The 63,579-nt window shown below is 38.5% G+C and overlaps 2 protein-coding genes and 2 long non-coding RNA genes across 5 annotated transcripts; 2 read left to right on the top strand and 2 right to left on the bottom strand.

The window, feature by feature from the left end:
• The first annotated feature begins 18,503 nt into the window (after positions 1 to 18,503).
• Positions 18,504 to 21,109, top strand: LOC127108340 (uncharacterized). The gene is made up of 3 exons (XR_007796007.1): positions 18,504 to 19,206; positions 19,364 to 20,246; positions 20,366 to 21,109. It is a non-coding gene; the product is annotated as an uncharacterized LOC127108340 (long non-coding RNA).
• A 6,921-nt stretch (positions 21,110 to 28,030) lies between these two features.
• LOC127103488 (uncharacterized) lies at positions 28,031 to 28,636 on the bottom strand. The gene has a single exon (XM_051040740.1). It carries the CDS (start codon positions 28,634 to 28,636, stop codon positions 28,031 to 28,033), a length of 606 nt encoding a protein of 201 aa, XP_050896697.1.
• Positions 28,637 to 30,701: 2,065 nt separating this feature from the next.
• Positions 30,702 to 50,687, bottom strand: LOC127103487 (uncharacterized). The gene is made up of 3 exons (XM_051040739.1): positions 50,332 to 50,687; positions 32,105 to 32,871; positions 30,702 to 32,011 (listed from the first exon to the last, which is right to left on the bottom strand). The coding sequence occupies exons 1-3, from the start codon at positions 50,685 to 50,687 to the stop codon at positions 30,702 to 30,704; spliced, it is 2,433 nt and encodes an 810-aa protein (XP_050896696.1).
• A 5,630-nt stretch (positions 50,688 to 56,317) lies between these two features.
• LOC127108339 (uncharacterized) lies at positions 56,318 to 59,024 on the top strand. Of its 2 annotated transcripts, XR_007796006.1 has the most exons (3): positions 56,582 to 57,177; positions 57,334 to 58,185; positions 58,305 to 59,024. It is a non-coding gene; the product is annotated as an uncharacterized LOC127108339 (long non-coding RNA). The 2 variants fall into 2 exon arrangements; XR_007796005.1 differs by having other exon boundaries at positions 56,318 to 57,177; positions 57,334 to 59,024.
• Positions 59,025 to 63,579: the final 4,555 nt, after the last annotated feature.

Here is a 63,579-nt window from a genome sequence, read left to right as displayed (position 1 = left end):
CTAACCGTTGGAGGACACTGGAGTATTTCTTTTAGTTTACAATGTATCAATGATTTATCTAAATTGATTTCTTCATTATCTTTTACCTTTGTGATAGACTCCACAACCTCAAAAGTGATACAATTAAGTTAACCTTCCCACATGCCGGTGAAATTATATAAAAAATGTGGGTCTCCTAGTTGAAAGCTAGATATCCTAACCGCTCGAGGACATTGGAGTATTTCTTTTAGTTTACAATGCATCAATAATTTTTTTTAAATTGATTTCTTCACTATCTTTTGCCTTTGTGATAGACTCCACAACCTCAAAAATGATACATTTAAGATGAGTATAGCACATGCCAATGGTGGTATTATATATAAAATGTTCCATTGTCGGGAATTGAACCCGGGTCTCCTGGGTGTAAGCCAGATATCCTAAATGCTGAACGACAATGGAGTATTTATTTTTAATTTACAATGCATCAATAATTTGTCTAAATTAATTTCTTCATTATATTTTGCTTATGCTGATATAATTAACTTTCAGAAATTAACCTATGGATATGGTGAAATTATATTTAAAAAAGTGGGTCTTCTAGGTGAAAGCTATATATCTTAACCGCTGGATGAGACTGGAGTATTACTTTTAGTTTACAATGCATCAATGAATTTTCTAAATTGATTTCTTCTGCCTTTGTGATAGACTCAACAGCTTCAAAAGCGATACAATTAAGTTAACTATTCCATAAAATTAACTTTCTGAAATTTAACTTTCAGATAAGGTGGTATTATATAAAAAATGTTCCATTGTCGGGAATCGAACCCGGGTCTTCGGGGATGCCAGATGTCCTTGCAGATTGACGACAATGGAGTATTAGTTTTAATTTATAATGCATTATTAATTTCTCTAAATTGGTTTCTTCATTATATTTTTCCTTCGTGAAAGACTCCACAACCTCAAAAGCGATATGGTTAACTTGACTTTCCAACATGCCGATAAAATTAAATTTTAGAAATTAACTTATAGATATAGTGAAATTATATAAAAAATGTGAGTCTCCTGGTTGAAAGCTAGATATCCTAACCGTTGGAGGACACTGGAGTATTTCTTTTAGTTTACAATGTATCAATGATTTATCTAAATTGATTTCTTCATTATCTTTTGCCTTTGTGATAGACTGCACAACCTCAAAAGCGATACATTTAAGATGACTATACCACATGCCAATAAAATTAACTTTCTGAAGTTAACTTCCGGATATGGTGGTATTATATATAAAATGTTCCATTGTCGGGAATTGAACCCGGGTCACCTGGGCGAAAGTTAGATATCCTAAACGCTGGACGACAATGGAGAATTTATTTTTAATTTATAATGCATCAATAATTTGTCTAAATTAATTTCTTCATTATCTTTTGCTTTCGTGAAAGACTCCAGAACCTCAAAAGTGATATAATTAACTTGACTTTCGCATATGCTGATAAAATTAACTTTCAGAAATTAACCTATGGATATGTTGAAATTTAATTTTAAAAAGTGGGTCTTCTAGGTGAAAGCTATATATCCTAACCGTTGGAGGACACTGGAGTATTACTTTTAGTTTACAATGCATCAATGAATTTTCTAAATTGATTTCTGCATTATTTATTGTCTTTGTGATAGACTCCACAACCTCAAAAGCGATACAATTACGTTGACTAATCCATGAAATTAACTTACTAAAGTTTAACTTTCGGATATGGTGGTATTATATAAAAAATGTTCCATTGTCGGGAATCGAACCCAGGTCTTCGGGGACGCCTGATATCCTGACAGCTAGACGACAATGGAGTATTAGTTTTAATTTACAATGCATCAATAATTTGTCTAAATTGATTTCTTCATTATCTTTTGCCTTCGTGAAAGACTCCAACATGCTGATAAAATATATTTCAGAAATTAACTTATGGATATAGTGAAATTATATAAAAAAATGTGAGTCTCCTAGGTGAAAGCTAGATATCCTAACCGTTGGAGGACACTGGAGTATTTCTTTTAGTTTACAATGTATCAATGATTTATCTAAATTCATTTGTTCATTATCTTTTGCCTTTGTGATATACTCCACAACCTCAAAAGCGATACATTTAAGATGACTTTACCACATGTCAATAAAATTAACTTTCTGAAGTTAACTTCCGGATATGGTGCTATTCTATATAAAATGTTCCATTGTCGGGAATTGAACCCGGGTCACCTGGGCGAAAGTCAGATATCCTATATGCTGGACGACAATGGAGTGTTTTTTTACTTTACAGTGCATCAATAATTTGTCTAAATTGATTTCTTCATTATCTTTTGCCTTCGTGAAAAACTCCACAACCTCAAAAGCGATATAATTAACATGACTTTCGCATATGCTGATAAAATTAACTTTCAAAAATTAACTTATGGATATGGTAAAATTACATTTAAAAAAGTGGGTCTTCTCGGTGAAAGCTATATATCCTAACCGCTAGAGGACACTGGAGTATTTCTTTTAGTTTATAATGCGTCATCATCTCTTGCCTTTGTGATAGACTCAACAGCCTCAAAAGCGATACAATTAAGTTTACTATTCCATAAAATCAACTTTTTGAAGTTTAACTTTCGGATATGGTGGTATTATATAAAAAATGTTCCATTGTCGGGAATCGAAACCGGGTCTTCGGGGATGCCAGATATCCTTGCAGATGGACGACAATGGAGTATTAGTTTTAATTTATAATGCATTATTAACTTCTCTAAATTGATTTCTTCATTATATTTTGCCTTCGTGAAAGACTCCACAACCTCAAAAGCGATATGGTTAACTTGACTTTCCAACATGACGATAAAATTAAATTTTAGAAATTAACTTATAGATATAGTGAAATTATATAAAAAATGTTAGTCTCCTGGTTGAAAGCTAGATATCCTAACCGTTGGAGGACAATGGAGTATTTCTTTTAGTTTACAATGTATCAATGATTTATCTGAATTGATTTCTTCATTATCTTTTGCCTTTGTGATATACTCCACAACCTCAAAAGTGATACATTTAAGATGACTATACCACATGCCAATAAAATTAACTTTCTGAAGTTAACTTCCAGATATGGTGGTATTATATATAAAATGTTCCATTGTCGGGAATTGAACCCGGGTCACCTGGGCGAAAGTCAGATATCCTAAATGCTGGACGACAATGGAGTGTTTTTTTTACTTTACAGTGGATCAATAATTTGTCTAAATTGATTTCTTCATTATCTTTTGCCTTCGTGAAAAACTCCATAACCTCAAAAGCGATATAATTAACATGACTTTCGCATATGCTGATAAAATTAACTTTCAAAAATTAACTTATGGATATGGTGAAATTACATTTAAAAAAGTGGATCTTCTGGGTGAAAGCTATATATCCTAACCGTTGGAGGACACTGGAGTATTTCTTTTAGTTTATAATGCGTCATTATCTCTTGCCTTTGTGATAGACTCAACAGCCTCAAAAGAGATACAATTAAGTTGACTATTCCATAAAATTAATTTTCTGAAGTTTAACTTTCGGATATGGTGGTATTATATAAAAAATGTTCCATTGTCGGGAATCGAATCCGGGTCTTCGGGGATGCCAGATATCCTTGAAGATGGACGACAATGGAGTATTAGTTTTAGTTTATAATGCATTATTAATTTCTCTAAATTGATTTCTTCATTATATTTTGCCTTTGTGAAAAACTCCACAACCTCAAAAGCCATATGGTTAACTTGACTTTCCAACATGCCGATAAAATTAAATTTTATAAATTAACTTATAGATATAGTGAAATTATATAAAAAAATGTGAGTCTCCTAGGTGAAAGCAAGATATCCTAACCGTTGGAGGACACTGGAGTATTTCCTTTAGTTTACAATGTATCAATGATTTATCTAAATTGATTTCTTCATTATCTTTTGCCTTTGTGATAGACTCCACAACCTCAAAAGCGATACAATTTTGTTAACTTTCCCACATGCCGGTGAAATTATATAAAAAATGTGGGTCTCTTGGTTGAAAGTTAGATATCCTAACCGCTGGAGGACATTGGAGTATTTCTTTTAGTTTACAATGCATCAATAATTTTTTTAAATTGATTTCTTCAATATCTTTTGCCTTTGTGATAACTCCATAACCGCTGGAGGACACTGGAGTATTTCTTTTAGTTTACAATGTATCCATGATTTATCTAAATGTATTTCTTCATTATCTTTTGCCTTTGTGATAGACTCCACAACCTCAAAAGCGATACATTTAAGATGACTATACCACATGCCAATAAAATTAACTTTCTGAAGTTAACTTCCGGATATGGTGGTATTATATATAAAATGTTCCATTGTCGGGAATTGAACCCGGGTCTCCTGGGTGAAAGCCAGATATCCTAACCGAGGGACAACAATGGAGAATTTATTTTTAATTTACAATGCATCAATAATTTGTCTAAAGTAATTTCTTCATTATCTTTTGCTTTCGTGAAAGACTCCACAACCTCAAAAGTGATATAATTAACTTGACTTTCGCATATGCTGATAAAATTAACTTTCAGAAATTAACCTATGGATATGGTGAAATTATATTTTAAAAAGTGGGTCTTCTAGGTGAAAGCTATATATCCTAACCGTTGGGGGACACTGGAGTATTACTTTTAGTTTAAAATGCATCAATGAATTTTCTAAATTGATTTCTTCATTATCTGTTGTCTTTGTGATAGACTCCACAATCTCAAAAGCGATACAATTAAGTTGACTATTCCATAAAATTAACTTATTAAAGTTTAACTTTCGGATATGGTGGTATTATATAAAAAATGTTCCATTGTCGGGAATCGAACCCAGGTCTTCGGGGACGCGTGATATCCTGACAGCTAGACGACAATGGATTATTAGTTTTAATTTACAATGCATCTATAATTTGTCTAAATTGATTTCTTCATTATCTTTTGCCTTCGTGAAAGACTCCACAACCTCAAAAGCGATATGGTTAACATGACTTTCCAACATGCCGATAAAATTATATTTCATAAATTAACTTATGGATATAGTGAAATTATATAAAAAAATGTGAGTCTCCTAGGTGAAAGCTAGATATCCAAACCGTTAGAGGACACTGGAGTATTTCTTTTAGTTCACAATGTATCAATGATTTATCTAAATTGATTTTTTCATTATCTTTTGTCTTTGTGATATACTCCACAACCTCAAAAGCGATACATTCAAGATGACTATACCACATGCCAATAAAATTAACTTTCTGAAGTTAACTTCCGGATATGGTGGTATTATATATAAAATGTTCCATTGTCGGGAATTGAACCCGGGTCACCTAGGCGAAAGTCAGATATCCTAAACGATGGACGACAATGGAGTGTTTTTTTTACTTTATAGTGCATCAATAATTTGTCTAAATTGATTTCTTCATTATCTTTTGCCTTCGTGAAAAACTCCACAACCTCAAAAGCCATATAATTAACATGACTTTCGCATATGCTGATAAAATTAACTTTCAAAAATTAACTTATGGATAAGGTGAAATTACATTTAAAAAAGTGGGTCTTCTCGGTGAAAGCTATATATCCTAACCGCTAGAGGACACTGGAGTATTTCTTTTAGTTTATAATGCGTCATTATCTCTTGCCTTTGTGATAGATTCAACAGCCTCAAAAACGATACAATTAAGTTGACTATTCCATAAAATTAACTTTCTAAAGTTTAACTTTCGGATATGGTGGTATTATATAAAAAATGTTCCATTGTCAGGAATCGAACCCGGGTCTTCGGGGATGCCAGATATCCTTGCAGATGGACGACAATGGAGTATTAGTTTTAATTTATAATGCATTATTAATTTCTCTAAATTGATTTGTTCATTATATTTTGCCTTCGTGAAAGACTCCACAACCTCAAAAGCGATATGGTTAACTTGACTTTCCAACATGCCGATAAAATTAAATTTTAGAAATTAACTTATAGATATAGTGAAATTAGATAAAAAAAATGTGAGTCTCCTAGGTGAAAGCTAGATATCCAAACCGTTGGAGGACACTGAAGTATTTCTTTTAATTTACAATGTATCAATGATTTATCTAAATTGATTTCTTCATTATCTTCTGCCTTTGTGATAGACTCCACAACCTCAAAAGCAATACAATTAAGTTAACTTTCCCACATTCCGGTGAAATTATATAAAAAATGTGGGTCTCCTGGTTGAAAGCTAGATATCCTAACCGCTGGAGGACATTGGAGTATTTCTTTTAGTTAACAATGCATCAATAATTTTTTTAAATTGAATTCTTCATTATCTTTTGCCTTCGTGAAAAACTCCACAACCTCAAAAGCGATATAATTAACATGACTTTCGCATATGCTGATAAAATTAACTTTCAAAAATTAACTTATGGATATGGTAAAATTACATTTAAAAAAGTGGGTCTTCTCGGTGAAAGCTATATATCCTAACCGCTAGAGGACACTGGAGTATTTCTTTTAGTTTATAATGCGTCATTATCTCTTGCCTTTGTGATAGACTCAACAGCCTCAAAAGCGATACAATTAAGTTTACTATTCCATAAAATTAACTTTTTGAAGTTTAACTTTCGGATATGGTGGTATTATATAAAAAATGTTCCATTGTCGGGAATCGATACCGGGTCTTCGGGGATGCCTAATATCCTTGCAGATGGACGACAATGGAGTATTAGTTTTAATTTATAATGCATTATTAATTTCTCTAAATTGATTTCTTCATTATATTTTGCCTTCGTGAAAGACTCCACAACCTCAAAAGCGATATGGTTAACTTGACTTTCCAACATGCCGATAAAATTAAATTTTAGAAATTAACTTATAGATATAGTGAAATTAGAGCAAAAAATGTGAGTCTCCTAGGTGAAAGCTAGATATCCTAACCGTTGGAGGACACTGAAGTATTTCTTTTATTTTACAATGTATCAATGATTTATCTAAATTGATTTCTTCATTATCTTTTGCCTTTGTGATAGACTCCACAACCTCAAAAGCGATACAATTAAGTTAACTTTCCCACATGCCGGTGAATTATATTAAAAAATGTGGGACTCCTGGTTGAAAGCAAGATATCCTAACCACTGGAGGACATTGGAGTATTTCTTTTAGTTTACAATGCATCAATAATTTTTTTAAATTGAATTCTTCATTATCTTTTGCCTTCGTGAAAAACTCCACAACCTCAAAAGCGATATAATTAACATGACTTTCGCATATGCTGATAAAATTAACTTTCAAAAATTAACTTATGGATATGGTGAAATTACATTTAAAAAAGTGGGACTTCTCGGTGAAAGTTATATATCCTAACCGCTAGAGGACACTGGATTATTTCTTTTAGTTTATAATGCGTCATTATCTCTTGCCTTTGTGATAGACTCAACAGCCTCAAAAGCGATACAATTAAGTTGACTATTCCATAAAATTAACTTTCTGAAGTTTAACTTTCGGATATGGTAAATGTTCCATTGTCGGGAATCGAAACTGGGTCTTCGGGGATGCCAGATATCCTTGCAGATGGATGACAATGGAGTATTAGTTTTAATTTATAATGCATTATTAATTTCTCTAAATTGATTTCTTCATTATATTTTGCCTTCGTGAAAGACTCCACAACCTCAAAAGCGATATGGTTAACTTGACTTTCCAACATGCCGATAAAATTAAATTTTAGAAATTATATTATAGATATAGTGAAATTATAAAAAAAAATGTGAGTCTCCGAGGTGAAAGCTAGATATCCTAACCGTTGGAGGACACTGGAGTATTTCTTTTAGTTTACAATGTATCAATGATTTATCTAAATTGATTTCTTCATTATCTTTTGCCTTTGTGATAGACTCCACAACCTCAAAAGCTATACAATTAAGTTAACTTTCCCACATGCCGGTGAAATTATATAAAAAATGTGGGTTTCCTGGTTGAAAGCTAGATATCCTAACCGCTGGAGGACATTGGAGCATTTCTTTTAGTTTACAATACATCAATAATTTTTTTAAATTGATTTCTTCATTATCTTTTGCCTACGTGAAAAACTCCACAACCTCAAAAGCGATATAATTAACATGACTTTCGCATATGCTGATAAAATTAACTTTCAAAAATTAACTTATGGATATGGTGATATTACATTTTAAAAAGTGGGTCTTCTCGGCGAAAGCTATATATCCTAACCGCTAGAGGACACTGGAGTATTTCTTTTAGTTTATAATGCGTCATTATCTCTTGGCTTTGTGATAGACTCAACAGCCTCAAAAGCGATACAATTAAGTTGACTATTCCATAAAATTAACTTTCTGAAGTTTAACTTTCGGATATGGTGGTATTATATAAAAAATGTTCCATTGTCGGGAATCGAAACCGGGTCTTCGGGGATGCCAGATATCCTTGCAGATGGACGACAATGGAGTATAAGTTTTAATTTATAATGCATTATTAATTTCTCTAAATTGATTTCTTCATTATATTTTGCCTTCGTGAAAGACTCCACAACCTCAAAAGCCATATGGTTAACTTGACTTTCCAACATGCCGATAAAATTAAATTTTATAAATTAACTTATAGATATAGTGAAATTATATAAAAAAATGTGAGTCTCCTAGGTGAAAGCTAGATATCCTAACCGTTGGAGGACACTGGAGTATTTCTTTTAGTTTACAATGTACCAATGATTTATCTAAATTGATTTATTCATTATCTTTTGCCTTTGTGATAGACTCCACAACCTAAAAAGCGATACAATTAAGTTAACTTTCCCACATGCCGGTGAAATTATATAAAAAATGTGGGTCTCCTGGTTGAAAGGTAGATATCCTAACCGCTGGAGGACATTGGAGTATTTCTTTTAGTTTACAATGCATCAATAATTTTTTTAAATTGATTTCTTCAATATCTTTTGCCTTTGTGATAACTCCATAACCTCAAAAACGATACATTTAAGATGCGTATACCACATGCCAATGGTGGTATTATATATAAAACTTTCCATTGTCGGAAATTGAACCCGGGTCTCCTGGGTGAAAGCCAGATATCCTAACTGCTAGACGACATTGGAGAATTTATTTTTAATTTACAAAGCATCAATAATTTGTCTAAATTAATTTCTTCATTATCTTTTGCTTTCGTGAAAGACTCCACAACCTCAAAAGTGATATAATTAACTTGACTTTCGCATATGCTGATAAAATTAACTTTCAGAAATTAACCTATGGATATGGTGAAATTATATTTTAAAAAGTGGGTTTTCTAGGTGAAATCTATATATCCTAACCGTTGGAGGACAATGGAGTATTACTTTTAGTTTACAATGCATCAATGAATTTTCTAAATTGATTTCTTCATTATCTGTTGTCTTTGTGATAGACTCCACAACCTCAAAAGCGATACAATTAAGTTGACTATTCCATAAAATTAACTTACTAGAGTTTAACTTTCGGATATAGTGGTATTATATAAAAAATGTTCCATTGTCGGGAATCGAACCCAGGTCTTCGGGGACGCCTGATATCCTGACAGCTAGACGACAATGGAGTATTAGTTTTAATTTACAATGCATCAATAATTTGTCTAAATTGATTTCTTCATTATCTTTTGCCTTCGTGAAAGACTCCACAACCTCAAAAGCGATATGGTTAACATGACTTTCCAACATGCTGATAAAATTAAATTTCAGAAATTAACTTATGGATATAGTGAAATTATATAAAAAAATGTGAGTCTCCTAGGTGAAAGCTAGATATCCTAACCGTTGGAAGACACTGGAGTATTTCTTTTAGTTTACAATGTATCAATGATTGATCTAAATTGATTTCTTCATTATCTTTTTCCTTTGTGATAGACTCCACAACATCAAAAGCGATACATTTATGATGACTATACCACATGCCAATAAAATTAACTTTCAGAAGTTAACTTTCGGATATGGTGGTATTATATATAAAATGTTCCATTGTCGGGAATTGACCCCGGGTCACCTAGGCGAAAGCCAGATATCCTAAACGCTGGACGACAATGGAGTGTTTTTTTTTACTTTACAGTGCATCAATAATTTGTCTAAATTGATTTCTTCATTATCTTTTGCCTTTGTGAAAAACTCCACAACCTCAAAAGCGGTCAAATTAACATGACTTTCGCATATGCTGATAAAATTAACTTTCAAAAATTAACTTATGGATATGGTGAAATTATATTTAAAAAAGTGGGTCTTCTGGGTGAAAGCTATATATCCTCAACGCTGGAGGATACTAGAGTATTTCTTTTAGTTTATAATGCGTCATTATCTCTTGCCTTTGTGATAGACTCCACAGCCTCAAAAGCGATACAATTAAGTAAACTATTCCAAAAAATTAATTTTCTGAAGTTTAACTTTCAGATATGGTGGTATAATATAAAAAATGTTCCATTGTCGGGAATCGAACCCAGGTCTTCGGGGATGCCAGACTTCCTTGCAGATCGACGACAATGGAGTATTAGTTTTAATTTATAATGCATTAATAATTTCTCTAAATTGATTTCTTCATTATCTTTTGCCTTCGTGAAATACTCCACAACCTCAAAAGCGATATGGTTAACTTGACTTTCCAACATGCCGATAAAATTAAATTTTAGAAATTAACTTATAGATATAGTGAAATTATAAAAAAAAATGTGAGTCTTCTAGGTGAAACCTAGATATCCTAACCGTTGGAGGACACTGGAGTATTTCTTTTAGTCTACAATGCATCAATGATTTATCTAAATTGATTTCTTCATTATCTTTTACTTTTGTGATAGACTCCACAACCTAAAAAGCGATACAATTAAGTTAACTTTCCCACATGCCAGTGAAATTATATAAAAAATGTGGGTCTCTTGGTTGAAAGCTAGATATCCTAACCACTGGTGGACATTGGAGTATTTCTTTTAGTTTACAATGCCTTTGTGATAGACTCCACAACCTCAAAAATGATACATTTAAGATGAGTATACCACATGGCAATGGTGGTATTATATATAAAATGTTCCATTTTCGAGAATTGAACCCGGGTCTCCTGGGTGAAATCCCGATATCCTAACCGCTGGTCGACAATGGAGTATTTATTATTAATTTACAATGCATCAATAATTTGTCTAAATTAATTTCTTTATTGTCTTTTTCCTTCGTGAAAGACTCCACAACCTTAAAAGCGATGTAATTAACTTGGCTTTCGCATATGCTGATAAAATTAACTTTCAAAAATTAACTTATGGATATGGTGAAGTTATATTTAAAAAAGTGGATCTTCTGGGTGAAAGCTATATATCATATCCGCTGGAGGACACTAGAGTATTTCTTTTAGTTTACAATGCATCAATAAATTTTCTAAATTGATTTCTTCATTATCTTGTGTCTTTGTGATAGACTCCACATCCTCAAAAACAATACAGTTTAGTTGACTATTCCATAAAATTAACTTTCTGAAGTTTAACTTTCTGATATAAAGGTATTATATAAAAAATGTTCCATTGCCGGGAATCGAACCCGTGTCTTCGGGGATGCTAGATATTCTAACATATGGACGACAATGGAGTATTAGTTTTAATTTACAATGCATCAATAATTTGTCTAAATTGATTTCTTCATTATCTTTTGCCTTCACGAAAGACTCCACAACCTCAAAGCGATGTTGTTAACTTCAATTTCCAACTGCAGGAGGACATTGTAGTATTTCTTTTAGTTTACAATGCATCAATAATTTTTCCAATTTGATTTCTTCATTATCTTTTGCCTTTGTTATAGACTCCACAACCTCAAAAGCGATACATTTAAGATAACTATACCACATGCCAATAAAATTCACTTTCTGAGGTTAACTTTCGGATATGGTGATATTATATATAAAATGTTCCATTGCCGGGAATTAAACTCAGGTCTCCTAGGAGAAAGCCAAATATCCTAACCGCTGGACGACAATGGAGTATTTATTTTTAGATTACAATACATTAATGTTTTGTCTAAATAAATTTCTTCATTATATTTTGCTTTCGTGAAAGATTCCACAACCTCAAAAGCGATATAATTAACTTGACTTTCACATATACTGATAAAATTAACTTTCAAAAATTAACTTATGGATATGGTGAAATTATATTTAAAAAAGTGGGTCTTCTGGTTGAAAGCTATATATCCTAACCGCTGGAGGACACTGGAGTAATTCTTTTAGTTTACAATGCATCAATAAATTTTCTAAATTGATTTCTTCATTACCTTTTGTCTTCGTGATAGACTCCACAACCTCAAAAGCGATACAGTTAAGTTGACTATTCCATAAAATTAACTTTCTGAAGTATAACTTTCGGATATGGTGGTATTATATAAAAAATTGTTCCATTGCGGGGAATCGAACCCGGGTCTTCAGGGATGCCAGATATCCTAACAGCTGGACGACAATGGAGTATTAGTTTTAATTTACAATGCATCAATAATTTGTCTAAATTGATTTCTTCATTATCTTTTGCCTTCGTCAAAGACTCTAAAACCTCAAAAGCGATATGGTTAACTTGACTTTCCCACATGCCAAGAAAATTAACTTTCAAAAATTAACTTATGTATCTAGTGAAATTATATAAAAAATGTGAGTGTCCTAGGTGAAAGCTAGATATCCTAACCATTGGAGGACACTGGAGTATTTCATTTAGTTTACAATGTATCAATGATTTACTAAATTGATTTCTTCATTATCTTTTGCCTTTGTGATAGACTCCACAACCTAAAAAGCGATACAGTTAAGTTGAATATCCCATATGCCAATAAAATTAACTTTCTGAAGTTAACTTTCAAATATGGTGGAACTAAACCACATGCCATTGTCGGGAATTAAACCCGGATGTCCAGGGTTAAAGCCAAATATCCTAACCGCTGGACGACAACGGAGAATTTGTTTATAATTTACAATGCATCAATAATTTGCCTCAATTGATTTCTTCATTATCTTTTGCCTTCGTGAAAGACTCCACAACCCCAAAAGCGATATAATTAACTTGACTTTCGTATATGCATATCAAATTAACTTTCAAAAATTAACTTATGGATATGGTGAAATTATATTGAAATAAGTGGGTCTTCTGGGTAAAAGCTAGAAATCCTAACCGCTGGAGGACACTGGAGTATTACTTTTAGTTTACAATGCCTCAATAATTTTTCTAAATTGATTTTTTCATCATCTTTTGTCCTTGTGATAAACTCCACAATCTCAAAGGCGATAAACTTAAGTTGAGTACTCCATAAAACTAACTTTCTGAAGTTTAACTTTCGGATATGGTGGTATTATATAAAAAATGTTCCATTTTCGGGAATCTAACCTGGGTCTTCGGGGACGCCAGATATCCTAACAGCTCGACGATAATGAAGTATTACTTTTAATTTATAATGCATCAATAATTTGTCTAAATTGATTTCTTCATTATGTTTTGCCTTCATGAAACAGTCCACAACCTCAAAAGCTATACAATAAACTTGACTTTCACACATGTCGATAAAACTAACTTTCAGAAATTAACTTATGGATATAGTGAAATTATATAAAAAATGTGAGTCTCCTAGGTGAAAGCTATATAGCCTAACCGTTGGAGGACACTGGAGTAATTATTTTAGTTTATAATGTATCAATGATTTATTTAAATTGATTTCTTCTTTATCTTTTGCCTTTGAGATAGACTCTACAACCTCAAAAGCGATACAGTTAAGTTGATTATACCACACGCCAATAAAATTAACTTTCTGAATTTAACTTTCAGATATGGTGGTAATTATATATAAAATGTTCCATTGTCGGGAATTGAACCTGGATGAATGCAATATATCCTAACCGCTGGACAACAATGGAGTATTTTTTTTATTTTCAATGCATTAATAATTTGTCTAAATTAATTTTTTTCATTATCTTTTGCCTTCGTGAAAGACTCCACAACCCCAAAAGCGATATAATTAACATCACTTTCGCATATGCTAATAAAATTAGCTTTCAGAAATTAACTTATGGATATGGTGAAATTATATTTAAAAAAGTGGGTCTTCTGGGTGAAAGCTATATATCCTAAACACTGGAGGACATTAGAGTATTTCTTTTAGTTTACAATGCATCAATCATTTTTCTTAATTGATTTCTTCATTATCTTTTTCCTTTGTGATAGACTCCATAACCTCAAAAGCGATACAATAAACTTGACTTTCCCACATGCCGGTGAAATTATATAAAAAATGTGGGTCTCCTGGTTGAAAGCTAGATATCCTAACCGCTGGGGGACATTGGAGTATTTCTTTTAGTTTAAAATGCATCAATAATTTTTCTAAATTGATTTCTTCATTGTCTTTTGCATTTGTGATAGACTCCACAACCTCAAAAGTGATACAGTAAACTTGACTCTCCCTCAAGCCGATAAAATTAACTTTCAGAAATTAACTTATGTATATAGTGAAATCATATAAAAAATGTGAGTCTCCTAGGTGAAAGCTAGATATCCTAATCGTTGGAGGACACTGATATATTTCTTTTAATCTATAATGTATCAATGATTTATATAAATTGATTTATTCATTATCTTTTGCCTTTGTGATATACTCCACAACCCAAAAGCAATACGGTTAAGATGACTACACCACATGCCAATAAAATAAACTTTTTGAAGTTAACTTTCGGATATGGTGGTATTATATATGAAATGTTCCATTGTTGGGAATTGAACCCGAGTCTCCTGGGTGAAAGCCAGATATCCTAACCGCTAGACGACAATGGAGTAATTTTTTTGATTTACAATGCATCAATAATTTGTCTAAATTGTTTTCTTCATTATCTTTTGCCTTCGTGAAAGACTCCACAACCTCAAAAGAGATATAATTAACTTGACTTTCGCATATGCTGATAAAAATATCTTTCAGAAATTAACTTATGGATATGGTGAAATTATATTAAAAAGAGTGGGTTTTCTAGGTGAAAGTTATATATCCTAAACGCGAAGGACACTGAAGTATTTCTTTTAGTTTATGATGCATCAATAATTTTTCTAAATTGATTTCTTCATTATCTTTTGCCTTTGTGATAGACTACACAACCTCAAAAGCGATACAATAAACTTGACTTTTCCACATGCCGGTGAAATTATATAAAAAATGTGGGTCTCCTGGTTGAAAGCTAGATATCCTAACCGCTGGAGGACATTGGAGTATTTCTTTTAGTTTACAATGCATTAATAATTTTTCTAAATTGATTTCTTTATTATCTTTTGCCTTTGTGATAGACTCCATAAGCTCAAAAGCGATACATTTAAGTTGACTATACCACATGCCAATAAAATTTACTTTCTGAAGTTAACTTTCGAATATGGTGGTATTATATATAAAATGTTCCATTGCCAGGAATTGAACCCGGGTCTTCTGGGTGAAAGCCAGATTTCCTAACCGCTGGACGACTGAAGGAGAAGAGTGATCCAAAACACAGCGGAATTTAAAATTTCTCCTTTAGTTATCCTTACGAATGGGCATGATCAGTGATAGAATCGTTACCTCTTGTGGCGATTGTAACCTTTGATACAGATCTACGGAGCGATCACGAACGTTGAACGATGACAACGCCTTTACTCAGTCCACACGAACGGATTCCTTCAATCTAAGTGCTAGCTGCTACGAATGAAGGCTTTGAGTGAGAGAGAGAAACGAAATTGCAACTGCACAAATGCTTCTACACAAGGGTTCTATTTATAGAACCACTTGCGTGGGCTGCAAGCTAAAAAAAGCCCACTCAAGTGTATGTGGCCCATATCTTATAATATGCCAAAATCACTTAAGGTGTGGTACCTTACCATATTTCGTATTCTACTTAAGTACACCGTACCTTACAATGTTCTACAATTCACTTAAGTGCACCGTACATTACGGTATTCCTTAGTTACTCTATCTCTCATCAATCCGTCCTTTTGTGTGTGACCCTGTAGGTTTTCTCGGCATTGACAATTATATTAAATCACGTATTTAACATAATAAACAGTGAGCGGTATGTAGCAACACATCACTGCTACCCAAGACACGAAAATTTCATGTGATCTGACAAATCCTTTTGTGATAATACTTATGTGTACAATTACCCTTTTGCCCCTATGTCTATATTGAACACAAGGCATAGACCGTGTCATCCTTGTCCAGTTCAATATTAGGCCCATAGACATTTATCCTGTTACACAGGATGGGCAAATTCCATCTAGGTCACGCATGTCCCTTAGCATGCTTCGTGGAGTACCAATCAACTGTCTTTATGGTCATCCAGTTACGGATAATGTTTGATCAGCAATAAGGCACTCGACTCTACATCTAGGGTCCATAGTGTTTTCAGGTCGAATGGTGGTATACAACATTATCACCATGAGAATAACTTATGACACTTTGCATAACATTCTATATAGTATTCTCATAGCGGGTCAATCCAGTATAAATATTACTCTTAATATTCATACATATGTGAAGCGCCGCGAAAAATACAGAGTCGCCATCGGATTTTATTTATTCCAAAGGAAATGAAAAATAGCGGTAAAACCCTAAATTAGAGAAATGGTCTCGCAACCAAGAGCGGATTCGGAAGTCGGTTATGCAAGGGGAAGGTATTAGCACCCCTCACATCCATGGTACTCCATGGGAACCACTTGCTCGTATCAAATGCGTATGGATGTTTACTTATCTATAAGTTGCTTGCTATGGGGAATGAGCTGAGAGATGAGATGGGGGAGAAAATAAGTTTTAAGTTAGTGTGTTCGCCAAGGATTTGGGCCCTCGTGCCTACGTATCCCCATACGTGCAATAGGGAAGTCAGAGCTTCATAGTTCGGCTCAAAAATGGCGTATTTGTTTGGTTGTTTTTACTAAACAGTATTGACATTCGCGTGCTACTGTTCACTTGCTTGTATACTCTGTCATGGGAGCAAAATGTATTTGCTTGTTTGCGGTAAAGTGGATACGATTGGTTCGCACTCTAGCAGTTAAACATTACTTGCTCACACATGGACGCTTAAGCTTCGTTCACGGTAGAACGGAAGTAACATGTCCTTATTGAAAGGTTTTGAAGTGTGCGCTAAGGCGAAAGATGATTTGATTTGTTAGGGTTGATTTTATGCATGGAGACAAGCATTAAACCCTTGGCTAGATACAGTCAACGGTCCAATAACTCGGGAGTTGAGAGGACAAGTTATCCTAACTACTCTTTTTCGTCCAAAATAGGTTTGATTATGAAAGGAGTTTGGCAAGTTTGATCGTTGGAACTTAGAGGGAGATAAGTATCTAACCCTTGACTAAGTACAGTCAACGATTAAAGTACTTGGGAATCGAGAGTTCAATGAAGTTCTAACTATTCTTTTTATTCCTCCTAGCACCTAGATCTAACTTGTTTGAATGATTAGATGTTTTAGGGGGGGAAGTCAAGTGTCGGGTCCTCAGGATAGGTACGGCCGACAGCCCAATTACTTGAATGTTGTGTACAAACATGTACACCCCATTTGCATTCCAATTTGTTATGAAAAGGTTTTAAAAAAGGAACTTGATGTTGAATCAAGTGTTTGAATTTATTATGAAAATAGTGAGTGAAGAATGGAGGTGAGAGATAGGATGAGTTTGGGAATAGAATGGAGAAGATAGGTAAATGATGGATCTTGGAGTGAATGGAGAATGCTTGATGTTGGATCAAGCATTTACGTTGCAATGGCGTGAGTTTATTCGGAAAATAACTTGACGTTGGATCAAGTTTCTTTTGTTTTCTTTTGAAATGCTTTGGTTTATCATTTTGTATTTTATCTTGGTTATTAACATGCATAGTAAACTATCTAGAAATAAATAAATCTAAGCTATTAAATTACTAAGGGGAGGGGGAAAATTTAACCCATAATGGGGGATCTATCCACACAATACGATAGAAGGGAAATGAAAGGAAAATACAAGTTACAAACTACTAAACTATGTACCATGCCTAATGGCATACAAGTGACACGGTACTTCAAACAATACAAAGTTATTGAATGAAAGTGAAATGGTTAGGAATAAGACTAGCTAGGAGAGAGCTTGATTCTCCAAGTCACATGTGGACACAAAACAACAAACGAGTTAGCATGAGATAAAGTCGAGTGAATGAGAATGATGAAATATTATGTAAGTACATGCGAAGGTTAGAATCGATTCAAAAGGTAATGGATTAATCCACGAAAAACAATCAAGGATCTATCCTATGATCAAGGAAAATGAAATTAAGCATACAAAGTATTCATTACCTAAATTGAAATGGGATTTTCAATTTAATCAAAATGATCATAAACCAAAGAAACGACTAAATGGATAATTAAAGTGATTATTAATTCAAAAAAATAAAATCTATCTAAGCATGAATTAGGAATCAAAGTTGATCAAATGAGAAATTAGCAATCTAAATTCAAGAATTGAATCTAATGACTATGATTATACAAAACAAACACACAATAGTCCAATCGAATGAAAATTCAACCTAAGGTATAACCGTGATACAATCCACATGAACCATATTAATCTCAACAAAAATCCACAAGATGAAATAACCAAAATCTAATGATTAAAATTCTAATCGAAACGTGGTTAATCTATCAAGGATTAATTCTGGAAAATTAAGAAAACTAAACTTAATCTAACAATTGATTAGGCCTAACTTCTAAATGATGATCTAATTGATTCTTCTAATTATCGGTAACGTGTCCAAAGCCTTCATCGCCTCACATGTTCTTCACCGAGAAATAGCTTCAAGATTTCGCTTCAAGATCTCGTGCAACCATCAACAGAAACCAGCAAGAATGATTCATCTCACCGTGGAAAAACCAAGAACGATGACAAATTCGCGAGAGGTCTCAATGTTTAAATGAATGGGATCGAAATCGAGCGTGCAATAGAGAAAAAAGAAGGAAGCAAAACCTACCGACTTCATTCCTCTTCTTCGATTAAGCGTTTGTTATGAAAGATGAATACGATACTCCGCGTTCGTGCCTTGTCGATTCGTTATGTCGCGATTGACGGAGGTGCACGGAGCGTCACGATGAAGAATGAAGGTGGAGATGTAACGTGCGTCATTGATATGGCGCGAGAACAGAATCGCGGATGGAATCGTGGTGTTTATGACGAAGAAGACGACCGATGATCAAATCCAGAAAGAAGGTATTTCAATCCCTTTAAGCTTCCCTTACTCGTTTCTATTCCTCTGCTATTTCTTCCTTGTTGTTTCTTCCGTTTTTCTTCTTCTTTCTTTTGCTATTTACCGCGATCTGTTGTGAGACGTGTCCTAACTCGTTCTTCTTCTCTTTATCTTTGTTAGGAGCCGGTATACGAGTGGCGAGTGAGGGAGATTAGAAGAGGTTGGAGAGGTTTTTTTTCCGGAGGTTTCTTCTGTGGAAGATTAGTGAAGGAATCAGAAGTTGGAAGTGGAGAGTTTTTTTTGTTGGGTGGAGGTTTGGACCAGTGAAGAGATCGGAGACGCTCCGAAGGTGTGAGGAAGTTACTGGATTCTGTTTTTGGAGGAGGGTCTAAGGTTGAGAATTGGTGGCTTTTTGGAGGTTTGAAAATTGCAGGATTTGTTGATTATGGAAGTTGGTGGATGAAAAATGTGAAGTCCTGTTATGGAGTTTTTTGGTTGAATGATTGTTGATGAATGGAAGATGGAGAAGGTAGCGGGTTGAAGGATTGAAGAGTGTTGTGGAAGGTGGATGGTGGTTTTTGAAGAATGGTGATGGTTGAAGAAGAGAAGAGGGATGGTTGAAGAATTTTTGAATTGTTGAATGATGGGAAAGATGATGGAGAGTGAAGTCGTTAATATGAGCTTTGGGTTGTGATGGAGATGGAAGAAGAAGCTCGCCCGGGTGAAGAATCAGTTATCAGTTATATGGAGGTTGTTGAAGTTGTAGAGGTTATGGTTTAGTTAGGAATTAGTTAGATTCAATGACAGTTGGCGACAGTCGGTGACAGTTGGAATTGATTAGGCGGTTAGGGCGGTTGAAGACAGTTAGAAAGTGATTCTGTTATGGAGTTAAAAATTTGTTATGAAAACAGTTAGTTGAAGAAGAGTGTGAAAGTCTCTTATTGGTTAATCCTTGAAGGGTATTGAAGTTAGAGGAAGATTTTTGAAGGTCAAGTGAAGGAGAGAAAACCCAATTCGGGTCTGTTATGGGAAGATGTAGAGTTTCGGTTAAGCGGTCGTTGAGGTTTGTTAGAAAACTGTTGGAAATTCTGTTATCAGCTTTATATTTCTGTTAGAAAATTAGTTACAAACTTCTGTTGTGAAGTTAACCGACTCTGGTGTGTGTTGTTTTCTCTTATGTAGGAAGTTTGGAGCAGTGGTTATTGAAGAAGGTCGGAGGGTTACGAAAATTTCGTATGATGTTGTTATAGAAAAAAACGGATTGGTTATAGGGAGGTGGAAGTTAGTTCGTGGAATGAATGCTTTGGCAACGGATCTCATTTAGCCTCTCAATTCTATTCATGTTCCTTATTTGTTGTTGTTTCTATTATGTTTTTTGATTTCTACAGGTTATGAGCTCGAAAGAGTGTGTTGCGAAACTCCGTAAGCTGGTTTTTAGTAGGAATTGAAGTCACAGTTTATTCAAGGTGAAGCTCTTTAGTTAGCAGGGTGGTGATATCATCTTCCTTCAAAATTAAACTGGCTATCTGCTTTAGAGCTTTATCTGCATCAGTAAACACTTGATCATTGCCTAATGATGATGACACGCTCTTCATGTCTTGCGATAGCATCAACGATTTTATTGTTAGCTTGTTAGGTATTTTTGTGATGTATTTTTGTGATGATATCCATTTTGTGCAGGTTGGTTATAATTCTATAGGGGATTTTTATTGTAATTTTGTAGTTATTTTAAGTTGAAGTTGGACTAGGGATTTATGGTTCCTTGCATTGGAATTGGTTTGTCGCACATGGACTCGGATTTTGAGTTTGTTGGAGCTTGAATTTGATATGAATTGTCGTTGTAAATTTTGTAACCAAAATTCAAGTTGTGCTACAATAGGAAATGAATGTAAATGTTATGTACATTATTGGATCATGATTTATGAAGGGATATAATGTATAAGAAATGGAATGGATAATTGGATAAATGAATTTGGAAATGGATTCAACGACGGTTATGACTATTGGGATTATTTGATATCGATAGGATGTTGGCTTTTTTGTAAATGGATATTGGGTTTGGGCTTAAAATGAATATGGATTTACAAATATGGACAAAAATGGTTTATGGATATTCAAATGGGTTGGATTAATTGAAGAATGGGAAAAATATGGTTTAGAGAAAATGAAACTAAAATTACAATTGTTTATGAATTAGCATGGATATGGAATTAAATTTGGAAGTTAGTCATGGATTCGGATGAATAATTGTTGAAATGGGCTTAAAAATAGGAAGATGATGAAAAATGAATCTTGGTTAGATGGTTGACTTTGGTCAACTGGTTGACCAAAAAGTCAACAATTGGTCAAAAGTCAACTTAGGTAAAAGTGTATATTTTTGGGTGAAATGACAGGTAATGACTTGTATGGAATGGACTTGAATAATGGCTCGATAGAATGAATGAAAATGGACTTGAATAATGGCTCGATAGAATGAATGAAAATGGACTTGACTGAACAACACAATGCCGAAATATGCCAAGTTCCCAGACTTAAAATCCAACCAAGCAAAATTAACTAAATGATTACTTAACCAAGCAGCGGATTGTAACACCTTGAATGAGTATCCCTTAATCAAAGAATGAAGGTCAAGAACAAGTAAGCCTATGATGAATTGTTGAACAAGCCAATGAAACTCCATGAATGATCAGATGGATCTCAACCTTGTGAGCCTCATATTCAATTCCATGTGTGGTAAAACCCTTGAGTCCATGATTTTATGTCCTTTCAAATGCAAGTGGAATGTGTTATGATACAATGGACGTGTAGATGAGATGAATGCTTATCAGGATATGCAAATGTTTAGGGTTAGTGACTTGTGAATGATAGGGTGAATTTTGGGGCATGACAGCTGCCCCTATTTAATCTCCTCAAACTTGAATGTATGGATAGTCATCGCTTCCGGACATTCAAGGTAGGAGGGGATTAAATACTAGAATATCGAAAAATTTGCCCACCAAGAAAAAATGAAATATGAAGATAGGCCACAAAGAAATTCTTCACTGAGATGTAGGATGAACAAACTAGCTTTTATGCAGGCAGCTGTTGGGGATTGAAATGTTATCTGATCAAAGGATATTTACGGAAGGTTAGAGATGCATGATGACATATGCATGATGCTGATGCAATGTGATTTATTCTTCTTTTTTAACAGGCTCTCTGTTTTTTTGTTTCTTTTTATCAGAAAGCTTTTCATTTTTCTTTTTACTTTGTTTTTTCAAAACTCTTAGGCAAACACTGAGAACATTTTTCCGTCGGGGGGGGGGGGGGGGGGGAATGGGTGAAATATGTATTTATTTTTTTACACGGTTTACCAAGTGGAATCTGGACTTTATTTGGTTTTGTTTATTTATGACTGAGAAGAAAGAAAGGGAGAGAGGTCAAACACAATTCGTCTTTACTGAAGGATGGGTTCCAAAGGATCGGAGAGAGAAGAAAAGAATGAAGGGCGGGGCTCCGAAGTTAACCTTATCGGAAAGGGAAAAAAGGGGTCTTGAAGTTAACTCTATCAGGAGGAGAAGGAATGGATAACGGGTGGGGCTCCGAAGTTAACCTTATCGGAAAGAGAAGAAATGAAAATGGGTTTCCGAATTTAACCTTATCGGAAAAGGAAGAAAAGAATCCTGAAGTTAACCTTATCAGGGAGAGAAGGGAAGAAAATGGGTTTCCGAAGTTAACCTTGTCGGAAAGAGAAGGAATGGATCCTGAAGTTAACTTTATCAGGAAGAGAAGACACAAAAATGGGGGTTCCGAAGTTAACCTTATCGGGGAGAGAAGAGAAGTATCCTGAAGTTAACCTTATCAGGGAGAGAAGAGAAGTATCCTGAAGTTAACCTTATCAGGAAGACAAGAAACGGATCCCGAAGTTAACCTTATCGGGAAGAGAAGAGATGGATCCTGAAGTTAACCTTATCAGGAAGAGAAGAAATGGATCCCAAAATTAACCTTATTGGGGGGAGAAGAGATGAAAACGGGTTTCCGAATTTAACCTTATCGGAAAGGGAAGAAAATGGTCCTGAAGTTAACCTTATCAGGAAGAGAAGAAATGACGACATCGTTGGGGAGACATTCCAAAGTTGACTTTATTGGAACTAGAGAAGGAAAATAGGGGGGTCCCGAAGTTAACCTTATCGGGAAGAGAAGACACGGAAAAAGGGGGGTTCCGAAGTTAACCTTATCGGAAAAGAGGAAAGGTATCCTGAAGTTGACCTTATCAGGAAGAGGAAAAATGAACCCTGAAGTTGACCTTATCAGGAAGAGGAAAAGATAGACCCTGAAGTTAACCTTATCAGGAAGGAGAAAGATGGACCCTGAAGTTGACCTTATCAGGAGTGAAGAAAGGAGGATACGAATTTCCGAAGTTAACCTTATCGGAAAGAGAGGAAAGGTATCCTGAAGTTGACCTTATTAGGAAGAGAAGAAATGAATACGATTTTCCGAATTTAACCTTATCGGAAAGGGAAGAAAGGTGTCCTGAAGTTAACCTTATCAGGAGGAGAAGAAATGGATCCTGAAGTTGACCTTATCAGGAAGTGAAGAAGATGGATCCTGAAGTTGACCTTATCAGGAAGAGAAGAGATAGAAACAGGCTTCCGAAGTTAACCTTTTTGGAAAGAGAAGAAACGGCCCCTGAAGTTAACCTTATCAGGGTGGGAAGAAATAAATACGGGATTCCGAATTTAACCTTATCGGAAAGAGAAGATAGGTATCCTGAAGTTAACATTATCAGGAAGAGAAGAGAAACGGGTCCCAAAGTTAACCTTATCGGAAAGGGAAGAAAATGATCCTGAAGTTAACCTTATCAGGAAGATAATAAATGACTACATCGTTGGGGAAACATTCCAAAGTTGACCTTATTGAAACTGGAAAAGGGAAATAGGGGAGGTCCCGAAGTTAACCTTATCGAGAAGAGAGGAAGGTTTCCGAAGTTAACCTTATCGGAAAGGGGAAGAAAAGGGTCCTGAATTTAACCTTGTCAGGGAGAGAAGAGAAGTATCCTGAAGTTAACCTTATCAGGAAGACAAGAAACGGATCCCGAAGTAAACCTTATCGGGAAGAGAAGAGATGGATCCTGAAGTTAACCTTATCAGGGAGAGAAGAAACGGAAACTGGCTTCCGAAGTTAACCTTATTGGAAAGAGAAGAAGTGGATCCTGAAGTTAACCTTATCAGGAAAAGAAGAAATGGATCCCGAAGTTAACATTATCGGGAAGAGAAGGGGTGAAAATGGGTTTCCGAATTTAACCTTATCGGAAAGGGAAGAAAATGGTCCTGAAGTTAACCTTACCAGGAAGAGAAGAAAGTTTCCAAAGTTAACCTTATCGGAAAGGGAAGAAGGGTATCCTGAAGTTGACCTTATCAAGAAGAGGAAAAATGAACCGTGAAGTTGACCTTATCAGGAAGAGAAAAAGATAGACCCTGAAGTTAACCTTATCAGGAAGGAGAAAGATGCACCCTGAAGTTAACCTTATCAGGAATAGAAGAAATGAATACGAGTTTCCGAATTTAACCTTATCGGAAAGGGAAGAAAGGTGTCCTGAAGTTAACCTTATTAGGAGGAGAAGAAATGGATCCTGAAGTTGACCTTATCAGGAAGGGAATGGTGATATCCTGAAGTTAACCTTATCAGGAAGAGAAGAAATGGAAGATGGTTCCGAAGTTGAACTTATCGGAAGAGAAGATAGGTATCCTGAAGTTAACCTTATCAGGAGAGAAGGGTAATATCCTGAAGTTAACCTTATCAGGGAGAGAAGAAACAAATACGGGATTCCGAATTTAACCTTATCGGAAAGAGAAGAGAATGGTCCTGAAGTTAACCTTATCAGGGAGGGAAGAAACAAATACGGGATTCCGAATTTAACCTTATCGGAAAGAGAAGATAGGTATCCTGAAGTTAACCTTATCAGGAAGAGAAGAGAAACGGGCCCTGAAGTTAACCTTATCGGGTAATATCCTGAAGCTAACCTTATCAGGAAGAGAAGAAATACGGGCCCCAAAGGTAACCTTATCGGGTAATATTCTGAAGTTAACCTTATCAGGAAGAGAAGAAATAGGCCCTGAAGTTAACCTTATCAGGAAGAGAAGAAAGTGTAGAATGATTTTCCAAAGTTAACCTTATCGAAAAGGGAAGAAAAAAAGGTCCTGAAGTTAACCTTATCAGGAAGAGAAGAAAGTTTCCGAAGTTAACCTTATCGGAAGGGAAGAAGGGGTCCTGAAGTTAACCTTATCAGGGAGAGAAGAAATGCAAAATGGTTTTCCAAAGTTAACCTTATCGGAAAGGGAAGAAACAGGTTATAGCCATATGACTCACTCTAAAGTGAATGGAAGGCTTGGTCAAACTTATTCAACTCGCAAAGACACACAAGAATGTCCGATATTGTGTATATTTGACATGGTTGGGGTATGGTTTGGCCAACGGAACTGGGCTTACAGATGGTTTTCCCGACTGGGACCGAACGTTGCGGGGGTATTGAAAGAGGGTTTATCCACAAGGTTGGATTCCAGGAAAGTGCCAACGGAAATGGGCTATTGAGTAGTGCCAAGAGAGTTTTGGGCTTGCTTCTTTCTCGTTTAGAGAGCTTCATGATTATATCAGATGATATGCATGACATGATATGAATTATGCATGACGGGCTTATGCAATGATATGAGGGTCCACGGATACCCCAAGTTTGGGCGTGGTGTGCCTTGAATAGAGATACATCTGCTTGGGTTACAAGTCTTCTGATTGTAGGGTGAGGGATGCGTCTTGCATGACTTCCCGCCTTCTCGTCCTCCTACTGCCATCGAGGGAAAGAATCTCCCATGGATCCTTCGATACCCAGGCTGGTGTATGAATACCAAACGGGGGCTACCAAGGCGAATGACGATTCTTCACAGCTTCTTGGTCGTAGTTTCCTCAGGATTTTTGCAATCTTATGTCTTCGTGCAATGTATGCAACAAAAATGGGCATCATGGTTACCTTTAGACACTCTATAATCAACGTAAAAATCGAATTTTCATTTCAGCGTTACTGTTGTTATCCCCAAAATTTTCAATGAATTGTTTACATAGAAATACAATTATATTTCGCATACAAGCAAAAAGAAAAGAACGAGGAGATTCTGAATGAAGATTTTATTGATTGAAAACGGGCCCGTAAATGGGCGTTTACAATAAGGAAGCAATTCCTAAATGAGGTAATTGCATGAAAACAAATTGGCAATAGGAAAATCTCGGATTTCCATTAAGGTCCAATCATGCTATAGCCGTTATACTTTCTGAATCTTCGCACTTTGCCCCAGTCGATAGTGACTGGATTGATTCCTCCGTTCGGGTTTCCATTGCTTGGGAGGACATATTCATAGACCCTGAACAATACGCAGTCTTTCCTATCAAACCCTAACTTTTGCCTAGACCGCCCTTTCGGGTTTTCGACCTAGCGGGATACCCTTTTTGTCTAAGTTGTCCCTTTGGGAGAGGATCAACTTAGCGGGTTTTCAATTCTTTTGTTTTATATCCCTAATTTTTGCATGGACCTTTTCTTTTTACGGTCCACCGGGATGCCCATTTTTGCCTAAGTTGCCCCTTGGGGTAACCAACTTAGCGGGTCACATATCAGGCATAATATTTTTTGACTGCGTCCGCATTTATGGGTGACGCCAGATAGTCCTCATCCATAGTCGAGAGGATCAGGGCTCCACCTGAGAAAACCTTTCTCACGACATATGGTCCTTCGTAATTGGGGGTCCACTTTCCCCGATGGTCTGTGTGGATAGGCAGGATCTTTTTTAGCACCAGGTCGTCGACTTGGATATTCCTGGGACGCACCTTCTTATCAAAAGCCGTCTTCAACCGCTTCTGATAGAGTTGTCCGTGGCACGGGGTTGTCATGCGTTTCTCTTCGATGAGGTTCAGCTAATCGAGTCTGGCCTGAATCCATTCTGCTTCGTCTAGTTTGACGTCTTCTAGGATTCTTAGCGAGGGGATCTCAACCTCAATTGGGAGGACTGCTTCCATACCGTATACCAGAGAGAACGGGGTTGCCCTGGTCGAGGTTCGTACCAAAGTACGATAGCCATGCAGTGCGAAGGGCAACATCTCGTGCCAATCCTTGTATGTCTTCACCATCTTCTGAAAAATTTTCTTTATGTTCTTATTGGTTGCTTCCACTGCACCATTCATCTTTGGTCGATAAGGTGAAGAATTATAGTGTTCGATCTTGAAACTCTCGCACAATTCTTTCATCGTCTTGTTGTTAAGATTCAAACCATTATCGGTGATGATCTTGTTAGGAATCCCATAGCGGCAGATGATGTCGCGTTTCAGGAAGCGGACTACCACTTGTTTGGTGACGTTTGCGTACGGCGCAGCTTCTACCCATTTGGTAAAATAGTCGATGGCGACCAGGATGAACCTATGCCCATTCGAAGTTGTCGGTTCAATACTGCCGATCACATCGATGCCCCACATAGCAAACGGCCATGGCGATGAAATGACATTGAGAGGTACCAGAGGCACGTGTATCCTGCCAGCATAGATTTGGCATTTGCGACAAGTCTGCACGTGACGGAAACAATCCATTTCCATGGTCAACCAGTAGTATCCTGCTCTGAGGATCTTTTTAGCCATTGAATGCCCACTGGAGTTTGTCCCAAACGACCCTTCATGGACGTCCGTTATAATTTGCTCGATTTCGCATCTGTCTACGCATCTGAGCAATACTAAATCATAGCTTCTCTTATACAACACATCTCCACTTAAGAAGAACTTAGAGGAGAGCCTCCTTAAAGCTTTCTTGTATGTGATCGACGCGTTATCTGGGTACACCTATTTTTCGAGATACGTTTTGATGTCATGATACCAGGGTTTACCATCTGACTCTTCCTCGGTAGCTAGACAATATGCGGGCTCATCTAGGCGGTCAATGCTGATAGCGGGAGCCTGATTCTTCCAAGTGATTTTGAACATGGCCGCTAGGGTAGCAAGGGCATCTGCTAATTGATTCTCTTCCCTCGGGATGTGATGAGAAGAGATTTCGTCAAAGTAAGGGATCAATTTCAGGACATGTTCTTTGTATGGAATTAACTTCTGATCGCGGGTCTCCCAATCTCCCCGTACTTGGCTAATGACGAGAGCTGAGTCTCCATAAACCTCAAGTATCTTGATCCTCAAGTCCATTGCCGCTTCAATACCGAAGATACATGCCTCATACTCTGCCATATTGTTGGTGCAGTCGAAACACAATCTTGCAGTGAAAGACAGATGAAATCCTGTTGGTGATGTGATGATGGCACCTACTCCATGGCCTCGTGCGTTGGAAGCACCATCGAACGCGAGCATCCATCGTGATCCCGGTTCGGGGCCTTCTTCAGGGCCTGGGATATTGCACTCTTTTATGAACAGGATGTCCTCGTCGAGGAAATCGAAATTCATTGGCTGGTAGTCTTCCACCGGCTGGTGGGCCAAGTAATCAGACAAAACACTTCCTTTGATGTCTTTTTGGGTGACATGTTAAATGTCGTACTCCGTCAATGCCATCTGCCAACGGGAAACCCTCCCGGTCAGAGCAGGTTTCTCAAAGATGTACTTAATTGGGTCCATTTTGGAGATCAGTAGAGTGGTGTGTGTCACCATGTACTGCCTTAATCGTATGGCGGCCCAGGCAAGGGCGCAACAAGTTTTTTCTAGCTGTGAATACCTCAATTCGCAATCAGTGAACTTCTTGCTAAGGTAGTAGATGGCATGTTCCTTTCTACCTATTTCGTCGTGTTGACCCAACACGCAACCCATAGAGTCCTCTAGAACTGTCAAGTACATGATAAGTGGTCTTCCCGGTACCGGTGGTATCAAGATGGATGGCTCCTGGAGATACTGGTTTATCCTCTCAAAGGCTCTTTGGCAGTTCTCGTTCCACTTGATGGCTTGGTCCTTCCGCAAGAGCTTGAAGATCGGTTCGCATGTGGCAGTCAGGTGCGATATGAACCTGGCTATATAGTTCAACCGTCCTAAAAACCCACGAACTTCTTTTTCTGTTCTCGGTACGGGCATAGCTTGTATGGCTTTAACTTTGTCGGGATCCACCTCAATGCCACGTTGGCTCACGATAAAACCTAGCAACTTTCCAGATCTTACTCCGAACGTGCATTTGTTTGGATTAAGTCTCAATCAGAACTTCCTCAGCCTCTCAAACAGCTTGTGCAGGTAGGTGAGGTGTTCCTCTTCCGTTTGGAACTTAGCGATCATATCATCAACGTATACTTCAATCTCTTTGTGGATCATATCATGAAAGAGGGTGACCATAGCTCTTTGATACGTTGCCCCAGCGTTCTTCAGGCCGAATGACATGACTTTGTAGTAGAAGGTTCCCCATGGGGTGATAAACGTTATCTTCTCCCTGTCTTCTGGATCCATTTTGATTTGGTTATATCCCAAGAAGCCGTCCATGAAGGAGAATACAGAGAATTGTGTGGTATTGTCCACTAACACATCAATGTGTGGCAGTGGGAAGTCATCCTTTGGACTAGCCCTGTTCAGGTCTCTGTAATCCACGCACATGTGTACCTTGCCATCCTTCTTAGGTACAGGCCCGATATTGGCAACCCACTGAGGGTAATTTGCAACTGCTAGAAAACTTGCATCCAACTGTTTTTGAACCTCTTCCTTGATCTTGATAGCCATATCAGGTCGAGTTCTTCTCAGTTTCTGCTTCACTAGAGGACAATCCTGTTTAAGCGGCAAACGGTGCATCACAATATCTGTGTCTAACCCAGGCATATCTTGATATGACCAAGCAAACACATCGACATATTCGTGCAGTAACTCAATCAGCCTCTTCTTGACCTCGGCATGTAGGTCGGCGCCAATCCTGATTTCCTTCTTGCAGTCTTCGATTCCAAGATTGACAGTCTCCAACGACTCTTGATGCGGTTGAATCAATGTGGACTCCTACTGTAGTAGCCTGGCTAGCTCCTCTGGGAGTTCACAATCTTCGTCACAATCTTCCTCGGCTTGGTAGATCAGACTCTCGAAATTATAATCAGCCATAGCATTTTTGTTGTCAATGGAATCCGAGTCAGATCTGCATGAGTGATTCATGCTTTATTTTAGAAAAAACCTATTTTTGAAAAAAAAATGACAAAAGAAAGACAGAGAGCGAAACTGTATGCAAAACACTCATTTTATTTCATTTTAAAACAATGATGAAAACAACGGGGGCCCTACAGGTTCTCCTATGCCTTGGGCACGGGCATAGGGATCCGAAACGAAAAATAGAAAATTACGTTTGACAGAAAGTGACTTCAGGTAGGTCCACTTCAGTCCAATTGTGGAGCTGCTGTCCCGCGGTTTTCTTGAGCACAAAGCAATCGGCTTCTGAGGTATTAAGGTCTTCGCCCACCATGGTGACCTGTTCCTCGAAGAGATGCCCAGCGCTTATGAAGTTTCCCATAATAGAGAGGGCTATCTCGTCGCCCCCTATGGGTGTATTTTGCTGGGTCGCCTATTCTGGGTGGTAACCTAAGCCAGACATGTTTTTGTTGACAGGCAGCTCCAAGATTCTCCCCCATCCCTCCGGATGATCTGCTTTTATTATTGTCTGAGCATCCTTTAGGGACGACATCGAGAGCTCAGACTTTCCGGATGCTCTTCCTTTGAGGGGATTCATCAACACATTGGCGATCTCGAATGCCTGAAAGGGTGTTTCATAAATATCCCCATCCACTTCAACATACCGGAAGGAGGATAGTTGGCTGACCAGAATGTCTTCTTCTCCATCGATGGTGACCAACTTGTCACTGATGATAAACTTCAGTTTTTGATGGAGGGTAGAGGTTACTGTCCCTGCAGCGTGGATCCATGGGCGGCCCAAGAGGCAACTATATACTGGATGGATATCCATCACATAGAAGGTCGCGAAGAAGGTGTACGGCCCTATCTTGATGGGAAGGTCCACCTCTCCGATGATTGACCGACGTGAACCATCGAACGCTCGCATTATCAACGCACTGGGTTTCATCAGTAGGCCCTCTATTGTCAGCTTGGTGAGGGAAATCTTCGGAAGCACATTTAAGGAAGACCCTGTGTCCACCAGCACCCTGGACATTATCGTGTCAGCGCACTCTATGGATACATGTAAGGCTTTGTTATGATTTTTTCCCTCGGGAGGCAGCTCATCATCGCAAAAGCCTAGGCATCCTTTCGAAGCTATATTATCCACTACCCCTTCGAATTGGTTGACGGTGATTTCTTGGGGCACATGGGCGGCGCTGAGAAACTTGAATAGAGCATCTCGATGGGCCTCGGAGCACAGTAGTAGTGACAATATAGAGATCTTGGATGGTGTTTGGTTGAGCTGATCAACCACTTTGTAGTCGCTCTTGTTTATGATGCGGAGGAACTCTTCCACGTCATCTGGCATAACTTTGCCTTGAGTTTGGGTTTGTTCCTGCTCCGGGCCGGCAGGTTGCTTACCCTTGCTCTTGGCGTTAGTTCCAAGATTCTCTTTTTCTGGTGGGGGTGGTGCAGCAAATATGCGGCCGCTTCGGGTCATGCCGCTAGTGCCTGCAATGTTCACCACTGGCTCTTGAACTTCCACTAATTTTTGTACCTCGGCAGGCTCGGGAACTTCATAGGGTACATGGATTACCAAAGTCTTTCGAGTTTTGGCAATCCTTTCTTCGAGTTTTCGCCCATGCAGATAAGCTGTGGAGTTATAGTTCCAGGGGACGGCCTTGGTGCTTTCGTTTGGGAATGGAGCCGGTACAACGATTACCAAGGGCGTCGTGGGAGCATTCTCAACAGGTATTTGTACTGGATAGTAAGGTATCTCCAGAGTAGACACCTCGTCGGTTGCTTAGGAATGTTCTACTAGGAAGATACCTTGATCTATCAGCATTTAAACACCTTCTCTAAGCTCCTCACAACCTTGTGGGGTATCCCCACAACGTGCACAGTCATCAGTGCATCCAGGGAACACGTTCCTTAGGAGCAACTGTTTCTTCACTTCCAGTAACGGAGTCTTTATCATGTCGACCTTTGAGATACGGTCGACCACAGCGGACTCTTGGATCATGTTCACGGGATGTCCGGCATGAGGAGGCATCGGATCGTTGTTGACATTGGGCCTCGCTGGTACGAACGATATGGTCTTCGAATCAAGGAGATCTTGCACTTTATACCTTAACTCTTTACAGTTATCAAGAGTATGGCCGGGTGCCCTAGTGTGGAACTCGCATCGTGCGTTTGCATCATAGCCCGGTGGGAGTGGGGACGGCTGAGGCCTGGCTTCCCTGAGCTTGATAAGAGAACAGTTCAACAGATGGTTTAGTAGTTGACAGCAGCTCATAGGAAGAGGATCGAGTCTCCTCTCTTGTCTTCTAGGACGTTGTTGGCTAGGTGGGTATTGCTGATAATTGTTCGGCTGCTGGTACTGAGCAGGCGGCTGGCCAGGGACTTGCTGTGGAGCGGCAGGAATAGCATATGTGGGTGGTTGATAGTGGTTGGGAGTCACTTCTGCGACCTGATAATACGGGGTTCGGTAAGCCTTCCTCTTCCCCTTGGAGGTTGATGCGGCGTTGGTCTCTCCCTCTTTTTTCTTGGGAAAACTGCCGTAAGGTTTCTTCGCCCCATTGACAGCATTAGCGGGGTTCGGGATCTTTCCGGCCTTTACACTGTCATACCCCAAAAATTACCCATCATTTTTCCTAAAAAAAAAAAAAAAAAAAAAAAAAAAAAAAAAAAAACGAAAAAAAAAGAAAAATTTAATTAATTAATTAATTAATTAATTAATTAATTAATTAAATAATTTAAATAAATAAATAAATAAAATATAACAAATTATTTTGGACTTGGGTCTCCCTCATTCCAAGCCCATTACCCACGAAATTAGTCTATAAATACTGAAGTTTCAGTAGGGGAGTTAGACTTGGAGTTTACACTGGGAGATTTACTGGAGAAAGAAGGAAGAGAAGCAAAACACTCTGAGGTTTCCTTGGAACAAAACCTTGAGGAAAAGAAAAGAGAGAGAACAGAGAAGGACGGATAGAAACTTTGGCATAGGAACCCTGCCTACCCGGAGAATTCAGAGTAAAGAAACCCTGAAGGCAGCCCATCTGCACCGAAGCCATCGCCGTCCAATTCCCGCTGCCTAACTTATTCCGATACTACAAGTGGTCAATCCCTTCAACCTTGAATTGGCAAACAGGTTTGCGTATCTCTATTGTTTATACTTTCAATTGGCCATATCTACATATATAATGCATCATGATTAAATGTTGATATATAATTTGCTTTCGTATGGGAATTTAAATATGCCTGAATACCCTGAATGTTTGACCATGTTATTCCTGTGATAAAATGCCATAAAATTCAAAGTTCCTAACATGGGGCTGTTTTCAAATTCAAAATCCGTGGCCTTCGCTAGGCGAGGCAGAGGCGAACGAGACAGTACCTGATTCTTCTAGTCTGTTTTTTTTTATGTTTTTATCATAGCCATGCATTATTTATCCTATCCTATTTATTGTTGTGATATTTCTCCGGTGTAATCTTCGATTGCACCCTGATTTGGTGTTCTGACATGTTTCTTTTTTTTAGTTTCGTAAAGGTTCACATATCCCAGGAAAAGGTTATTGGCTAGGTATTCCACTTTATTTGTGGGATACCCTTGTGGAGTTTCACCCTAAATTAATTTTTAATGTATTAATTTTTTAATATATATATTATTTTAATAATTTTAATGTGGAGTTTCATCCTAATTATATAATTAATTGTAAAACTTTGCCTTTGAATAAGTGATCTTGGACCTCTCTTTGTTGCCTTACGATTACGATATTACGGTCATGTCCCGCGAACGTGGGGATACCCTTAGCAAAGACCCTTCGGTTAAATCATCATAAAATAAATTATAGTCCCTCGGATGTTGCCTTCGAATATACAACTTTGTCCCTCGATGACCCTCCGATGTTGCCTACGGTTAAAAGATGATAGTCCCTTCGAATGCTAAGATATCCTCGTAACTGTTGCCTTCAATGACCAATCGATGACCCTACGATGACCCTTTTACATCCAAAGGATAAAACTACTTATTTCTCAATAATAAGGACAGTTTTACCCTCATAAGGATAGGAAATACTCATAAAGACCTTGGGTCGGTATAACTCTTAATTGCTGGCTCACAACCTAAAACATTTTTTCACACCTCACACCTTTCAAAATACCTTCAGAAAATCACCACTTGGTATACATTCATACTAGAATCATTACCGAGTTATATTTTTCTAAACAATTTTCAAAACTAAACGAGATAATCACTTTGTATACATTCATACAAGAATCATTACAAAGTTAAATTCTCTTTTCAAAACAATTTTTCTAAACAATTCACAAACACTTTTTTTTTAGACAAAAATAATATAAGTGATCGAGCAATTAAGAGCCCATGGATAACCATGGATACAAAGGGTGCTAACACCTTCCCTTTGTATAATGTACCTCCCGAACCCAAAATCTAAATTAAGGTTTTTCTTCTTCTTTCCACCTTTCCTTATTGGATAAAAGAAAAGTCGGTGGCGACTCTTGCTAACCGCGACATTGCGATTAAAACCACAAAAAAGTCCAGTTCACCGTATGACAGAACTGGCGACTCTGCTGGGGAACCTAAATATTTAAAAAGAGAGGTTACCTTAAAAACAAGATCACTTATTCAATTTGTCTGATTTATTTTTAAGGGATTGCTTGGGTATGTTATGCTTGAGTGAAAGATCCTACACCCGAATCTAGTGTACCTTAGGTAAGTAGCAAGAGATCATCGCGACTGTCCGGCGTATACTGGAATGGTCAAAATGATGGCTACGGTTAATGTGGCACTTTGGATGTCCTGATGTTCCTCATGTTAGTTGAGGAAATATTTGGCATTCGCGTGGTGTCATAAAAGCATTAACCAGACCTTTAGAACCCTAATTGACTCATCCTGGCCATTAGAAAGTAGTGAGATAACTGGCTTCGGTTCCGACTGGAGTTGGTTGAGACTCGATACTACACTCTTTGAGATTGGACTTTAGGGAAGCTTCGGTCAACCACTTGGTGTTGCACTGAAGTGGACTTAAGGAAAGGTCAATGATTTGAGATCCTTCTAGAACCCGGTTACTATTCTAAGACAGGTTGAACCAACCAAACTTCAGTGGGGAGGGTATTTACCTATGGAACTCACGCAAGCCTTAAAACCTAGGAATGATTGTTGTGTGACTTGCTTGTGCTTGTTATTTATCTAACAACATGACATCATAACAACATAACATCATAACATCATGGCATTGTACTAACCATTTCAAGGATTTAGGGATTTAACTCTGCTAAAAAAAAACAGAAAAAAACAAACAAAAGCAAAAACAAAAGAGAAAGAAAAAAAAAGCTCTTTTTGTTAGTTTATGCAAAGTTAAATCCCGAAAGTCCTTGAAAACATTTCATACATTGCATTGCATCGCATAACAGGTATTCTAAAGGATCAGTGTTCTCACGATTTTCCTATCAAACAGATTCCAGCAAATTCAAACAGATTGAACAATGGCTCTCGAACAAACTGTCAAAGATCTCCAGGCCCAGAATGCTCAATTCCAGGAAATGATGCTGAGCTTATCTAAGGGGCAGGAAGAACTGAAAGCTCTTTTGATGGAGAAGAAGAAGGACCAGAAACCTGTGGGTTACATCAACCCGGGGAGAAGGCTTAAGGGACAGGTTACAGGAGTCAAGATTAGAATTCCGAAGGATTCAGAAGAAGAAACCGAGAATGATTCGGAAGATGAGAATCCTAATCTCGTCAATTCTGAGGACGACGATGAAGATTATGAACATGAACAGTACTCTCCGAAGGATGATAAGTACAAGTTGCTGGAAGAACGTATGCTAGCTATGGAGGGGCAGAAAGTGCCCGGTCTGGATTTCGAAAACTTGGGTCTGGTCTCTGATGTGGTCATTCCCCGCAAATTCAAGGTTCCCATTTTCACTAAGTATGATGGTGCCTCTTGTCCTCAGATGCATCTAAGGGCTTATGTGAGAAAGATTCAGCCGCACACTACTGATAAGAAACTGTGGATCCATTTCTTCCAAGAGAGTCTGTCTGGCACACAGTTAGAGTGGTATTATCAGCTTGAGAGCTCTAACATCCGCACATGGACTGATTTAGCAACAGCTTTCTACAAGCACTACCAGTATAATTCTGAGTTAGCGCCTACTCGGCTACAGCTACAAAATATGACTATGGGCTCTAAAGAAAGTTTCAAAGAATATGCTCAAAAGTGGAGAGATTTGGCTGGCAGAGTCAAACCCCCTATGACTGATCGAGAGTTAGTGGACATGTTCATGGGTACACTGACTGGCCCATTCTACAGCCATCTACTGGGAAGTTCCTCGTCAGGTTTCACTGAACTTATCTTGACAGGTGAACGGGTTGAAAGCGGCATTCGAAGTGGAAAGATACAGGCAGCTACTTCTGCAAGCCACCAAAAAGTCCTATCAGGGAAAGAGTGAATCAAATGCTGTGTACAGTGAGAGGAAGCATAACAAGAAGAATCGTGACCATACTGTTGGGGCAGTTACAATTGCCGCACCGCCATCTCAGAACTTCCAACACAGACAAGACAGGTCGAGAAGACAGTTTACCAAGATCAATATGACTTTAACCCAAGCACTGCAGAGTATGTTAAAGGCCAATTTGATTACCCTCAGAGGCCCTCCTGCAAATCCCAACACTACTTCTCCTCGTTATAATCCCAACGCCAGGTGTGCCTATCACTAACACCGATAGCCCCGGGCATGATACGAATGATTGCTGGTGTTTTTACTTTTCTGTTTTGGTTGCGTAAATGTCCATTGATTTAATTTGAATTAATATGTGCATTTGAATATGATAAATGTTTACCAAAATATATGCGTAGAATAGCAATAGCAATTACTACCCGACTTCAGGATCGAGGAAAGGTCTAACCATGCTTCCAATGAATCCGCTACCAATTCTATTCCCCCAGCAAGTCTGTTATTCCCAGAAGAAATTAGCAGTATTCCCCGGCACAGCCAGTTACCCCCAACAGAGGTCGGCATCATCAGACAGATTGATCATCTCATCCATCCTCAGCCAAGATCTGTGGAATATTTCTACCATCAGACAGAATCAAGAACCCCCTGCCGAGAAAGGGTCATCGTTACAAATATCTCCAATCAGTAGATGGGGATTTATTTTCCCCAGTAGAGTCCCCAAGCAGAACTTCTCATACGCATAACTCATTCATTACATCATTTCACAGCATACGCATGCATACAACATTCGCATTTATTTTAGCATAACACGAAACATCTCATACATCATGACATAGCATGAAGCTAACTTTTCTTTGCAGGTTATTTATCCTCCTGATATAGTCAAAATAAAGGTTCATTCAGACAGACACCTTTATCAATCACATTCAAGATTCAGATACATATTTCAAATACAGTTCATGGGAACATTCATTCTGACAACACTTCGATATCCTCCTAACGATGGCATCTTTAAGCCCATCCCAGACATTTATTGCAAGTACAACATATACAGGTTATCAGATACAGCCTAACGTACGGTTCATTCTGATTCAGCCCAACATATGACTTCTTCAGCAACTCCAATGCGGTCTAACGTACGACCCATTTGGACCTTCAAATCCTCAGATGCTGCCTAGCGTACGGTACATTCAGGGGTGTAGTCTAGCGTACGACTACTTTCTTTTCAGATGCAGCCTAACGGACGGCTCATTCTACAACTCGGATACGATCTAACGTACGATCCATTCTGAACTTCAACAACCCAACGCGGTCTAACGTACGACCCGTTTGGATCTTACAACCCTCAGATGCTACCTAACGTACGGTACATTTCTGAAGTGTAGTCTGGCGTACGACTACCGCTTTCATCATCAGATGCGGCCTAACAGACGACTCATTCTGCGACGGTCTAACGTACGACCCGTTCGGATGTCCATCCCCCTCAGATGCTACCTAACATACGGTACATTTCTGAAGTGTAGTCTACGTACGACTACCCCTTTCGTCATCAGATTCAGCCTAACGTACGGCTCATTCTGCAACTCAGATACGATCTAGCGTATGGTCCATTCTGATCCTTTATCCCCAACAGCATATGACACACTCCGACTCCCCAGCGAAGTCGGCAGCCTAATGGATGACTCATTATACGGTCTAACGTACGACCCAGTGTGGCACCCATGTCTTCAAATTGGCCTAATATACGGCGCGATCTGAAGCTTTCGTCATCAAACCTCCCGGATGGCATCTTTAAGCCCATCTCCATCAAGACCAACTGTCGATTCTCAAGTGCAAATTTTTGGGGCATTCTAGTGTTCAATAATCTTCCACCTCCAGACCACGAATGGCATACACGCCATCCTAACTCTCTCGGTTCAAGAATATTGAACAGGGGCAGCTGTCATACCCCAAAATTACCCATCATTTTTCCTAAAAAAAAAAAAAAAAAAAAAAAAAAAAAAAAAAAAAAAACGAAAAAAAAACGAAAAAAAAAAAAGAAAAATTTAATTAATTAATTAATTTATTAATTAATTATTAATTATTAATAATTAAAATAAATAAATAAAATATAACAAATTATTTTGGACTTGGGTCTCCCTCATTCCAAGCCCATTACCCACGAAATTAGTCTATAAATACTGAAGTTTCAGTAGGGGAGTTAGACTTGGAGTTTACACTGGGAGTTTACTGGAGAAAGAAGGAAGAGAAGCAAAACACTCTGAGGTTTCCTTGAACAAAACCTTGAGGAAAAAGAAAGAGAGAGAACAGAGAAGGACGGATAGAAACTTTGGCATAGGAACCCTGCCTACCCGGAGAATTCAGAGTAAAGAAACCCTGAAGGCAGCCCATCTGCACCGAAGCCATCGCCGTCCAATTCCCGCTGCCTAACTTATTCCGATACTACAAGTGGTCAATCCCTTCAACCTTGAATTGGCAAACAGGTTTGCGTATCTCTATTGTTTATACTTTCAATTGGCCATATCTACATATATAATGCATCATGATTAAATGTTGATATATAATTTGCTTTCGTATGGGAATTTAAATATGCCTGAATACCCTGAATGTTTGACCATGTTATTCCTGTGATAAAATGCCATAAAATTCAAAGTTCCTAACATGGGGCTGTTTTCAAATTCAAAATCCGTGGCCTTCGCTAGGCGAGGCAGAGGCGAACGAGACAGTACCTGATTCTTCTAGTCTGTTTTTTTTATGTTTTTATCATAGCCATGCATTATTTATCCTATCCTATTTATTGTTGTGATATTTCTCCGGTGTAATCTTCGATTGCACCCTGATTTGGTGTTCTGACATGTTTCTTTTTTTGAGTTTCGTAAAGGTTCACATATCCCAGGAAAAGGTTATTGGCTAGGTATTCCACTTTATTTGTGGGATACCCTTGTGGAGTTTCACCCTAAATTAATTTTTAATGTATTAATTTCTAATGTATTAATTTTTTAATATATTATTTTTAATAATTTTAATGTGGAGTTTCATCCTAATTATATAATTAATTGTAAAACTTTGCCTTTGAATAAGTGATCTTGGACCTCTCTTTGTTGCCTTACGATTACGATATTACGGTCATGTCCCGCGAACGTGGGGATACCCTTAGCAAAGACCCTTCGGTTAAATCATCATAAAATAAATTATAGTCCCTCGGATGTTGCCTTCGAATATACAACTTTGTCCCTCGATGACCCTCCGATGTTGCCTACGGTTAAAAGATGATAGTCCCTTCGAATGCTAAGGTATCCTCGTAACTGTTGCCTTCAATGACCAATCGATGACCCTACGATGACCCTTTTACATCCAAAGGATAAAACTACTTATTTCTCAATAATAAGGACAGTTTTACCCTCATAAGGATAGGAAATACTCATAAAGACCTTGGGTCGGTATAACTCTTAATTGCTGGCTCACAACCTAAAACATTTTTTCACACCTCACACCTTTCAAAATACCTTCAGAAAATCACCACTTGGTATACATTCATACTAGAATCATTACCGAGTTATATTTTTCTAAACAATTTTCAAAACTAAACGAGATAATCACTTTGTATACATTCATACAAGAATCATTACAAAGTTAAATTCTCTTTTCAAAACAATTTTTCTAAACAATTCACAAACACTTTTTTTTAGACAAAAATAATATAAGTGATCGAGCAATTAAGAGCCCATGGATAACCATGGATACAAAGGGTGCTAACACCTTCCCTTTGTATAATGTACCTCCCGAACCCAAAATCTAAATTAAGGTTTTTCCTGTTCTTTTCCACCTTTCCTTATTGGATAAAAGAAAAGTCGGTGGCGACTCTTGCTAACCGCGACATTGCGATTAAAACCACAAAAAAGTCCAGTTCACCGTATGACAGAACTGGCGACTCTGCTGGGGACCTAAATATTTAAAAAGAGAGGTTACCTTAAAAACAAGATCACTTATTCAATTTGTCTGATTTATTTTTAAGGGATTGCTTGGGTATGTTATGCTTGAGTGAAAAGATCCTACACCCGGATCTAGTGTACCTTAGGTAAGTAGCAAGAGATCATCGCGACTGTCCGGCGTATACTGGAATGGTCAAAATGATGGCTACGGTTAATGTGGCACTTTGGATGTCCTGATGTTCCTCATGTTAGTTGAGGAAATATTTGGCATTCGCGTGGTGTCATAAAAGCATTAACCAGACCTTTAGAACCCTAATTGACTCATCCTGGCCATTAGAAAGTAGTGAGATAACTGGCTTCGGTTCCGACTGGAGTTGGTTGAGACTCGATACTACACTCTTTGAGATTGGACTTTAGGGAAGCTTCGGTCAACCACTTGGTGTTGCACTGAAGTGGACTTAAGGAAAGGTCAATGATTTGAGATCCTTCTAGAACCCGGTTACTATTCTAAGACAGGTTGAACCAACCAAACTTCAGTGGGGAGGGTATTTACCTATGGAACTCACGCAAGCCTTAAAACCTAGGAATGATTGTTGTGTGACTTGCTTGTGCTTGTTATTTATCTAACAACATGACATCATAACAACATAACATCATAACATCATGGCATTGTACTAACCATTTCAAGGATTTAGGGATTTAACTCTGCTAAAAAAAAAAACAGAAAAAACAAAACAAAAGCAAAAACAAAGAGAAAAGAAAAAAAAGCTCTTTTTGTTAGTTTATGCAAAGTTAAATCCCGAAAGTCCTTGAAAACATTTCATACATTGCATTGCATCGCATAACAGGTATTCTAAAGGATCAGTGTTCTCACGATTTTCCTATCAAACAGATTCCAGCAGATTCAAACAGATTGAACAATGGCTCTCGAACAAACTGTCAAAGATCTCCAGGCCCAGAATGCTCAATTCCAGGAAATGATGCTGAGCTTATCTAAGGGGCAGGAAGAACTGAAAGCTCTTTTGATGGAGAAGAAGAAGGACCAGAAACCTGTGGGTTACATCAACCCGGGGAGAAGGCTTAAGGGACAGGTTACAGGAGTCAAGATTAGAATTCCGAAGGATTCAGAAGAAGAAACCGAGAATGATTCGGAAGATGAGAATCCTAATCTCGTCAATTCTGAGGACGACGATGAAGATTATGAACATGAACAGTACTCTCCGAAGGATGATAAGTACAAGTTGCTGGAAGAACGTATGCTAGCTATGGAGGGGCAGAAAGTGCCCGGTCTGGATTTCGAAAACTTGGGTCTGGTCTCTGATGTGGTCATTCCCCGCAAATTCAAGGTTCCCATTTTCACTAAGTATGATGGTGCCTCTTGTCCTCAGATGCATCTAAGGGCTTATGTGAGAAAGATTCAGCCGCACACTACTGATAAGAAACTGTGGATCCATTTCTTCCAAGAGAGTCTGTCTGGCACACAGTTAGAGTGGTATTATCAGCTTGAGAGCTCTAACATCCGCACATGGACTGATTTAGCAACAGCTTTCTACAAGCACTACCAGTATAATTCTGAGTTAGCGCCTACTCGGCTACAGCTACAAAATATGACTATGGGCTCTAAAGAAAGTTTCAAAGAATATGCTCAAAAGTGGAGAGATTTGGCTGGCAGAGTCAAACCCCCTATGACTGATCGAGAGTTAGTGGACATGTTCATGGGTACACTGACTGGCCCATTCTACAGCCATCTACTGGGAAGTTCCTCGTCAGGTTTCACTGAACTTATCTTGACAGGTGAACGGGTTGAAAGCGGCATTCGAAGTGGAAAGATACAGGCAGCTACTTCTGCAAGCACCAAAAAGTCCTATCAGGGAAAGAGTGAATCAAATGCTGTGTACAGTGAGAGGAAGCATAACAAGAAGAATCGTGACCATACTGTTGGGGCAGTTACAATTGCCGCACCGCCATCTCAGAACTTCCAACACAGACAAGACAGGTCGAGAAGACAGTTTACCAAGATCAATATGACTTTAACCCAAGCACTGCAGAGTATGTTAAAGGCCAATTTGATTACCCTCAGAGGCCCTCCTGCAAATCCCAACACTACTTCTCCTCGTTATAATCCCAACGCCAGGTGTGCCTATCACTCCGATAGCCCCGGGCATGATACGAATGATTGCTGGTTGTTGAAGAACAAGATTCAGGATATGATCGACGCTGGAGAAATTGAATTTGATCCTCCGGCGACCCCCAATGTCATCACAGCACCTATGCCTAATCATGACCAGAATGTTAATGTTGTGGACGACAATTCTCACGTTACTGACGTTGCTGATTTAGCATCTCCTCTCCTGATCGTTAAGAAGAATTTATTGCAAGCTGGTTTATTTCCAGGTTGTGCTGAAGATTGCGATCTCTGTGTACTCCGACCCAATGATTGTTTGAAGTTGAAGAACGGCATTCAACGGCTGATGGATGATCGTACAATTCTATTTGAAAGGGTTCCTAAGGTGGACAACTCTATTGAAGAGGTATCTGTGATTGCTAGGTCCAAAGCTCCAGTGAAGATTACCGCTACTAGAGTGCCTGTGAAGATTACCGCTGAGCCCAAAGTGGCTCCCCTGATTATTACCGCACCTGGCCCCGTGCCATATTCCTCCAGCAAAGCTATTCCGTGGAACTATGGAGGCGACGTTTACATCCATGGCATAAAGCAAGTTGGTAGTTCTGCTAATCCTAATGATATTGTGGGGACTAGTAAAGTTACTCGAAGTGGAAGGATCTTCTCTCCAGAAATCTCACCTCCCGCTCCCGAAATTCGAGGAAAAAGACCAGTCAATCCTCCTCAGTCAGAGACATCGGTCGAAGTTACTTCTGAAGATGTTGCCAAACAGGAAATGGAAGAGATGCTGAAAATCATCCGTAAGAGCGATTTTGATGTAGTGGAACAATTGGGGCATACTCCGTCTAAAATCTCAATGTTGTCCTTGTTATTATCCTCTGAATCCCATGCCAATGCATTGATGAAATTCTTGAAGACCGCTCATGTGCCTCAAGAAACATCCGTCGATCAATTCGAACATTATGTTGCTAATTTGACTGTTGACAATGGCCTAGGCTTTTCCGATGCTGACCTGACGCCAGCAGGAAAGAATCACAATAAAGCTCTGCATATCTCCATCGAGTGTGAGGGGATCACCCTGGCTCACGTGTTGATCGACAACGGCTCTTCCTTGAATGTGCTCCCGAAAGCTGTACTCGATAAATTTGACTACAAAGGCATTGAACTGAAACCTAGTGATGTTGTGGTGCGTGCTTACGATGGTGCGAAGAGTGTTGTCTATGGTGAAGTGGTTCTCCCTATCAAGATAGGACCTCAAGTCTTCAACACTACCTTTCACGTGATGGACATTCGTCCCGCCTACTCCTGCTTGTTGGGGCGCCCTTGGATCCATGGGGCAGGTGCGGTAGCTTCGTCGCTTCATCAAAAGCTGAAGTATCCAATAGCAGGCATGGTTGTCACTGTATGTGGAGAAGAAGAGTATATTGTCAGTAGTGTGCAAGCCTTCAAATACGTCGAGATGGATGGTGAATTCTTTGAGACTCCTTCTCAGTCATTTGAAGTGGTTCCTCCACCCAGTCCTGTCCTTAAGCCAACTCCCCTTGTGCCCAAGGTTGTTCGTGCTCCCCCTGTCATGATCTCTCTGAAAGATGCTCAAGCCGCGATTGAAAATGGTGATCGTGCTGGTTGGGGTCAACTGATCAATGTACCGTACAAGTCTGATAAAGCTGGCCTGGGGTTTAACTCTGGAAAGATAGTCAAAAATCAGATTAATGCTATGGAAGATGCTGATAGTGATTGCGACTTGGATAGCTGGATTTTCCCAACAATTGGTGACGGACTCAACAATTGGAAGACTGAAGACATTATCCCGATTTCCTTTAGTCAGGAGTAATTGTTATTGTTTATTCTAGAATTGCAAATTTTAATTTTCTTTTACAATCAAACTTCTTAAAGCATTGTGTCTATGCCCGAGGCACAATAGCTAATTTGTTAAGGGTTTGTCATTTTCATAAGCATATTTATATTCAATAGATCAATGGACTTTTTGCATTCAAATATTGCGCTCTTTGTCTTTCCTATTATTTTCAAACAAGCTATGTTTTCTTGCACACACTCACGTAACAATTGCCGATCCATATCCACTCTGGATCCTGTTGGTAATGACTCTACTACTGTTCATTATGACTTTGAAAATCCGATCTACCAAGCCGAGGATGGAAGCGAGGAAGATTGTGAAGTCCCTGGAGAACTTGCCCGACTACTGCAAGAAGAAAAGACTATACAGCCGCATGAGGAATCAATTGAAATTGTAAATCTGGGTACTGAAATAAACAAGAAAGAAGTCAGAGGTTTCTTGGGGCACTCGAATTACATTGCCCGATTCATTCCACACTTGACTGCTACCTGCAAACCCATCTTCAAATTACTGAGACAAAATCAAGAGATGGTATGGAATGATGAATGCCAAGAAGCTTATGACAAAATCAGGAAATATCGCCAAGAACCTCCAGTTCCGATGCCACCAGTTGAAGGAAGACCTTTAATTACGTATTTGACCGTGTTAGAAAATTCAATGAGGTGTGTTGGGGCAACATGACGAGTCTGGTCGAAAAGAGCATGCCATATACTGCCTTAGCAAAAGGTACCGACTGTGAAACAAGATACTCACAGCCCGAGAAAGCTTGTTGTGCTTTGGCCTGGGCTGCTCGCCGACTAAGACAGTATGTTGAATCATACCACCTTATTGACTTCTAAGATGGATTCTATCAAATACCTATTTGAGAAACCTGCTGTCTCCTGAAAGAGTTATCACTGACAATGGTACTAATTTGAACAACAAGATGATTACTGAACTCTGCACGCAGTTCAAAATAAAACACCATAACTCTTCTCCGTACCGGCCAAAGATGAACGGCGCCGTGGGGACTGCTAACAATATCAAGAAGGTCATGCAAGAAATGACAGTAACATACAAAGACTGGCATGAGATGTTACCCTTTACTCTTTACGGTTATCGCACTTCAGTGCGCACTACGACAGGGGCAACTCCGTTCTCTTTAGTCTATGGAATGGAAGCCATCTTACTAGTGGAAGTTCAGATTCCCTCTCTAAGAATCATGAAAGAGGCGGGCTTAGATGAAGATGAATGGATTCAGACTCGACTCGATCAGATAAATCTGATTGATGAGAAGAGACTTGCGGCTGTTTGTCATGGGCAGATATATCAGAAATGCATGACCCAGGCATTTAACAAAAGAGTTAAGAGACAGGTGTACCAACTTGGCGACTTGGTGATCAAGCGTATCATTCTACCACAAGGTGATCCCAGAGGCAAATGGACTCCCACATACGAAGGGCCATTTGTGGTTAAGAAGGTATTCTCTGGTGGAGCCATGATACTCGCTACTATGGATGGTGAAGACTTCCCACATCCCGTGAACGCGGACATAGTTAAAAAATACTACGCATAAAAGAGACCCGCTAGATCGACGTATCTAGGCAAAAGTAAGGGCATCCCGGCGAACCAAAAGGGTTCGGGCAAAAATTAGGGATATATAAAAAAAAATGTACACCCGGCAAGTCGAAAACCTGAAAAGGCGGCTTGGGCAAAAAAGGGTATCCTGGTGGACTGAAAACCTGAAAAGGCGGTCCAGGCAAAAATTAGGGATTAAAGCGTATGACTATGTCCCGTTCTCAGTCAACTTTCATCCAAGTTCGAGGGACTGACCAAGCCAATCACTTCTATCCGACAGCAAGGGATGAGATGCTCGAAGACATAATGACAGTAGTAGGCTTAAAATCAATAGGACTTCTTCCACATAGCTTTCTCTTTGTTTTCGACAATTTCCTCTTACTAGGATTTCTGTCTCCTTGTACACAAATTGCCTGTTTATAGGCCTCCTTTCAAAATCAATACAACCCTCTTTCAAAAAAAGATGCTTTTGTTTTTACTTTTCTGTTTTGGTTGCGTAAATGTCCATTGATTTAATTTGAATTAATATGTGCATTTGAATATGATAAATGTTTACCAAAATATATGCGTAGAATAGCAATAGCAATTACTACCCGACTTCAGGATCGAGGAGAAGGTCTAACCATGCTTCCAATGAATCCGCTACCAATTCTATTCCCCCGCAAGTCTGTTATTCCTCAGAAGAAATTAGCAGTATTCCCGGCACAGCCAGTTACTCCCCAACAGAGGTCGGCATCATCAGACAGATTGATCATCTCATCCATCCTCAGCCAAGATCTGTGGAATATTTCTACCATCAGACAGAATCAAGAACCCCCTGCCGAGAAAGGGTCATCGTTACAAATATCTCCAATCAGTAGATGGGGATTTATTTTCCCCAGTAGAGTCCCCAAGCAGAACTTCTCATACGCATAACTCATTCATTACATCATTTCACAGCATACGCATGCATACAACATTCGCATTTATTTTAGCATAACACGAAACATCTCATACATCATGACATAGCATGAAGCTAACTTTTCTTTGCAGGTTATTTATCCTCCTGATATAGTCAAAATAAAAGGTTCATTCAGACAGACACCTTTATCAATCACATTCAAGATTCAGATACATATTTCAAATACAGTTCATGGGAACATTCATTCTGACAACACTTCGATATCCTCCTAACGATGGCATCTTTAAGCCCATCCCAGACATTTATTGCAAGTACAACATATACAGGTTATCAGATACAGCCTAACGTACGTTTCATTCTGATTCAGCCCAACATATGACTTCTTCAGCAACTCCAATGCGGTCTAACGTACGACCCATTTGGACCTTCAAATCCTCAGATGCTGCCTAGCGTACGGTACATTCAGGGGTGTAGTCTAGCGTACGACTACTTTCTTTTTCAGATGCAGCCTAACGGACGACTCATTCTACAACTCGGATACGATCTAACGTACGATCCATTCTGAACTTCAACAACCCCAACGCGGTCTAACGTACGACCCGTTTGGATCTTACAACCCTCAGATGCTACCTAACGTACGGTACATTTCTGAAGTGTAGTCTGGCGTACGACTACCGCTTTCATCATCAGATGCGGCCTAACAGATGACTCATTCTGCGACGGTCTAACGTACGACCCGTTCGGATGTCCATCCCCTCAGATGCTACCTAACATACGGTACATTTCTGAAGTGTAGTCTAACGTACGACTACCCCTTTCGTCATCAGATTCAGCCTAACGTACGGCTCATTCTGCAACTCAGATACGATCTAGCGTATGGTCCATTCTGATCCTTTATCCCCAACAACATATGACACACTCCGACTCCCCAGCGAAGTCGGCAGCCTAATGGATGACTCATTATACGGTCTAACGTACGACCCAGTGTGGCACCCATGTCTTCAAATTGGCCTAATATACGGCGCGATCTAAAGCTTTCGTCATCAAACCTCCCGGATGGCATCTTTAAGCCCATCTCCATCAAGACCAACTGTCGATTCTCAAGTGCAAATTTTTGGGGCATTCTAGTGTTCAATAATCTTCCACCTCCAGACCACGAATGGCATACACGCCATCCTAACTCTCTCGGTTCAAGAATATTGAACAGGGGAAGCTGTCATACCCCAAAAATTACCCATCATATTTCCTAAAAAAAAAAAAAAAAAAAAAAAAAAAAAAAAAAAACGAAAAAAAAAAAGAAAAATTTAATTAATTAATTAATTAATTAATTAATTAATTAATTAAATAATTAAAATAAATAAATAAATAAAATATAACAAATTATTTTGGACTTGGGTCTCCCTCATTCCAAGCCCATTACCCACGAAATTAGTCTATAAATACTGAAGTTTCAGTAGGGGAGTTAGACTTGGAGTTTACACTGGGAGATTTACTGGAGAAAGAAGGAAGAGAAGCAAAACACTCTGAGGTTTCCTTGGAACAAAACCTTGAGGAAAAAGAAAAGAGAGAACAGAGAAGGACGGATAGAAACTTTGGCATAGGAACCCTGCCTACCCGGAGAATTCAGAGTAAAGAAACCCTGAAGGCAGCCCATCTGCACCGAAGCCATCGCCGTCCAATTCCCGCTGCCTAACTTATTCCGATACTACAAGTGGTCAATCCCTTCAACCTTGAATTGGCAAACAGGTTTGCGTATCTCTATTGTTTATACTTTCAATTGGCCATATCTACATATATAATGCATCATGATTAAATGTTGATATATAATTTGCTTTCGTATGGGAATTTAAATATGCCTGAATACCCTGAATGTTTGACCATGTTATTCCTGTGATAAAATGCCATAAAATTCAAAGTTCCTAACATGGGGCTGTTTTCAAATTCAAAATCCGTGGCCTTCGCTAGGCGAGGCAGAGGCGAACGAGACAGTACCTGATTCTTCTAGTCTGTTTTTTTTATGTTTTTATCATAGCCATGCATTATTTATCCTATCCTATTTATTGTTGTGATATTTCTCCGGTGTAATCTTCGATTGCACCCTGATTTGGTGTTCTGACATGTTTCTTTTTTTTGAGTTTCGTAAAGGTTCACATATCCCAGGAAAAGGTTATTGGCTAGGTATTCCACTTTATTTGTGGGATACCCTTGTGGAGTTTCACCCTAAATTAATTTTTAATGTATTAATTTCTAATGTATTAATTTTTTAATATATATTTTTAATAATTTTAATGTGGAGTTTCATCCTAATTATATAATTAATTGTAAAACTTTGCCTTTGAATAAGTGATCTTGGACCTCTCTTTGTTGCCTTACGATTACGATATTACGGTCATGTCCCGCGAACGTGGGGATACCCTTAGCAAAGACCCTTCGGCTAAATCATCATAAAATAAATTATAGTCCCTCGGATGTTGCCTTCGAATATACAACTTTGTCCCTCGATGACCCTCCGATGTTGCCTACGGTTAAAAGATGATAGTCCCTTCGAATGCTAAGATATCCTCGTAACTGTTGCCTTCAATGACCAATCGATGACCTTACGATGACCCTTTTACATCCAAAGGATAAAACTACTTATTTCTCAATAATAAGGACAGCTTTACCCTCATAAGGATAGGAAATACTCATAAAGACCTTGGGTCGGTATAACTCTTAATTGCTGGCTCACAACCTAAAACATTTTTTCACACCTCACACCTTTCAAAATACCTTCAGAAAATCACCACTTGGTATACATTCATACTAGAATCATTACCGAGTTATATTTTTCTAAACAATTTTCAAAACTAAACGAGATAATCACTTTGTATACATTCATACAAGAATCATTACAAAGTTAAATTCTCTTTTCAAAACAATTTTTCTAAACAATTCACAAACACTTTTTTTTTAGACAAAAATAATATAAGTGATCGAGCAATTAAGAGCCCATGGATAACCATGGATACAAAGGGTGCTAACACCTTCCCTTTGTATAATGTACCTCCCGAACCCAAAATCTAAATTAAGGATTTTCCTGTTCTTTTCCACCTTTCCTTATTGGATAAAAGAAAAGTCGGTGGCGACTCTTGCTAACCGCGACATTGCGATTAAAACCACAAAAAAGTCCAGTTCACCGTATGACATACACCAATTTCAATTCTTTCGCCAGCAACGACCAAATTAGAGAACCCAGCCGATGTACTCCCTACCAGCTTCTCATAGTAAAGGCCCTGAAGTGTTCCCATGAACATATCGACCAACTCCTTCTCAAGCATAGGTGGTTGGACCCTAGCAGCTAGGTCCCTCCAACGTTGTGCATATTCTTTGAAGGATTCTTCGAATTTCTGAGTCAAGCTCTGGAGTTGCATCCTATTCGGTGCCATGTCAGTGTTATACTGGTAGTGCTTCAAGAAAGCTTCAGCTAGCTCTCTCCAAGAACGTACATGCGAGCGTTCAAGCTGTATGTACCATTCAACGGATGCTCCGCTGAGACTGTCTTGAAAGAAATGTATCAGCATTTTTTCATCGCCCGAATACGCAGCCATTTTCCTGCAGTAAGACCTGACATGGGTCTTGGGGCAGGTGTTTCCCTGATATTTCTCGAAGGCAGGTACCTTGAACTTAGCTGGGATCTTGATCCCTGGGACTAAGCACATATCAGCAGCCTCCAGCCCGAAGGTGTTAGGGCCCTCAATGGCTCGGACTCTTTCATCCATCATCTTGAGCTTCCTTTCAAGTTCATTTTATGGTGGCCCGAAAGGTTCGTACACTGACTCATTCCTAGGCATGAAGAAGTCTCCATCATGGTCTTCTGTACCAGCTTGGGAACCCCCCTGGATAGGGACATTTGGATTGTTAGGCATCCCTTCCACATGGGCCTGATTGATGACCGGGATCCCATTCCCTATGATGGGATTAGCAGCATTCATGTTGACATTGGCCCCTGGGTTAGCCTGGCGATTCTCTTCTGGTCGATGGACGACGTTCTGCATGATGTCCATGAGTTGCCCCAGTTGGGATCTCACTTGAGCCATCTCCTCCTGCATGGCAGTCTGTTTTGCTCAATCCTTTCCATAGCTATCTTTTGCTTAGCTCGGGTGTTGTAGAAGTGGGTGTATTATGAAATGCATGGGTAAATGATTGATGCATGATGCATGTTCATTTTTTTTTATTCTCGGGGGACCCTCATACGATTCATGATGTGACAGTAAAGCATTATAGAATAACATAAAAAGTTGGAACACCGACTTGGCTCAAATCAAGCAATTTTATTCATGAATTTGAGATTACAATTACAAAGGTATCAAGTAAAGTAACTCAAAACATGGAAAAGGAAACATGGATCTATGCTCAAATGACGCGTTTTGCTTTTCGCTCCTTCATTTCCTTCAACTCAACTTTGAACCTTTTCATCATTCAATCGCAAAGGTAGAGGAATCGGAGTATGGAGTGGGGAGTGGTCTTCTCATCAGCGTCCTCTAGGGCGTCATCTAGCCTCCAAGGAACTTCTTGGGTCAGTTCATTGCAGAACCTTGCCAAACAATCATAATTGGCTCGGTATAGAGCGGTTGCAGGTTGTAGTAGGTTGATACATCCGGCATAGGTGTCAAGAAGGCTATTCATCTTAGTCTTCTCCTTGAGCCAACCCAAACTCTCATTCTTCAAGGCAGAAAAACGGCATTTCCAGTGTTCGACAATTGCAATGGCCATCTCAATCTGGTGGCACTTCTCCTTCCATATTTGAGGGGTAACATAGGAAACCCTTATTGCCTCCTCTTTGAGGCGAAGTTCTACCTCTATCTTGGCCTTGGCCTCGCGGAGAGCCAGCTTGAGATCCTGAATCTCCATGTCAGTCAAATCTCTCAATGCTTTCTTCTCCTTGATAGCCGACTCGAATCAATGGTGGTTGTCCCCTCGTTCTTTCTCTGTCTGTTTCAGCTGTTTACGGAGAGAACTCAACCCCATATCCGCTTGAGCCAAACCCTCTTGGTACTTCTCTTTGAGATCTTCCTCAATTTTAGCCTTCTTTCTGCTTTTTGCCAAAAGCTCAAGGTCCCCCTCACTCTTCCTTTTCAGCCTAGCATGGTCTCTATCCAATGCATGGAGCTTCAATCGCAAGTCCTCATTTTCTTTGGTCAACTGTGTGATAGTTGCTTTCAGTGCATCCACTTCTTCCTTAGAAGCATGCACTGGTTCTGGTTCTGGAGGAGGAATCGGGACATCCACATTGTATGGCATCTTGACTTCCTTAGCCCTTTGCACCAACCATTGGCGGTACGACTCTTTAGCTCGGCAATCACGCTTGCCTAGCTCTCTGCCTTTGCGATGAATATGGGTCCAAGCTCTCTTAACCCTCTACAACAGATTTGGGTTCTCTGTTCCCACATCAGGCAAGATGAAGTCCTTCAGTAGTTCAACTCTTGGTTCATTCTCCATCGGGTATCCCAATTGCCTCAGGGCCAACGAAGGGTTGTAATTGATGCAACCTCGTGGACCCATGAGTGGCATGTTCGGGAAGTCTCCACAACTCATGACCACTTGCTCTACGTCAGAGGCAGGAAGGTACCACACCAAAGCTTTGGCGGTGAGAGAAGCAAACTTCTGGGACCACCTCAAATCTTTCAGGAAGTCCACCCAAGGCCCCTTTTGAGGCATATGAGATATGAGCCAAGTATACAACAAGGAAGCACAACTCAAAACGACGCCCTTTCTCTTCTCATGCCTAGTGTGCAAGCAGTAGTACACATCAGACACCAATGCAGGGACAGGATTCCCAAACACAAACACACTGATGATGGAGTGGTTTATGTAGTTATCGTCATTTGGGAACAGGAGGACTCCATAAATCAGTAGAGCAAGGATGGCACTGAAAGGAAACCATTTCCCCTCCTATTCCAAGGCCCACGCCTTTTCTTACAAGAACTTTCTAGCATACCCCCTTGGTCCCAGACCAAGGGAGACCTCTTCAATAGGTAGATGGAGTGCTTCAGCGACCGATTCAGGCATCAATGGTTCGCCCAACTTAGTGAATGGAAGGTGGTCCTTCACGTACCAACCTAGGAGTCTCCCATACTCTTCAATAGTTAGAGCCAGCTGGATGTCTTAGAACGTGAAACATCTGAGAGGTGGATCATAATACTGGGATAAGGCCACCAAAGTTGATACTTCTATCGGAGTAGTCATGAGATCGAGGATCCGCCCATATCTGCAGATGAAGTTGTTCTTCTTGCAAGGAGTCACCTTGTTGCGGAGCGTTATCAGGGTGTCCACTCTAGGAAGCTTGAACTTGAGTGGGAGGGTATTCCTTATTTCTGAGCCCATCTTGGAATGCTTACTGCACAATCACAAACCTTTAGGGTTCCTCGAGAATAAGGCCCAATGTATGTATGCACAATGCAATATGTTATGAATGCATATGCTACAAGAGGACATGATCACTGTAGATTCAAGGTGTGTTGGAGGTTAAGTTTCCCTGCAAGAAACCTATATACCCTCACAAGGTGAGTACTAAGACTTTTGAAGATGCTTAGATTCACGGGTCATGAGGCGAAAGTGTCGTCGTCGACACAAAATACTTGTGGGCCAACAACACTTTCGGGATGACCTCCTCTAAGTGAAGTTTCCTTCAACTTCAAAAGCCAAGGATTTCCTAAAGGTCCTCGAAGTCATGGACCCTCTTTGGAAGAATGGTCGTCAACGCGAAAGTGACTCACGTGCCAACCAAACTCCAAAAATAATCTACTCCAAGCGGGGTCTTCGTACCTCCCCTTCAAGACAACTACGTCCGACGGGTCAATACGAATATCCCTCATGTCTTAGGTGAACTCTCTAAGCCTGTGTATTGGGCTTCTCGCTCTATACTACATATCCCACAAGATCAAAGCATGATAATATATAACAGGAATATAAAACAGAAACAGATAAATAAACCAAGTAATAACAAGATAAACATTTAAGGAAAAGGATACATGCAAGCTAGGCTTGACTCGCTTATAGGAACTCCATATTGTCCCTAGCAGAGTCGCCAGCTGAAGCGCCGCGAAAAATACAGAGTCGCCACCGGATTTTATTTATTCCAAAGGAAAGGGAAAATAGTGATAAAACCCCAAATGAGAGAAATGGTCTCGCAACCAAGAGCGGATTCGGAAGTCGTTTATGCAAGGGGAAGGTATTAGCACCCCTCACATCCATGGTACTCCATGGGAACCACTTGCTCGTATCAAATGCGTATGGATGTTTACTTATCTGTAAGTTGCTTACTATTGGGAATGAGATGAGAGATGAGATAGGGGAGAAAATAAGTTTTAAGTTAGTGTGCTCGCCAAGGATTTGGGCTCTCGTGCCTACGTATCCCCATACGTGCAATAGGGAAGTCAGAGCTTCGTAGTTTGGCTCAAAAATGGCGTATTTGTTTGGTTGTTTTTACTGAACAGTATTGACATTCGCGTGCTACTATTCACTTGCTTGTATACTATGTCATGGGAGGAGAAAGTATTTTCTTGTTTGCGGTAAAGTGGATACGCTTGGTTCGCACTCTAGCATTTAAACATTACTTGCTCACACATGGAGGCTTAAGCTTCGTTCACGGTAGAACATAAGTAACATGTCCTTATTGAAAGGCTTTGAAGTGTGCGCTAAGGCGAAAGATGATTTAATTTGTTAGGGTTGATTTTATGCATGGAGACAAGCATTAAACCCTTGGCTAGATACAATCAACGGTCCAATAACTCGGGAGTTGAGAGGACAAGTTATCCTAACTACTCTTTTTCGTCCAAAAGAGATTTGATTATGAAAGGAGTTTGGCAAGTTTGATCGTTGGAACTTAGAGGGAGATAAGTATCTAACCCTTGACTAAGTACAGTCAACGATTAAAGTATTTGGGAATCGAGAGAACAATGAAGTTCTAACTATTCTTTTTCTTCCTCCTAGCACCTAGATCTAACTTGTTTTAATGAGTAGATGTTTTAGGGGGGGAAGTCAAGTGTCGGGTCCTCAGGATAGGTACGGCCGACAACCCAATTACTTGAATGTTGTGTACAAACACGTACACCCCATTTGCATTCCAATTTGTTATGAAAAGGTTTTGAAAAAGGAACTTGATGTTGAATCAAGTGTTTAAATTTATTATGAAAATAGTGAGTGAAGAATGGAGGTGAGAGATAGGATGAGTTTGGGAATAGAATGGAGAAGATAGGTGAATGATGGATCTTGGAGTGAATGGAGAATGCTTGACGTTGGATCAAGCATTTACGTTGCAATGGTGTGAGTTTATTCGGAAAATAACTTGACGTTGGATCAAGTTTCTTTTGTTTTCTTTTGAAATGCTTTGGTTTATCATTTTGTATTTTATCTTGGTTATTAACATGCATAGTAAACTATCTAGAAAGAAATAAATCTAAGCTATTACATTACTAAGGGGAGGGGGAAAATTTAACCCATAATGGGGGATCTATCCACACAATACGATGGAAAGGAAATGAAAGGAAAATACAAGTTACAAACTACTAAACTATGTACCATGCCTAATGGCATACAAGTGACACGGTACTTTAAACAATACAAAGTTATTGAATGAAAGTGAAATGGTTAGGAATAAGACTAGCTAGGAGAGAGCTTGATTCTCCAAGTCACATGTGGACACAAAACAACAAACGAGTTAGCATGAGATAAAGTCGAGTGAGTGAGAATGATGAAATATTATGTAAGTACATGCGAAGGTTAGAATCGATTCAAAAGGTAATGGATTAATCCACGAAAAACAAACAAGGATCTATCATATGATCAAGGCAAATGAAACTAAGCATACAAAGTATTCATTACCTAAATTGAAATGGGATTTTCAATTTAATCAAAATGATCATAAACCAAAGAAACGATTAAATGGACAATTAAAGTGATTATTAATTCAAAAAAATAAAATCTATCTAAGCATGAATTAGGAATCAAAGTTGATCAAATGAGAAATTAGCAATCTAAATTCAAGAATTGAATCTAATGACTATGATTATACAAAATAAACACACAATAGTCCAATCGAATGAAAATTCAACCTAAGGTATAACTGTGATACAATCCACATGAACCATATTAATCTCAACAAAAATCTACAAGATGAAATAACCAAAATCTAATGATTAAAATTCTAATCGAAACGTGGTTAATCTATCAAGGATTAATTCTGGAAAATTAAGAAAACTAAACTTAATCTAACAATTGATTAGGCCTAACTTCTAAATGATGATCTAATTGATTCTAATTAAGTCTAATTATCTATTAACCTATAGAAAGGTATGATAATCCTAATTAACAAAAAAAACATGAATTAATCTAGTTCATACCAACACCATTAGCATCATGATTAACAGAAAAAACTAGAATTAAAGTGGATAGATTAAATAATGACTAATCATGATTAGTGGGGATTAACATGAATAATCATGGGTTATAGGCCTGGTGTGTGATAACTGGAGGGGGATAAAGCAATTTTCTTGGTCCCGAGCCCAAATTCCAATTGGCCTGATCCGGATCTTTGAAGAACAACCAAAACCAACGCTCCCAAACTCCTATCATCGGCAACGTGTCCAAAGCCTTCATCGCCTCACGTGTTCTTCACCGAGAAACGGCTTCAAGATTTCGCTTCAAGATCTCGTGCAACCATCAACGGAAACCAGCAAGAATGATTCATCTCACCGTGGAAAAACCAAGAACGACGACAAATTCGCGAGAGGTCTCGATGTTTAAATGAAATGGGATCGAAATCGAGCGTGCAATAGAGAAAAAAGAAGGAAGCAAAACCTACCAACTTCAATCCTCTTCTTTGATTAAGCGTTCGTTGTGAAAGATGAAGACGATACTCCGCGTTTGTGCCTTGTCGATTCGTTATGTCGCGATTGACGGAGGTGCACGGAGCGTCACGATGAAGAATGAAGGCGGAGATGTAACGTGCGTCGTTGATATGGCGAAAGAACAGAATCGCAAATGGAATCGTGGTGTTTATGACGAAGAAGACGACCGATGATCAAATCCCGAAAGAAGGTATTTCACTCCCTTTAAGCTTCCCTTACTCGTTTCTATTCCTCTGCGATTTCTTCCTTGTTGTTTCTTCCGTTTTCTTCTTCTTTCTTCTGCTGTTTACCGCGATCTGTTGTGAGACGTGTCCTAACTCGTTCTTCTTCTCTTTATCTTTGTTAGGAGCCGTTATACGAGTGGCGAGTGAGGGAGATTAGAAGAGGTTGGAGAGGTTTTTTTCCGGAGGTTTCTTCTGTGGAAGATTAGTAAAGGAATCAGAAGTTGGAAGTGGAGAGTTTTTTTTGTTGGGTGGAGGTTTGGACCGGTGAAGAGATCGGAGACGCTCCGAAGGTGTGAGGAAGTTGCTGGATTCTGTTTTTGGAGGAGGGTCTAAGGTTGAGAATTGGTGGCTTTTTGGAGGTTTGAAAATTGCAGGATTTGTTGATTATAGAAGTTGGTGGATGAAAAATGTGAAGTCCTGTTATGGATTTTTTTAGTTGAATGGTTGTTGATGAATGGAAGATGGAGAAGGTAGCAGGTTGAAGGATTGAAGAGTGTTGTGGAAGGTGGATGGTGGTTTTTGAAGAATGGTGATGGTTGAAGAAGAGAAGAGGGATGGTAGAAGAATTTGTGAATTGTTGAATGATGGGAAAGATGATGGAGAGTGAAGTCGTTAGGATGAGCTTTGGGTTGTGATGGAGATGGAAGAAGAAGCTCGCCCGAATGAAGAATCAGTTATCAGTTATATGGAGGTTGTTGAAGTTGTAGAGGTTATGGTTTAGTTAAGAATTAGTTAGATTTAATGACAGTTGGAGAAAGTTGGCGACAATTGGAATTGATTAGGCGGTTAGGACGGTTGAAGACAGTTAGAAAGTGATTATGTTATGGAGTTAGAAATTTGTTATGAAAATAGTTAGTTGAAGAAGAGTGTGAAGGTCTGTTATTGGTTAATCCTTGAAGGTCAAGTGAAGGAGAGAAAACCCAATTCGGTTCTGTTATGGGAAGATGTAGAGTTTCGGTTAGGTGGTTGTTGAGGTTTGTTAGAAAGCTGTTGGAAATTCTGTTATCAGCTTTATATTTCTGTTAGAAAATTAGTTACAAACTTCTGGTGTAAAGTTAACCGACTCTGGTGTGTGTTGTTTTCTCTTATGCAGGAAGTTTGAAGCAGTGGTTATTGAAGAAGGTCGGAGGGTTATGAAAATTTCGTATGATGTTGTTATAGAAAAAAACGGATTGGTTATAGGGAGGTGGAAGTTAGTTCGTGGAATGGATGTTTTGGCAACGAATCTCGTTTAGCCTCTCAATTCTATTCATGTTCTTTATTTGTTGTTGTTTCTGTTATGTTTTTTGATTTCTGCAAGTTATGAGCTCGAAAGAGTGTGTTGCGAAACTCCGTAAGCTGGTTTTTAGTAGGAATTGAAGTCACATTTTATTCAAGGTGAAGCTCTTTGGTTAGCAGGGTGGTGATATCATCTTCCTTCAAAATTAAACTAGCTATCTGCTTTAGAGCTTTATCTGCATCAGTAAACACTTCATCATTGCCTAATGATGATGACACGCTCTTCATGTCTTGCGATAGCATCAGCGATTTTATTGTTAGCTTGTTAGGTATTTTTGTGATGATATCCATTTTGTGCAGGTTGGTTATAATTCTATAGGGGCTTTTTATTGTAATTTTGTAGTTATTTTAAGTTGAAGTTGGACTAGGGATTTATGGTTCCTTGCATTGGAATTGGTTTGTCGCACATGGACTCGGATTTTGAGTTTGTTAGAGCTTGAATTTGATATGAATTGTCGTTGTAAATTTTGTAACCAAAATTCAAGTTGTGCTACAACAGGAAATGAATGTAAATGTTATGTACATTATTGGATCATGATTTATGAAGGGATATAATGTATAAGAAATGGAATGGATAATTGGATAAATGAATTTGGAAATGGATTCAACGACGGTTATGATTATTGGGATTATTTGATATTGATAGGATGTTGGCTTTTTTTGTAAATGGGATATTGGGTTTGGGCTTAAAATGAATATGGATTTACAAATATGGACAAAAATGGTTTATGGATATTCAAATGGGTTGGATTAATTGAAGAATGGGAAAAAATGGTTTATAGAAAATGAAACTAAAATTGCAATTGTTTATGAATTAGAATGGATAATGCATGGATATGGAATTAAATTTGGAAGTTAGTCATGGATTCGGATGAATAATTGTTGAAATGGGCTTAAAAATAGGAAGATGATGAAAAATGAATCTTGGTTAGAGGGTTGACTTTGGTCAACTGGTTGACCAAAAAGTCAACAGTTGATCAAAAGTCAACTTAGGTAAAAGCGTGTATTTTTGGGTGAAATGACAGGTAATGACTTGTATGGAATGGACTTGAATAATGGCTCGATAGAATGAATGAAAATGGACTTGACTGAAGAACACAATGCCGAAATATGCCAAGTTCCCAGACTTAAAATCCAACCAAGCAAAATCAACCAAATGATTACTTAACCAAGCAGCGAATTGTAACACCTTGAATGAGTATCCCTTAATCAAAGCATGAAGGTCAAGAACAAGTAAGCCTATGACGAATTGTTGAACAAGCCAATGAAACTCCATGAATGATCAGATGGATCTCAACCTTGTGAGCCTACTATTCAATGCCATGTGTGGTAAAACTCATAAGTCCATGATTTTATGTCCTTTCAAATGCAAGTGGAATGTGTTATGATACAATGGACGTATAGATGAGATGAATGCTTATCAGGATATGCAAATGCTTAGGGTTAGTGACTTGTGAATGATAGGGTGAATTTTGGGGTATGACAATATGTTTAAGACTTGATAACTCCTTATCCATGATCCATGAGATGTGATCATCAGTCTATATACATAATAGTCTTAATGCTTTAATGTTATCCCACTTCACAATAAAGCTCGACTATGGATACTTTAAGAATAGTGTCCTTATGTTTAATGTGATCTCATGATTAAGTCACACTTGATACATTAAACGGACTATCTATTCTAGGGACTTTATTAGACAAACATAATAAAGAAAAGGCCTTTTATTATTAATAAATAATTCGATACAAGTACCAAAAGTATTGGCCTCTAGGGCTTACACCAACATGTAAGACCCCAATTTTGACCCTAAGACCCCTCATGCAATTTCATCATAAGCATTAGCATTGGGATCATACCTTGGCATCCTCCTTACCCCTCTTTCATTGGGTTTGTTTTGGGAGAGATCACCAAGCACTATATGATTGTATCATACTTTTATTTTATCATTTTACTAACCAAAATACCAAAAATATATCCTTGCATTTGCCTAATTCCTTTGTAGGTAGGGCATGATCTCTATTGATCTATCAAGATTCATATCTAGGGTTTGAGACCCTCATGACAAAGAGCACAACCATGAATTGATCCAAGAATGGTTATGAGCATCATATATGATTTCCTTTGACCTCTACATGTTATATTGATCAAGTATTCTTCAAGAGTTTGAGGTTGATTTGCCTTGGAAACCCTAGTTTAACTAGGTATCTTGAGTAACTTCTCCAACAAGCTATCTCACAAATTGATCAAATTTCTAAAGAGACACTTCAAAATTCATCATCTTATGCATATATGATCTACCATTAGCCAAGAAAGTCAAAATAATTGAAGGTTAGCAAGTTGGTTGATGGTGGTTGGCCAGATGAATTCATCTGATCAAAACTGGGTCTCCCTAGACCCTATCTCCTACAATTTTCACCATATGAAAATGATTCCAAGATAAAAGTTACTCTAAATGACATTAAAAACAACTTTCATGTTGATACCTAGAGCTAGTTTTTCTTGGAAAATCATTTTCTATGTTGAAACATTATAGGTCATTTTGTCTAAACCCTAATTTGAAATTCAACTTCCTAAGGCCATAACTTGCTCAATTTTTATGAGATGAAATATTTATAAGTTTCACAATCAAATTCAAGGTGTATAATTCAACTTTGACATTTCGAGTGAGAGCCAATTCAACTTTTATGAGCATGTGATATAAGGTTACATTATAGGTCATTTTTGACCTATACCATTGAACAAGTGATTTTTCCAAACTTCAAAAATGCATAACTCTATCATTCTAAATCCAAATGACATGAAATTGGTTACCATTTTTAAGGTATTTGAAATATATACAACTTTGATGAGCACACTTTTCTCATTTTAAGCTCACATAAAATGTTAAGTAAGGTGGAATATTGAGGTATATGGCTTGACACTTAGAAAAAATTTCAACATGTTGAAATTTCCAAACTTCCATTTCAAAATTCACCATGATCCAAGCTCCAAATGAAAAAGTGCTGAACATAAAACTTGTTCCCCTTGATCCAAGCTTTCCAAAGAACCCAAGTTCATGCATTTTGGATGAGGTTTTCTAGGTCTGCGCATGGCTTTAACATGGCTGCATCATTGGAAAGAATCAATTGCACAAATTTCAGTTCACAATGCCTTGCCATTCAAGCTTCATTCAGACCTCAATTGGAATCATTTTGGACCTTAATGCATTGCATCATGGGCCTGTACATGCCCATGCACTCGTGCCATCCACATTGCCAATTTCGGATAGATTTTGAAGTGTGCAAATATCATTCCCTTTGGTTATAAATAGAAGGCCTCTGAGCTCATTTGAACAACACTTTGCACGCCAGCTTTGCCCCCCATTGAAACCCTCTCATTCTAAAGGAAAACCTGAGAATTTTCAATTTGAAATTTGAGTTTGAATCTCAACTGTTGGAGATTCAAGAACTCCATGATCCAAAGCCTTGCAACCTCTCTAATCACTTCCTGCTAGCTTCTCAAGTGTGATCAGATCGTGTTTGGAGCAAGCCACATTAAGAACTGCATAGCATTGGAGGTAATTTTCAGAAAACTTCATCTCTTCGATTCTCACTCAATTCTACTCAATTCTCTTGGATCTTTGGTTGTCTGAAGTCCTACCAATGTAGGCAAGAAGATTGAGTTGCTTAGAGGTCAAACCGAAGCAACTCAGTTGACACACCTCAAAATTCAACTCCGCGTATCTTTTTATATATTCGGAGTTAGTTGAAATTGAGGTCAGATTCGTGCTCTACGCCATTTTTTCTTTCAGATCATGTCCTCCTTTTTTATTTTGGAGATGGTTGAGGGTGGACCAGTCCGGTGAGGGCCACCGGAGAAGAAGACCGGAGTTACAGCTCTGGCGATGTGTTGGCATCTCTCCAGACCACGGGATCCTTTTCAAATGTTTTAATCTCATGCGTTGGTTCTGATTACCATCCCTGCAGCACATTGACTAGTGTCCATAATGGAACGCACTCTGAGGACCACTTGATCTGCCACCTCAATTAATGAGGGAGATCAAGTGGTCCACGTTTTTTGCTATTTTCTGATTTTCATTTTAATCCTTTTATTTTCATGAATTCATATTAATTTTAATATTGATCCAAAAAATATGAGAGTTTCACCAAAAAAATTTAAATAATTTCCTCTTTCATATTTTGTATTAAAATTATTTTTTGGATCATTATTAATATTTTTCATGATTTAATTGATTTTGTGATTATTTTTAATTATTTAAAAATACTTTTAAGTCTTTAAAAATTCTGAAATTTTTTCTCCAAGGTCCTTTGACCTTGTTTGACCTATGATAAATCTCATGGCCATTTCTTTGGTGTTTTGATGAGGTTTTAGGAATTTGACAAACCATATTTAATTTAAATGTATTATTTTAGTCTTTTTAATTTGAATAAATGTCAATTAATTATGTTGACCATTTGTGATGACTTGTTTGAGTTTGACTCTTGTTGTTGGGCTTTGGTCAAGGTTGATTTGACTTTGTCAAGTTAATATCATTGGATTTATGGGATTGATGGAATGTACATTCCATCTCCCAAAATGAATGGATGATATTAATTTGATAAAAGTCCTCCTTTGACCAATTTGAGTTTTGATCCATTCCCCTCCCTCTTCATCTCATTCCCATTCTTTATGCATTCATCTCATTTGGTCTATGATATCTCAAAGTCCTAAGGCTAGTTGATTGAAAAATCAACATAAGTATGGATGAGATTAGGCCACCTCTTTTGCATATTCTTTTTGTGTGTGGTATGTTTCATGAGCATAGTCCATTATACTATGTCCCTAACATGCATTAACACCAAAATTCTATTGCCCGACCTCAAATAGTTGTGACTTCTACATAAGTCCAATTACGATTGCTTAACATAGCGCTAAATTTGTGACATAAAAGGCATAACATTCTAGTTAGTGAGATTATAAGTCTCCCCTCTTTCGTGGTATTGTGTGGAAACTTGGCTTTTTTTCCTTCCTTTAGAAGATGTCTTGGTTCAAGGATCCATGCTTGTGATAAGTGGGTTGAGTGTTCTCCAAAGAATGACTTAAAAAA

The sequence above is a fragment of the Lathyrus oleraceus genome, chromosome 7 (assembly GCF_024323335.1).
Source record: "Lathyrus oleraceus cultivar Zhongwan6 chromosome 7, CAAS_Psat_ZW6_1.0, whole genome shotgun sequence".
Classification (NCBI taxonomy): domain Eukaryota; kingdom Viridiplantae; phylum Streptophyta; class Magnoliopsida; order Fabales; family Fabaceae; genus Lathyrus; species Lathyrus oleraceus.
Note: the sequence above shows the minus strand (reverse complement) of the source record. Positions and strands in the feature narration are given on the sequence as shown.

What these genes read in the sequence shown, in the direction of transcription:
- LOC127103487 (XM_051040739.1), bottom strand. Translation starts at nt 50,687, where the DNA reads ATGGCTGCGTATTCGGGCGATGAAAAAATGCTGATACATTTCTTTCAA. An exon ending in GTAGGGAGTACATCGGCTGG is followed by an intron (nt 32,872 to 50,331) that starts GTTCTCTAATTT and finishes GGGGTATGACAG; the next exon opens with TGTAAAGGCCGGAAAGATCC. An exon ending in TTGTGAGGAGCTTAGAGAAG is followed by an intron (nt 32,012 to 32,104) that starts GTGTTTAAATGC and finishes CTTACTATCCAG; the next exon opens with TACAAATACCTGTTGAGAAT.
- LOC127103488 (XM_051040740.1), bottom strand. Translation starts at nt 28,636, where the DNA reads ATGAATTTCGATTTCCTCGACGAGGACATCCTGTTCATAAAAGAGTGC.